Here is a 69,366-nt window from a genome sequence, read left to right as displayed (position 1 = left end):
ATTTCGGGTGGAAATGCCCTACTTTTGTACAGGCAAACAGGCATGGTGGAATTAATGCGTCATATTCTCCCAGAAAGCATCGTTTTGTAGAGGAAGTTATCTTCTATTGTGGTTAAAAACCAGAATTTTGGGGAGAAAATGCTATTTTTAGGGATGAAAAGCATTATTTTGGAAAGAAAATTCCATTTATTGCAAGGATAAGGAGTGATACTTAGGAGAGAACTTCTTATTTCTGGGATAAGTATTGTTATTCTGGTGAAAAATTGCCTAAATGTTGTCAGAAATTGATATTTCGGGTGGAAATCTCCTTGTTTTGTAGAGGAAAGCAGGTATTCTGGAAGCAATGCTTGATAACTGAGCTAGAAAGCTTCATTTTGTAGAGAAAATGTCATCTTTTGGGATAAAAACCAGCACTTTGGGGAGGAAATGATGTTTTTAAGGTTGAGAAGCATTATTTTGGAAAGAAAATCCTACTTTTGCGAAGATAAAGAGTGATACTTAAGAAAGAACTTCTGATTTCTGGGGTCACTATTGATAGTCTTGTGAAAATTTTCCAAATTTTGACAGAGACTGATATTTAGGGTGGAAATGTCCTTAATTTGTAAAGGAAAAGAAGTATTCTGGCAACAGTGTGTCATATCATACTAAAAAGCAGCATTCTGTAGATAGAATGACCTCTTATAGGGATGAAAATCAGTATTTGGAGAAAAAATGCTATATTTAGGGAGGAATGGCATCATTTTGGAAAGAAAGCTATATTGATTGCAAGGATAAGGAGTGATACTTCAGAGAGAACTTCTTATTTCTGGCATAGGTATCGATAGTATTGTGAAAATTTTCTAAATGTTGACAGAAATGGATAATTCGGGTGGAAATGTCCATATTTTGTAGAGGAAAGCAGGAATTCTGGAAACAATGTGGCCTACTCTGATGGAAAGCATCATTTTCTAGAGAAAATGTCTTCTTTTGGGGATGAAATCCAGAATTTGGGGGTGAAAATGCTGTCTTGAGTGATGAAAAGCATTATTTTGGAAAGAGAATAGTATTCTTGAAAAGATAAAGAATGATTCTTAAGAGAGAACTTCTAATCTCCGCGATAAGTATTGATATTAATGTGAAAATGTTTTAATTTTACCAGAAACTGCCAATTAGTTTAGAAATGTCCTTAATTTCTAGAGTAAAACAGGTATTCCGGAAACAGTATGACATATTCTGATAGAAAACAAGATTTTATAGGGAAAGTGTCTTCATGAGGGGATGAAATCCAGTATTTTTGGGATGACATGCTATATCCAAGTATTAAAAATAATTCTTTTGTAAAAATAATAATATCTTTGCAAAGAGAAAGATCGATACTTATGAGAGAACTTCTTATTTCTGGGGTAAGTATCCATATTCGCGTGAAAATTTTCTAAATGTTGACAGAAATGGATATTTCGAGTGGAAATGTCCTTATTTTGTAGAGGAAAGCAGGAATTCTGGAAACAGTGTGGCCTACTCCGATGGAAAGCATCATTTTCTAGAGAAAATGTCTTCTTTCAGGGATGAAAACCAGCATTTTTGGGAATAAAATGCTATTGTTAGGGTGAAAAGCATTATTTTGGAAAGAAAATCATACTTTTGCCAAGATAAAGAGTGATACTTAAGACAGACCTTGTAATTTGTGGGGAAGTTTTGATATTTCTGTGAAACTATTCTAAATGTTGACAGAAATGGAAATTTCGGGTGGGAATGTCCTGGTTTAGTAGAGGAAAACAGGAATTCTGGAAACAATGGGTCATATGATGCTAGAAAGCATCATTTTGTAGAGAAAACGTCTTCTTTCAGGGATGAAGACCAGCATTTTGGGGAATAAAATGCTGATTTGTGGGATGAAAAGCATTATTTTGGAAAGAAAATTCCATTTATTGCAATGATAAGGAGTGATAACCTTCTTATTTCTGGGATAAGTATTGTTATTCTGGTGAAAATTGGTCTAAATGTAGACAGAAATTGATATTTCGGGTGGAAATGCCCTACTTTTGTACAGGCAAACAGGCATGCTGGAATTAATGCGTCATATTCTCCCAGAAAGCATCGTTTTGTAGAGGAAGTTATCTTCTATTGTGGTTAAAAACCAGAATTTTGGGGAGAAAATGCTATTTTTAGGGATGAAAAGCATTATTTTGGAAATAAAATTCCATTTATTGCAAGGATAAGGAGTGATACTTAGGAGAGAACTTCTTATTTCTGGGATAAGTATTGTTATTCTGGTGAAAAATTGCCTAAATGTTGTCAGAAATTGATATTTCGGGTGGAAATCTCCTTGTTTTGTAGAGGAAAGCAGGTATTCTGGAAGCAATGCTTGATAACTGAGCTAGAAAGCTTCATTTTGTAGAGAAAATGTCATCTTTTGGGATAAAAACCAGCACTTTGGGGAGGAAATGATGTTTTTAAGGTTGAGAAGCATTATTTTGGAAAGAAAATCCTACTTTTGCGAAGATAAAGAGTGATACTTAAGAAAGAACTTCTGATTTCTGGGGTCACTATTGATAGTCTTGTGAAAATTTTCCAAATTTTGACAGAGACTGATATTTAGGGTGGAAATGTCCTTAATTTGTAAAGGAAAAGAAGTATTCTGGCAACAGTGTGTCATATCATACTAAAAAGCAGCATTCTGTAGATAGAATGACCTCTTATAGGGATGAAAATCAGTATTTGGAGAAAAAATGCTATATTTAGGGAGGAATGGCATCATTTTGGAAAGAAAGCTATATTGATTGCAAGGATAAGGAGTGATACTTCAGAGAGAACTTCTTATTTCTGGCATAGGTATCGATAGTATTGTGAAAATTTTCTAAATGTTGACAGAAATGGATAATTCGGGTGGAAATGTCCATATTTTGTAGAGGAAAGCAGGAATTCTGGAAACAATGTGGCCTACTCTGATGGAAAGCATCATTTTCTAGAGAAAATGTCTTCTTTTGGGGATGAAATCCAGAATTTGGGGGTGAAAATGCTGTCTTGAGTGATGAAAAGCATTATTTTGGAAAGAGAATAGTATTCTTGAAAAGATAAAGAATGATTCTTAAGAGAGAACTTCTAATCTCCGCGATAAGTATTGATATTAATGTGAAAATGTTTTTAATTTACCAGAAACTGCCAATTAGTTTAGAAATGTCCTTAATTTCTAGAGTAAAACAGGTATTCCGGAAACAGTATGACATATTCTGATAGAAAACAAGATTTTATAGGGAAAGTGTCTTCATGAGGGGATGAAATCCAGTATTTTTGGGATGACATGCTATATCCAAGTATTAAAAATAATTCTTTTGTAAAAATAATAATATTTTTGCAAAGAGAAAGATCGATACTTATGAGAGAACTTCTTATTTCTGGGGTAAGTATCCATATTCGCGTGAAAAATTTTCTAAATGTTGACAGAAATGGATATTTCGAGTGGAAATGTCCTTATTTTGTAGAGGAAAGCAGGAATTCTGGAAACAGTGTGGCCTACTCCGATGGAAAGCATCATTTTCTAGAGAAAATGTCTTCTTTCAGGGATGAAAACCAGCATTTTTGGGAATAAAATGCTATTGTTAGGGTGAAAAGCATTATTTTGGAAAGAAAATCATACTTTTGCCAAGATAAAGAGTGATACTTAAGACAGACCTTGTAATTTGTGGGGAAGTTTTGATATTTCTGTGAAACTATTCTAAATGTTGACAGAAATGGAAATTTCGGGTGGGAATGTCCTGGTTTAGTAGAGGAAAACAGGAATTCTGGAAACAATGGGTCATATGATGCTAGAAAGCATCATTTTGTAGAGAAAACGTCTTCTTTCCGGGATGAAGACCAGCATTTTGGGGAATAAAATGCTGATTTGTGGGATGAAAAGCATTATTTTGGAAAGAAAATTCCATTTATTGCAATGATAAGGAGTGATAACTTCTTATTTCTGGGATAAGTATTGTTATTCTGGTGAAAATTGGTCTAAATGTAGACAGAAATTGATATTTCGGGTGGAAATGCCCTACTTTTGTACAGGCAAACAGGCATGGTGGAATTAATGCGTCATATTCTCCCAGAAAGCATCGTTTTGTAGAGGAAGTTATCTTCTACTGTGGTTAAAAACCAGAATTTTGGGGAGAAAATGCTATTTTTAGGGATGAAAAGCATTTTTTTGGAAAGAAAATTCCATTTATTGCAAGGATAAGGAGTGATACTTAGGAGAGAACTTCTTATTTCTGGGATAAGTATTGTTATTCTGGTGAAAAATTGCCTAAATGTTGTCAGAAATTGATATTTCGGGTGGAAATCTCCTTGTTTTGTAGAGGAAAGCAGGTATTCTGGAAGCAATGCTTGATAACTGAGCTAGAAAGCTTCATTTTGTAGAGAAAATGTCATCTTTTGGGATAAAAACCAGCACTTTGGGGAGGAAATGATGTTTTTAAGGTTGAGAAGCATTATTTTGGAAAGAAAATCCTACTTTTGCGAAGATAAAGAGTGATACTTAAGAAAGAACTTCTGATTTCTGGGGGTCACTATTGATAGTCTTGTGAAAATTTTCCAAATTTTGACAGAGACTGATATTTAGGGTGGAAATGTCCTTAATTTGTAAAGGAAAAGAAGTATTCTGGCAACAGTGTGTCATATCATACTAAAAAGCAGCATTCTGTAGATAGAATGACCTCTTATAGGGATGAAAAATCAGTATTTGGAGAAAAAATGCTATATTTAGGGAGGAATGGCATCATTTTGGAAAGAAAGCTATATTGATTGCAAGGATAAGGAGTGATACTTCAGAGAGAACTTCTTATTTCTGGCATAGGTATCGATAGTAGTGTGAAAATTTTCTAAATGTTGACAGAAATGGATAATTCGGGTGGAAATGTCCTTATTTTGTAGAGGAAAGCAGGAATTCTGGAAACAATGTGGCCTACTCCGATGGAAAGCATCATTTTCTAGAGAAAATGTCTTCTTTTGGGGATGAAATCCAGAATTTGGGGGTGAAAATGCTGTCTTGAGTGATGAAAAGCATTATTTTGAAAAGAGACATAGTATTCTTGAAAAGATAAAGAATGATTCTTAAGAGAGAACTTCTAATCTCCGCGATAAGTATTGATATTAATGTGAAAATGTTTTAATTTTACCAGAAACTGCCAATTAGTTTAGAAATGTCCTTAATTTCTAGAGTAAAACAGGTATTCCGGAAACAGTATGACATATTCTGATAGAAAACAAGATTTTATAGGGAAAGTGTCTTCATGAGGGGATGAAATCCAGTATTTTTGGGATGACATGCTATATCCAAGTATTAAAAATAATTCTTTTGTAAAAATAATAATATTTTTGCAAAGAGAAATGATCGATACTTATGAGAGAACTTCTTATTTCTGGCATAGATATCGATAGTAGTGTGAAAATTTTCTAAATGTTGACAGAAATGGATATTTCGAGTGGAAATGTCCTTATTTTGTAGAGGAAAGCAGGAATTCTGGAAACAGTGTGGCCTACTCCGATGGAAAGCATCATTTTCTAGAGAAAATGTCTTCTTTCAGGGATGAAAACCAGCATTTTTGGGAATAAAATGCTATTGTTAGGGTGAAAAGCATTATTTTGGAAAGAAAATCATACTTTTGCCAAGATAAAGAGTGATACTTAAGACAGACCTTGTAATTTGTGGGGAAGTTTTGATATTTCTGTGAAACTATTCTAAATGTTGACAGAAATGGAAATTTCGGGTGGGAATGTCCTGGTTTAGTAGAGGAAAACAGGAATTCTGGAAACAATGGGTCATATGATGCTAGAAAGCATCATTTTGTAGAGAAAACGTCTTCTTTCAGGGATGAAGACCAGCATTTTGGGGAATAAAATGCTGATTTGTGGGATGAAAAGCATTATTTTGGAAAGAAAATTCCATTTATTGCAATGATAAGGAGTGATAACCTTCTTATTTCTGGGATAAGTATTGTTATTCTGGTGAAAATTGGTCTAAATGTAGACAGAAATTGATATTTCGGGTGGAAATGCCCTACTTTTGTACAGGCAAACAGGCATGGTGGAATTAATGCGTCATATTCCTCCCAGAAAGCATCGTTTTGTAGAGGAAGTTATCTTCTACTGTGGTTAAAAACCAGAATTTTGGGGAGAAAATGCTATTTTTTAGGGATGAAAAGCATTTTTTTGGAAAGAAAATTCCATTTATTGCAAGGATAAGGAGTGATACTTAGGAGAGAACTTCTTATTTCTGGGATAAGTATTGTTATTCTGGTGAAAAATTGCCTAAATGTTGTCAGAAATTGATATTTCGGGTGGAAATCTCCTTGTTTTGTAGAGGAAAGCAGGTATTCTGGAAGCAATGCTTGATAACTGAGCTAGAAAGCTTCATTTTGTAGAGAAAATGTCATCTTTTTGGGATAAAAACCAGCACTTTGGGGAGGAAATGATGTTTTTAAGGTTGAGAAGCATTATTTTGGAAAGAAAATCCTACTTTTTGCGAAGATAAAGAGTGATACTTAAGAAAGAACTTCTGATTTCTGGGGTCACTATTGATAGTCTTGTGAAAATTTTCCAAATTTTGACAGAGACTGATATTTAGGGTGGAAATGTCCTTAATTTGTAAAGGAAAAGAAGTATTCTGGCAACAGTGTGTCATATCATACTAAAAAGCAGCATTCTGTAGATAGAATGACCTCTTATAGGGATGAAAATCAGTATTTGGAGAAAAAATGCTATATTTAGGGAGGAATGGCATCATTTTGGAAAGAAAGCTATATTGATTGCAAGGATAAGGAATGATACTTATGAGAGAACTTCTTATTTCTGGCATAGGTATCGATAGTAGTGTGAAAATTCTCGAAATGTTGACAGAAATGGATAATTCGGGTGGATATGTCCTTATTTTGTAGAGGAAAGCAGGAATTCTGGAAACAATGTGGCCTACTCCGATGGAAAGCATCATTTTCTAGAGAAAATGTCTTCTTTTGGGGATGAAATCCAGAATTTGGGGGTGAAAATGCTGTCTTGAGTGATGAAAAGCATTATTTTGGAAAGAGAATAGTATTCTTGAAAAGATAAAGAATGATTCTTAAGAGAGAACTTCTAATCTCCGCGATAAGTATTGATATTAATGTGAAAATGTTTTAATTTTAACAGAAACTGCCAATTAGTTTAGAAATGTCCTTAATTTCTAGAGTAAAACAGGTATTCCGGAAACAGTATGACATATTCTGATAGAAAACAAGATTTTATAGGGAAAGTGTCTTCATGAGGGGATGAAATCCAGTATTTTTGGGATGACATGCTATATCCAAGTATTAAAAATAATTCTTTTGTAAAAATAATAATATTTTTGCAAAGAGAAAGTTCGATACTGGGGTAAGTATCCATATTCGCGTGAAAATTTTCTAAATGTTGACAGAAATGGATATTTCGAGTGGAAATGTCCTTATTTTGTAGAGGAAAGCAGGAATTCTGGAAACAGTGTGGCCTACTCCGATGGAAAGCATCATTTTCTAGAGAAAATGTCTTCTTTCAGGGATGAAAACCAGCATTTTTGGGAATAAAATGCTATTGTTAGGGTGAAAAGCATTATTTTGGAAAGAAAATCATACTTTTGCCAAGATAAAGAGTGATACTTAAGACAGACCTTGTAATTTGCGGGGAAGTTTTGATATTTCTGTGAAACTATTCTAAATGTTGACAGAAATGGAAATTTCGGGTGGGAATGTCCTGGTTTAGTAGAGGAAAACAGGAATTCTGGAAACAATGGGTCATATGATGCTAGAAAGCATCATTTTGTAGAGAAAACGTCTTCTTTCCGGGATGAAGACCAGCATTTTGGGGAATAAAATGCTGATTTGTGGGATGAAAAGCATTATTTTGGAAAGAAAATTCCATTTATTGCAATGATAAGGAGTGATAACCTTCTTATTTCTGGGATAAGTATTGTTATTCTGGTGAAAATTGGTCTAAATGTAGACAGAAATTGATATTTCGGGTGGAAATGCCCTACTTTTGTACAGGCAAACAGGCATGCTGGAATTAATGCGTCATATTCTCCCAGAAAGCATCGTTTTGTAGAGGAAGTTATCTTCTATTGTGGTTAAAAACCAGAATTTTGGGGAGAAAATGCTATTTTTAGGGATGAAAAGCATTATTTTGGAAAGAAAATTCCATTTATTGCAAGGATAAGGAGTGATACTTAGGAGAGAACTTCTTATTTCTGGGATAAGTATTGTTATTCTGGTGAAAAATTGCCTAAATGTTGTCAGAAATTGATATTTCGGGTGGAAATCTCCTTGTTTTGTAGAGGAAAGCAGGTATTCTGGAAGCAATGCTTGATAACTGAGCTAGAAAGCTTCATTTTGTAGAGAAAATGTCATCTTTTGGGATAAAAACCAGCACTTTGGGGAGGAAATGATGTTTTTAAGGTTGAGAAGCATTATTTTGGAAAGAAAATCCTACTTTTGCGAAGATAAAGAGTGATACTTAAGAAAGAACTTCTGATTTCTGGGGTCACTATTGATAGTCTTGTGAAAATTTTCCAAATTTTGACAGAGACTGATATTTAGGGTGGAAATGTCCTTAATTTGTAAAGGAAAAGAAGTATTCTGGCAACAGTGTGTCATATCATACTAAAAAGCAGCATTCTGTAGATAGAATGACCTCTTATAGGGATGAAAATCAGTATTTGGAGAAAAAATGCTATATTTAGGGAGGAATGGCATCATTTTGGAAAGAAAGCTATATTGATTGCAAGGATAAGGAGTGATACTTCAGAGAGAACTTCTTATTTCTGGCATAGGTATCGATAGTAGTGTGAAAATTCTCGAAATGTTGACAGAAATGGATAATTCGGGTGGATATGTCCTTATTTTGTAGAGGAAAGCAGGAATTCTGGAAACAATGTGGCCTACTCCGATGGAAAGCATCATTTTCTAGAGAAAATGTCTTCTTTTGGGGATGAAATCCAGAATTTGGGGGTGAAAATGCTGTCTTGAGTGATGAAAAGCATTATTTTGGAAAGAGAATAGTATTCTTGAAAAGATAAAGAATGATTCTTAAGAGAGAACTTCTAATCTCCGCGATAAGTATTGATATTAATGTGAAAATGTTTTAATTTTAACAGAAACTGCCAATTAGTTTAGAAATGTCCTTAATTTCTAGAGTAAAACAGGTATTCCGGAAACAGTATGACATATTCTGATAGAAAACAAGATTTTATAGGGAAAGTGTCTTCATGAGGGGATGAAATCCAGTATTTTTTGGGATGACATGCTATATCCAAGTATTAAAAATAATTCTTTTGTAAAAATAATAATATTTTTGCAAAGAGAAAGTTCGATACTTATGAGAGAACTTCTTATTTCTGGGGTAAGTATCCATATTCGCGTGAAAATTTTCTAAATGTTGACAGAAATGGATATTTCGAGTGGAAATGTCCCTTATTTTGTAGAGGAAAGCAGGAATTCTGGAAACAGTGTGGCCTACTCCGATGGAAAGCATCATTTTCTAGAGAAAATGTCTTCTTTCAGGGATGAAAACCAGCATTTTTGGGAATAAAATGCTATTGTTAGGGTGAAAAGCATTATTTTGGAAAGAAAATCATACTTTTGCCAAGATAAAGAGTGATACTTAAGACAGACCTTGTAATTTGCGGGGAAGTTTTGATATTTCTGTGAAACTATTCTAAATGTTGACAGAAATGGAAATTTCGGGGTGGGAATGTCCTGGTTTAGTAGAGGAAAACAGGGAATTCTGGAAACAATGGGTCATATGATGCTAGAAAGCATCATTTTGTAGAGAAACAACGTCTTCTTTCAGGGGATGAAGACCAGCATTTTGGGGAATAAAATGCTGATTTGTGGGATGAAAAGCATTATTTTGGAAAGAAAATTCCATTTATTGCAATGATAAGGAGTGATAACCTTCTTATTTCTGGGATAAAGTATTGTTATTCTGGTGAAAAAATGGTCTAAATTTTGTCAGAAATTGATATTTCGGGGATTTTGTACAGGCAAAACAGGCATGGTGGAATTAATGCGTCATATTCTCCCAGAAAGTATCATTTTGTAGAGGAAGTTATCTTCTATTTGTGGTTTAAAAACCAGAATTTTGGGGAGGAGAAAATGCTATTTTTAGGGATGAAAAGCATTATTTTGGAAAGTAAATTCCATTTATTGCAAGGATAAGGAGTGATACTTAGGAGGAGAACTTCTTATTTCTGGGATAAGTATTGTTATTCTGGTGAAAAATTGCCTAAATGTTGTCAGAAATTGATATTTCGGGTGGAAATCTCCTTGTTTTTGTAGAGGAAAGCAGGTATTCTGGAAGCAATGCTTGATAACTGAGCTAGAAAGCTTCATTTTGTAGAGAATATGTCATCTTTTGGGATAAAAACCAGCACTTTGGGGAGGAAATGATGTTTTTTAAGGTTGAGAAGCATTTATTTTGGAAAGAAAATCCTACTTTTGCGAAGATAAAGAGTGATACTTAAGAAAGAACTTCTGATTTCTGGGGTCACTATTGATAGTCTTGTGAAAAATTTTCCAAATTTTGACAGAGACTGATATTTAGGGTGGAAATGTCCTTAATTTGTAAAGGAAAAGAAGTATTCTGGCAAACTGTGGTGTCATATCATACTAAAAAGCAGCATTCTGTAGATAGAATGACCTCTTATAGGGATGAAAATCAGTATTTGGAGAAAAAATGCTATATTTAGGGAGGAATGGCATCATTTTGGAAAGAAAAGCTATATTGATTGCAAGGATAAGGAGTGATACTTCAGAGAGAACTTCTTATTTCTGGCATAGGTATCGATAGTAGTGTGAAAAATTCTCAAAATGTTGACAGAAATGGATATTTTCGGGTGGAAATGTCCTTATTTTGTAGAGGAAAGCAGGAATTCTGGAAACAGTGTGGCCCTACTCCGATGGAAAGCATCATTTTCTAGAGAAAATGTCTTCTTTCAGGGATGAAAACCAGCATTTTTGGGAATAAAATGCTATTGTTAGGGTGTGAAAAAGCATTATTTTGGAAAGAAAATCATACTTTTGCCAAGATAAAGAGTGATACTTAAGACAGACCTTGTAATTTGTGGGGAAGTTTTGATATTTCTGTGAAACTATTCTAAATGTTGACAGAAATGGAAATTTCGGGTGGGAATGTCCTGGTTTAGTAGAGGAAAACAGGAATTCTGAAAACAATGGGTCATATGATGCTAGAAAGCATCATTTTGTAGAGAAAACGTCTTCTTTCAGGGATGAAGACCAGCATTTTGGGGAATAAAATGCTGATTTGTGGGATGAAAAGCATTATTTTGGAAAGAAAATTCCATTTATTGCAATGATAAGGAGTGATAACCTTCTTATTTCTGGGATAAGTATTGTTATTCTGGTGAAAAATGGTCTAAATGTAGACAGAAATTGATATTTCGGGTGGAAATGCCCTACTTTTGTACAGGCAAACAGGCATGCTGGAATTAATGCGTCATATTCTCCCAGAAAGTATCATTTTGTAGAGGAAGTTATCTTCTATTGTGGTTAAAAACCAGAATTTTGGGGAGAAAATGCTATTTTTAGGGATGAAAAAGCATTATTTTGGAAAGTAAATTCCATTTATTGCAAGGATAAGGAGTGATACTTAGGAGAGAACTTCTTATTTCTGGGATAAGTATTGTTATTCTGGTGAAAAATTGCCTAAATGTTGTCAGAAATTGATATTTCGGGTGGAAATCTCCTTGTTTTGTAGAGGAAAGCAGGTATTCTGGAAGCAATGCTTGATAACTGAGCTAGAAAGCTTCATTTTGTAGAGAATATGTCATCTTTTGGGATAAAAACCAGCACTTTGGGGAGGAAATGATGTTTTTAAGGTTGAGAAGCATTATTTTGGAAAGAAAATCCTACTTTTGCGAAGATAAAGAGTGATACTTAAGAAAGAACTTCTGATTTCTGGGGTCACTATTGATAGTCTTGTGAAAATTTTCCAAATTTTGACAGAGACTGATATTTAGGGTGGAAATGTCCTTAATTTGTAAAGGAAAAGAAGTATTCTGGCAACTGTGTGTCATATCATACTAAAAAGCAGCATTCTGTAGATAGAATGACCTCTTATAGGGATGAAAATCAGTATTTGGAGAAAAAATGCTATATTTAGGGAGGAATGGCATCATTTTGGAAAGAAAGCTATATTGATTGCAAGGATAAGGAGTGATACTTCAGAGAGAACTTCTTATTTCTGGCATAGGTATCGATAGTAGTGTGAAAATTCTCGAAATGTTGACAGAAATGGATATTTCGGGTGGAAATGTCCTTATTTTGTAGAGGAAAGCAGGAATTCTGGAAACAATGTGGCCTACTCCGATGGAAAGCATCATTTTCTAGAGAACATGTCTTCTTTTGGGGATGAAATCCAGAATTTGGGGGTGAAAATGCTGTCTTGAGTGATGAAAAGCATTATTTTGGAAAGAGAATAGTATTCTTGAAAAGATAAAGAATGATTCTTAAGAGAGAACTTCTAATCTCCGCGATAAGTATTGATATTAATGTGAAAATGTTTTAATTTTAACAGAAACTGCCAATTAGTTTAGAAATGTCCTTAATTTCTAGAGTAAAACAGGTATTCCGGAAACAGTATGACATATTCTGATAGAAAACAAGATTTTATAGGGAAAGTGTCTTCATGAGGGGATGAAATCCAGTATTTTTGGGATGACATGCTATATCCAAGTATTAAAAATAATTCTTTTGTAAAAATAATAATATTTTTGCAAAGAGAAAGATCGATACTTATGAGAGAACTTCTTATTTCTGGGGTAAGTATCCATATTCGCGTGAAAATTTTCTAAATGTTGACAGAAATGGATATTTCGAGTGGAAATGTCCTTATTTTGTAGAGGAAAGCAGGAATTCTGGAAACAGTGTGGCCTACTCCGATGGAAAGCATCATTTTCTAGAGAAAATGTCTTCTTTCAGGGATGAAAACCAGCATTTTTGGGAATAAAATGCTATTGTTAGGGTGAAAAGCATTATTTTGGAAAGAAAATCATACTTTTGCCAAGATAAAGAGTGATACTTAAGACAGACCTTGTAATTTGTGGGGAAGTTTTGATATTTCTGTGAAACTATTCTAAATGTTGACAGAAATGGAAATTTCGGGTGGGAATGTCCTGGTTTAGTAGAGGAAAACAGGAATTCTGGAAACAATGGGTCATATGATGCTAGAAAGCATCATTTTGTAGAGAAAACGTCTTCTTTCAGGGATGAAGACCAGCATTTTGGGGAATAAAATGCTGATTTGTGGGATGAAAAGCATTATTTTGGAAAGAAAATTCCATTTATTGCAATGATAAGGAGTGATAACCTTCTTATTTCTGGGATAAGTATTGTTATTCTGGTGAAAATTGGTCTAAATGTAGACAGAAATTGATATTTCGGGTGGAAATGCCCTACTTTTGTACAGGCAAACAGGCATGCTGGAATTAATGCGTCATATTCTCCCAGAAAGCATCGTTTTGTAGAGGAAGTTATCTTCTATTGTGGTTAAAAACCAGAATTTTGGGGAGAAAATGCTATTTTTAGGGATGAAAAGCATTATTTTGGAAAGAAAATTCCATTTATTGCAAGGATAAGGAGTGATAGCCTTCTTCTTTCTGGGATAAGTATTGTTATTCTGGTGAAAAATGGTCTAAATGTAGACAGAAATTGATATTTCGGGTGAAAATGCCCTACTTTTGTACAGGCAAACAGGCATGCTGGAATTAATGCGTCATATTCTCCCAGAAAGCATCGTTTTGTAGAGAAATTATCTTCTATTGTAGTTAAAAACCAGAATTTTGGGGAGAAAATGCTATTGTTAGGGATGAAAAGCATTATTTTGGAAAGAAAATTCCATTTATTACAAGGATAAGGAGTGATACTTAGGAGAGAACTTCTTATTTCTGGGATAAGTATTGTTATTCTGGTGAAAAATTGCCTAAATGTTGTCAGAAATTGATATTTCGGGTGGAAATCTCCTTGTTTTGTAGAGGAAAGCAGGTATTCTGGAAGCAATGCTTGATAACTGAGCTAGAAAGCTTCATTTTGTAGAGAAAATGTCATCTTTTGGGGATAAAAACCAGCACTTTGGGGAGGAAATGATGTTTTTAAGGTTGAGAAGCATTATTTTGGAAAGAAAATCCTACTTTTGCGAAGATAAAGAGTGATACTTAAGAAAGAACTTCTGATTTCTGGGGTCACTATTGATAGTCTTGTGAAAATTCTCCAAATTTTGACAGAGACTGATACTTAGGGTGGAAATGTCCCTAATTTGTAAAGGAAAAGAAGTATTCTGGCAACAGTGTGTCATATCATACTAAAAAGCAGCATTCTGTAGATAGAATGACCTCTTATAGGGATGAAAATCAGTATTTGGAGAAAAAATGCTATATTTAGGGAGGAATGGCATCATTTTGGAAAGAAAGCTATATTGATTGCAAGGATAAGGAGAGATACTTCAGAGAGAACTTCTTATTTCTGGCATAGATATCGATAGTAGTGTGAAAATTTTCTAAATGTTGACAGAAATGGATATTTCGGGTGGAAATGTCCTTATTTTGTAGAGGAAAGCAGGAATTCTGGAAACAGTGTGGCCTACTCCGATGGAAAGCATCATTTTCTAGAGAAAATGTCTTCTTTCAGGGATGAAAACCAGCATTTTTGGGAATAAAATGCTATTGTTAGGGTGAAAAGCATTATTTTGGAAAGAAAATCATACTTTTGCCAAGATAAAGAGTGATACTTAAGACAGACCTTGTAATTTGTGGGGAAGTTTTGATATTTCTGTGAAACTATTCTAAATGTTGACAGAAATGGAAATTTCGGGTGGGAATGTCCTGGTTTAGTAGAGGAAAACAGGAATTCTGGAAACAATGGGTCATATGATGCTAGAAAGCATCATTTTGTAGAGAAAACGTCTTCTTTCAGGGATGAAGACCAGCATTTTGGGGAATAAAATGCTGATTTGTGGGATGAAAAGCATTATTTTGGAAAGAAAATTCCATTTATTGCAATGATAAGGAGTGATAACCTTCTTATTTCTGGGATAAGTATTGTTATTCTGGTGAAAATTGGTCTAAATGTAGACAGAAATTGATATTTCGGGTGGAAATGCCCTACTTTTGTACAGGCAAACAGGCATGCTGGAATTAATGCGTCATATTCTCCCAGAAAGCATCGTTTTGTAGAGGAAGTTATCTTCTATTGTGGTTAAAAACCAGAATTTTGGGGAGAAAATGCTATTTTTAGGGATGAAAAGCATTATTTTGGAAAGAAAATTCCATTTATTGCAAGGATAAGGAGTGATAGCCTTCTTCTTTCTGGGATAAGTATTGTTATTCTGGTGAAAAAATGGTCTAAATGTAGACAGAAATTGATATTTCGGGTGGAAATGCCCTACTTTTGTACAGGCAAACAGGCATGCTGGAATTAATGCGTCATATTCTCCCAGAAAGCATCGTTTTGTAGAGAAATTATCTTCTATTGTAGTTAAAAACCAGAATTTTGGGGAGAAAATGCTATTTTTAGGGATGAAAAGCATTATTTTGGAAAGAAAATTCCATTTATTACAAGGATAAGGAGTGATACTTAGGAGAGAACTTCTTATTTCTGGGATAAGTATTGTTATTCTGGTGAAAAATTGCCTAAATGTTGTCAGAAATTGATATTTCGGGTGGAAATCTCCTTGTTTTGTAGAGGAAAGCAGGTATTCTGGAAGCAATGCTTGATAACTGAGCTAGAAAGCTTCATTTTGTAGAGAAAATGTCATCTTTTGGGGATAAAAACCAGCACTTTGGGGAGGAAATGATGTTTTTAAGGTTGAGAAGCATTATTTTGGAAAGAAAATCCTACTTTTGCGAAGATAAATAGTGATACTTAAGAAAGAACTTCTGATTTCTGGGGTCACTATTGATAGTCTTGTGAAAATTCTCCAAATTTTGACAGAGACTGATACTTAGGGTGGAAATGTCCTTAATTTGTAAAGGAAAAGAAGTATTCTGGCAACAGTGTGTCATATCATACTAAAAAGCAGCATTCTGTAGATAGAATGACCTCTTATAGGGATGAAAATCAGTATTTGGAGAAAAAATGCTATATTTAGGGAGGAATGGCATCATTTTGGAAAGAAAGCTATATTGATTGCAAGGATAAGGAGAGATACTTCAGAGAGAACTTCTTATTTCTGGCATAGATATCGATAGTAGTGTGAAAATTTTCTAAATGTTGACAGAAATGGATATTTCGGGTGGAAATGTCCTTATTTTGTAGAGGAAAGCAGGAATTCTGGAAACAATGTGGCCTACTCCGATGGAAAGCATCATTTTCTAGAGAAAATGTCTTCTTTTGGGGATGAAAACCATCATTTTTGGGAATAAAATGCTATTGTTAGGGTGAAAAGCATTATTTTGGAAAGAAAATCATACTTTTGCCAAGATAAAGAGTGATACTTAAGACAGACCTTGTAATTCGTGGGGAAGTTTTGATATTTCTGTGAAACTATTCTAAATGTTGACAGAAATGGAAATTTCGGGTGGGAATGTCCTGGTTTAGTAGAGGAAAACAGGAATTCTGGAAACAATGGGTCATATGATGCTAGAAAGCATCATTTTGTAGAGAAAATGTCTTCTTTCAGAGATGAAAGCCAGAATTTTGGGGAGAAAACGCTATATGCAGGCATTAAAAAGCATTATTTTGGAAAGATAATATTTTTGCCAAGATAAAGAATGATACTTAAGAGAGAACTTCTGATTTCTGGGATAAGTATCCATATTTGTGTGAAAATTTTCAAACTTTTGACGGAAATTGATATTTCGGGTGGAGATGTCTCTATTCTGTAGAGGAAAACAGGTATTCTGGATACAAAGTGCCATATTCTGCTAGAAAGCATCATTTTGTAGAGAAAACGTCTTCTTTCAGGGATAAAGACCAGCATTTTGGGGAATAAAATGCTGATTTGTGGGATGAAAAGCATTATTTTGGATAGAAAATTCCATTTATTGCAATGATAAGGAGTGATAACCTTCTTATTTCTGGGATAAGTATTGTTATTCTGGTGAAAAATAGTCTAAATTTTGTCAGAAATTGATATTTCGGGTGGAAATGCCCTACTTTTGTACAGGCAAACAGGCATGCTGGAATTAATGCGTCATATTCTCCCAGAAAGCATCGTTTTGTAGAGAAATTATCTTCTATTGTGGTTAAAAACCAGAATTTTGGGGAGAAAATGCTATTTTTAGGGATGAAAAGCATTATTTTGGAAAGAAAATTCCATTTATTGCAAGGATAAGGAGTGATACTTAGGTGAGAACTTCTTATTTCTGGGATAAGTATTGTTATTCTGGTGAAAAATTGCCTAAATGTTGTCAGAAATTGATATTTCGGGTGGAAATCTCCTTGTTTTGTAGAGGAAAGCAGGTATTCTGGAAGCAATGCTTGATAACTGAGCTAGAAAGCTTCATTTTGTAGAGAAAATGTCATCTTTTGGGGATAAAACCCAACACTTTGTGGAGGAAATGATGTTTTTAAGGTTGAGAAGCATTATTTTGGAAAGAGAATCCTACTTTTGCGAAGATAAAGAGTGATACTTAAGAAAGAACTTCTGATTTCTGGGGTCACTATTGATAGTCTTGTGAAAATTTTCCAAATTTTGACAGAGACTGATATTTAGGGTGGAAATGTCCTTAATTTGTAAAGGAAAAGAAGTATTCTGGCAACAGTGTGTCATATCATACTAAAAAGCAGCATTCTGTAGATAGAATGACCTCTTATAGAGATGAAAATTAGTATTTGGAGAAAAAATGCTATATTTAGGGAGGAATGGCATCATTTTGGAAAGAAAGCTATATTGATTGCAAGGATAAGGAGTGATATAATAGGATATAATGGGAGCCCATAGGATATAGTGGGAGCCCATAGGGAATTATTACAGTCCTCCTGCAGGTAGGGGGCGCTATAACGGTTAGTCCCATAGGCTATAATGGTGTCCTTTGGATATAATGGAGCCCATAGTGATAATGGGGGCCCATAGGGAATAATTACAGTCCTCCTGCAGGCATAGGGCGCTATAACGGGAAGACCCATACGATATAAGGGAGCCGATAGGATATAATGGAGCCCAAAGGATATAATGGAGCCCAAAGGATATAATGGAGCACATAGGGGATAATGGAGCACATAGGGGATAATGGAGTCCTTCAATGGCGTCCTCCTGCACGTAGGGGGCGCTCAAACAGCGAGTCCCATAGCTAATAATGGGAGCCCTTAGGATATAATGGAGCCCATAGGGGATAATATAGCCCATTGGGGATAATGGGAGCCAGCAATCGAGTCCTCCTGCAGGTAGGGGGCGCTATCGGCAAGTTCCATAGGATATAATGAAGCCCATAGTATATAATGGAGCGCATAGGATATAATGGGAGCCCATAGGATGTAATGAAGCCCATAGGATATAATGGAGCTCATAAGGTATAATGAAGTTCATAGGGGATAATGGAGCCTTGCAATGGCGACCTTGTGCCACCAGGGGGCACTCTAACTGGATATCCCATAGGATTAAAAGGGAGCCCGTAGGATATAATGGAGCCCATAGGGAATAATTACAGTTCTCCTGTAGGTAGGGGGCGCTCTAACGGGAAGTCCCATAGAATATAATGGGAGCCCATAGGATATAATGGAGCCCATAGGATATAATGGGAGCCCATAGGGAATAATTACAGTTCTCCTGCAGGTAGGGGGCGATATAACGGCGAGCCCCATAGAATATAATGGGAGTCCTTAGGATATAATGGAGCCTATAGGATATAATGGGAGCCCATAGGTTATAATGATAGCCAGCAATAGCGTCCTCCTGCAGGTAGGGGGCGTAATAACAGGAAGTCCCTTAGGATATAATGGGAGTCCATAGGATATAATGGAGCCCATAGGGAGTAATTGGAGCCCATAGGGAGTAATGGGAGCCAGCAATAGTGTACTCCTGCAGGTAGGGGGCGCTATAACGGCACGTTCCATAGGATATAATGAAGCCCATTGAATATAATGGGAGCCCATAGGATATAATGGGAGCCCATAGGATTTAATGGGAGCCCATAGGATATAATGGGAGCCCATAGGGAATAATTACAGTCCTCCTGCAGGTAGGCGTCGCTATAACGGCGAATCCCTTAGGATATATTGGGAGCCCATAGGACATACTGGAGCGCATAGGATATAATGGGAGCTCATAAGGTATAATGGAGCACATAGGGGATAATGGAGTCCAGCAATGGCGACCTCCTGACACCAGGAAGCGTTGTAACGGGATGTCCCATAGGATATAATGGGAGCCCATTGGATATAATGGAGCCCATAGGGAATAATTACAGTTCTCCTGTAGGTAGCGGGCGCTATAACGGGAAGTCTCAAGAATAAAATGGGAGCCCATAGGATATAATGGAGACTATAGGATATAATGGGAGCCCATAGGATATAATGGGAGTTCATAGGATATAATGGGAGCTCATAAGGTGTATTGCAGCTCATAGGGGATAATGGAGTCCTGCAATGGCGACTGCCTGCCACCAGGGGGGGGCTCTAACGGGATATCCCATAGGCTATAATGGAGCCCATAGGATATAGTGGAGCCCTTAGGGGATAATGGGGGCCCATAGGGAATAATTACAATCCTCCTGCAAGTAGAGGGCGCTATAACGGTGAGACCCATCGGATATAAGGGAGCCGATAGTATATAAGGGAGTCGATAGGATATAATGGAGCCCATAGGGAATAATTACAGTTCACCTGTAGGTAGGGGGCGCAATAATGGGAAGTCCCGTAGAATATAATGGGCGCATATAGGATATAATGGAGCCAATAGGATATAATGGGAGCCCATAGGGAATAATTACAGTTCTCCTGCAGGTAGGGGGCGCTATAACGGCGAGCCCCATAGGATATAATGGGAGCCCATAGGATATTATTGAGCGCATAGGATATAATGGGAGCCCATAGGATGTAATGGAGTCCATAGGATATAATGGGAGCTCATAGGATATAATGGAGCCCATGGGGGATAATGGGGGCCCATAGGGAATAAATACAGTCCTCCTTCAGGTAGGGAGCGCCATAATGGGGAGACCCATAGGATATAAGGGAGCCGATAGGATATAATGGAGCCCATAGGATATAATGGAGCCCATAGGGGATAATGGAGCCCATAGGGGATAATGGAGTCCTGCAATGATGTCCTACTGCATGTAGGGGGCGCTCTAGCAGAGAGTCCCATAGGAAATAATGGGAGCCCATAGGATATAATGGAGCCCATAAGGGATAATGTAGCCCATAGGGGATAATGGGAGCCATAATAGAGTCCTCCTGCAGGTAGGGGGCGCTATAACGGCAAGTTCCATAGGATATAATGAAGCCTATAGAATATAATACACATTTGAACTATTACTAAAATTAGAAGAAGCACACATCCTAGCTAATGTCTTAAACTCTCTAATTCTTGAGACTGCATTGGTAAAACAGAAAATCACACACTATGTTAAACTATTACTAATATTATCTCTAACACAGCAAGTTACAAAACAATACCACTAAGTAAGAAACACACAACTACAGTTACTATAAAGGCTGGATGCTATTTTCTGCCTTCAAATGAGACTGAGCATATCATGCTGGAACCCACGTAAGGCCAGTCTCTGTGGAAATATGAGCATATTCACAACCCCAAGTTGTCAGTGGTAGGGGACAGTCCCAAAGTCCTGTGGCCATATTCCAAACATTAACCATAGGCTGTTCCTTGAGCACTGGGGAAGCTTCAAAAGAACGATCCACATGAGCTGTATCTGTACGAACATGATTCAAAAAATTCAGCACAAGCAAAACAAGCAAAACCTTGCATAATATTTCTTGTAGTGTGTCTCCCATATTCCCACTTTTTTGTTTAATAATAACAAGAATGGATTTCAATGTTTGATAAACGTGCTTAGTGATAGCTTGTCCAGTGGGAGAACGAGCAATGGCTGTAGTATGTTCAACAGCCCCTTCTTGGAGGAAAGTTTGAGTGGCCTTAGAGGTATACGCAGGCACATTATCTGTTTTTGTAATATGTGGGATTCCTATAGCAGCATAAGCTGATAACCAGTGTTTACGGGCATTGTGACTGTTTTCACTTGTATGTGCTGTGGCAAATATGTAAGAAGAATGAGTATCTATCGTTACATGTACATATTTTAGACAGCCAAATTCAGGAATGTGAGTGACATCTGCCTGCCACAGTTGAAGAGGTGCTGTGTTACGTGGATTTGTCCCAATTTGAGGCAAAGGGGCAATTTCCTGGCAGTCTGGGCATGTTAGAATAATGTTACGGTCCTGATCCACTGTCAGTTGGAACTGTTTTTGTAAGGCTCTCCTGTTATGATGGAAAATTTGATGGGAGAGTCCTGCTTGCTCAAATAATTGAGGGGCAGCAAAAGTGACTGTGGCTCGATCAGCCTTGCAGTTGCCCTCAGTTAAAGGACAAGGCATTGTAGTATGCGATCGAATGTGCATAATAAAATAAGGAAAAGTACGGTGAGTGTCATAATGCAAAACTTGCTTGAGCTGTACAAACAAAACCAGGTTATTAACTTCCTTAAGAAAGGATTCTTCGATCCGTTGAATGATACCTGTAACATACAATGAGTCAGTTATTAAGCTTCTGTTCTGAAAAAATTTGAAAAGCTTGAACTACTGCAGTGAGTTCTGCAACTTGAGGTGATCCATCAACAACATGTACATCTTGTTATCAATTTTAGTAATAAATCAATAAAACTATGGTATTCCAATTATAACTTTTTATTAATTACAACGGGTAAAACAAAAAGGCAACTCAGCGCTGGGCGACAGGGGAATCGCTATTCCGCAAACTGCCGCGCCGCCCCCCCCATTCCAACTTCTTTTGTAAAGTCCACTCTGAACGTGTTGTCCTCCGATTGGTTAGCCGTAATCGCACGAATGGTGTGCCGTCACTTGGTTGGTTCTTCCAGGAAATTTTGTATCCATCGAGGCGCGCTTCTCCGGGGCCGCTCCCTGTATCCATCGAGGCGCGCTTCTCCGGGGCCGCTCCACACTGCCTTCACCTGCGCCGCCGGCCCCACCCCCTGTAACTAGGCAGAACACAATCCCCGCGGTCTCCACGTCCCGCAACCCCCAACCTGGTTTTAACGAACAAACATTTTATTAAACTATTAACACGTCCCGGTTTTAATGAGCAAACATTTCTATAACACATCTGACTGCCATCGTGTAGCAGTCGCACACCAGAGAACCACTGCTTGGTGTGTCTTGCTGGAGCCATCTGTAAATACAGTAACAGCATTAGGTATTGGAGCATGTGAAAGTAAAGCATTAGTAGCAAGGGGGATATCAGTCAAATTATGTAGCTGGTATTCAGTCATAAACGCAGTGTATTGCATAGGAGAGAGGATCATTCGTAACACAGTTTTCCAGTCATGAGGGGTCATAACATAACTGTCACTGTTTGCAACCAAAAGATTGTATGTAAAGGCTGACTGAACTCCGTATGTTCTCACTGACTTCCTTAATTCCTTCACTGCCTCACAAGGCAGGGATTCCCATCGGGGAACCTGATTCGGCTGATACAACATAGGAAAGGCTTGCAACGTGTCAGCATCACCCCTTAATATTGCTTCTTTTCTGCACTGCTCTAAAACGCCGCAGTACGCCGTAGGGAAATTAGTCATTCCTGCTCCCTTCAAAGTATCATCACGAGGAAATGCGTCTGATTCGCTTTCTGGATCTACTGGACTGGGGTCACAACGATCCCCTGGTTTCGATCCGTCTGTGTCTTTAACCACGTTACATGCGGGCTGCAGAGACGCAGACGCAGGAGTCATAGCCGTGGTGGAGAGAGGCAGCGTCCCGACGAGTGACGTGGGCGGGGCGGAAGGCGGCAGCTGGCTGGTAACGGCTGCTTGTGTCGGAGCGCGGCCGCTGTTCTTTCTTGCGCTGGGCTGGAGGTTTCCCCACCGGCGTCGGCAGCTGACGGTGTTGTGGTTGTCCGAGCGGCAGTTCTGGCACCATACACCGGCGGCTTGGCAATTCCGTCGCATATGTCCCTTGATGCCGCACCGGAAACATTTGTAATAGGTGCTTGGGCCTGAATTGGTTACCGCAGACGCTTGTAAGGGTGCAAGAGCTGCTAACACTTGGTTCTGAGAAGCCTCAGCCTGTGCCTTTAATCCTGCCCCTACCTCCTTAATAGCCTTAACTATGAAAGCCTGAGCCCCTGTGAGCACACTCGATAATCTGTCTAACACCTCCTCTATTGTCCAATTACTCCTCAAAGTATTTATAATGCCACAAGCTGTAGCGTTACAGTTTTGAAGTGCACACTGTTTCAGCATTATTTCCCTCATGTATTCTGGTACTCCAGCCTTCTCTATGGCTCCAGCTACCTTATCTATAAACGCTCCAAAATCCTCATTTCTTCCCTACTGGATTCCCATATAAGACGGCAGTCCACCTGGTGCCTTGATCTTATCCATAGCCTGTCTGGCCAGATACATTGACTCCCTACATTTAACTGGCCCTAATAAAGCCTGGGCCCCCGTCCGGATGAAAGGACCCACCCCTAAAAGTTCTTCAACGGTTACATTATACAAGGGATCTCCCGGCTGCCTAACTATCGCCGCGCTCTGTTGGCACATCTCCTGCCAATAAGCATTAAACAGCAGTTGTTGGTGCTGCAAAAAAATCAGCCTAGCTATAGCCCGACAATCTGATGGCAACAAAACTTGAGTACTCCAGATATAATCCAACATCTGTCTCGCTGACTCGCTTTTTACTCCAAACTGACTGACCGTAGACCACAATTGTGATAACAATTTCCAATCTAAAGCAGTGATAGCAGCCTGTATCGCGCCTGCAGGATTAGGTGCATACACCACCGGAAATGCCATCCGTTGCGCAGCTTCCAACGCCTCACCGTCCCCTGCCTCTAAACAAGCCCGCGCCAGCGCAGCCCAGGCCCCCCTCCACTCCCGCGCGACGGCCTCCACTAGGTCAGTCCCTGCCCCAGGGAGCGACTCGTTGCCAAGGGGGGTCGAGGGGGCCGGCTGTAGCACCATGGTGGATGCAGGCGGCTCGTCCGATACAGACGTGCCTGGAGGCGGAGACGGGGCACTCGGCTCCGGGGCCACTGGCAACGCAGGCTCGGCGGCCAGCGGCAAATTTACGGTGGACACAGCAGGGGGCATCGGGCAATCTGACCACTCACTATAATTCTTATTCCTCCCCTGCACAACACTAGCTTGCTCTGTTGCTTTCTTTTCTGCCTGATATCGCAACAACTCATTATAAACCACACTCATCCACACACTCATCCACACACTCATCCACACACACATAAACACACGCCACCACTTTCCGCATTTTTTAGCCATTTTCTCCCCTTCTATCATTCCCTGCTCAGTAAGATCATGCACCAAATGCGGATTCTGAAATAACTCTTTAGCATATTCATACGCTAATAACTCGGGGAGTTCCTTTTCTAAGTCTATACCTTTAAATTGTCTCCGCCTAAGAAAAGCGGAAAATAATTCATGAGCCGCTTGCCTTTCCATTCCTATTTGTCAGAGCGCTGTTGCAGCCTTAAAGGACGTTGGCGGCCCGTATTGGCTAGGCCCTTCTATAAGGTCACCTAGAGCACCTGCACCTTCTTTTCCTGGCGCGTGCTATCCCCGCTGCTTAAGGATCCGAACCTTCGGAAAATAAATCATATGCTGCTTGCCTATCCAAGTTTACTCACGTCGGTACCGTTGCAGCCCTCCAGGCTTCGGCAGCACGTATCGGTCGAGCCCACCTCTCATGGTCGCTCGAGACGCGGAGCTTTAATTCGGCTCTTTTAGTCGTCCTCGCTGCTAAAGGACCCGAACCCAACGCAGTCCCCGTTCGTGGCAACTTCTTTTTTCCCTGGCAAGGATCCCGTCTCTTCTTACTTAGCAGAAGAAGATGGTCCCTGTTTGGGCGCCATTTGTTGGAAAAGACTGCGGGAGACGTGCCTCATATATCATGGTCAACAGGTCTCATTTATTAGGTGTTACAGCATCTTGTTTATACAGTCAGTAATAAGCTCATGCATATTGCAAAAGTAAAGCTCAGGATTGGTGGGTTATATATTACTTCATCTGACCTTTGTGGTTAGTCTTATGGTTACTTTTGTTCATAGCTATGCCTACACATTGCTACACATCTTGTTTTTTCCTTTAGGCCGTCCTTGCCTCTCGCTACATATTCTGTCTTTAGCTACATATCCTGTCTTTCACATCCTGATTTCTCCTCACTGTTGCCTTTAGTCACATACCTTCTCTTACAATTTAACTAATGGAATCTCATCATGTCCTTTCTCACGAAGCCACTCTGCATAAACACTCTCCACATTTCCCTTTATTATCCTTTTACCCCTTCTCATATCCCTCTCAGTTCCCTCATTCTGACCCATAGAGTCCCCTGTTGTCTTCCCAGAATCACCCCAGTGAGTCCCCCTGTCCCTTCCTGAAGGGTCCCTCCCCCATCCCACCCCTCCTATTCCCCCATTCTGATCCTCTTCCACCCCCCATATCCCCCCCAACCCCCCATCCACAATCACCAAGGTTGGAGAAGCCCTCCAAGCTCCCCCACCACCCACCCATCACCAATAGCTCTCATTCAACCACGGCCCTCAACGCGGCATCTCCATCTCCACCACCCCCTGCGCAGCCCATTGCAGCCCCCAACCACTCTTTAGGAGCAGCACTATTTCCTCACGTCCAGCCTGAATCTCCCCTGGCACAACTCAGGGCCGTTCCCTCCCATCCTATCACTGTTACACGGGAGCACAGGCCGACCTCCAGCTCATCACAACCTCCCTTCAGGAGCCTTGAGGTCTCCCCTGTGCTCCTCTTCTCCACGCTGACCCATCCTGGCTCCCCATCAGCCCCATCAGGTTCTCCAGACCCCTCGTGGCTGCACCTCAACCTCATTGGGTTGAAAGGGACCTCAAGGATGATGAAGCTCCAACCCCCCCATGCCTGGCAGGGCCACCAAACTTCCACTATTGACTAGATCAGGTTGCCCAGGGTCTCATCCAACCTGGCCTTCAACACCTCCAAGGACGGGGCATCCACAGCCTCCATGGACATCCTGTTCCAGGACCTCCCCGCTCTCATAGCAAAGAACTTCCCCCTGATATCCAACCTAAATCTGCCCTCTTTCAACTTAAATCCATTTCCCCTTGTCCCGCTATTATCAGCCCTTTCCAAGAGCTTACTCCCCTCCTGGATATAGGTTTCCTTCAGGTACTTTAGGCTGCAATGAGATCACCCCCTGGATATAGCATATGGGTTCCCTTCAGGTACTGAAAGGCTGCAGTGAGGTCACCCCGCAGCCTTCTTTTCTCCATGCTGAACAAGCTCAGCTCCCTCCACCTGTCTTCATAGGGCAGGTGCTCCAGCCCCCTGACCATCCTCATGGCCCTCCTCAGGACCCTCTCCAACAGCTCCATGTCTTTCTTGTACTGAGGGCTCCATACCTGGACACAGTACTCCAGATGGGGTCTCACAAGAGCAGAGTAGAGAGGGACAATCACCTGCCTATCCCTGCTGGCCACCCCTCTCCTAATGGAGACCACACCGCCAGCCCAGCTGGGGACAGCCGCTCGGAGTCGGGTAGACTGTGCCGGCGCACCCGAACCACCACGGAAGCGACACCTGGCCTCTGCCGGGGAACGACCGAGTGGATCGGAGCAGAGTCCACCAGGAGCCAGGAGGACCCCGAGCCGTGTGTCATGGTTTTGTGCTATTGCTGTCAATATTCTACATCATGACATCATGTGCAGTATGAATCGTTAACTGAGGGTACAAATAGTGGCAAACTGTTTTGATGGTATAAGAATTTGTAGTTGTTAATGGCATACGGAAGTGTAACAGAGGGTATGTGGAAGTGTAACAGAGGGTATGTGGAAGTGTAACAGAGGGTATGTGGAAATGTGGAAGGTTCATGCTCCCGTTCTGTGGAATGGCAGCATCCCGAGTACTCAGCTCTTGGAGGAAACTACATATCCCAGGGGACGACGCGGCCAGAGACAAATCACCGGAGGAGGACACATATATAATCTCACTCCCAGGCTGGAACGTCCTTCTTTTCGCTCTGTCTATCGTTTTGGAGCGCTCCATCCCTGCCGTCTCCCTCTATCAGCAACGTTCCAGCCCGTTGCCTAGATCATACTAGGCCCCCCTGTTCTCGGGGACTCTTTTTCTCTCTTTCTGTCTCTCTCCCTGTCTTGTTCGATTTATTAGCCGCAATTATATTGTATCATATTGTGTTATCTTGTATTCCAATATCGTATTTGGTAAAATAAGTTTTCTCCTTAGACTGCTGCCACTGTTTTTGTCCATTCCCCTCCTTCCAGGGGCAGCAGCCTCTATCACAGGTAAATCTAGGTAACCCATTTACACCGTGCTGCGCTGCTTCAGTCCAATGGCTTCATGATGGGCAGTGCCGCGTGTTTAGTGCCAGGGGGCAGCAAGGGCACATTGCTGAGCGAGAGCCAAAAGAGGAGAGGCTGGAGGACAAGAGTGTCTGGTGGCCATTTTCAATTGGTTTGTTGGCTTCTTCCTCCTTCCTCCAGCCTGCATGGTGGACTCGGTACAGCGAGCCACGAGGCACTGCCTCCTGCTGCCTGCCTGCCTGCCTGGCAGCAAGAAGCGCTGCTGGAGATGGGAGACAGGATTGTCGGGTTGGGTGCAGCAAAGGGGGAAAATGAGGGAAACCCAAATACTTGCGAGTGGTCATTGCATCTTAGGTCTGGGCTCAGCCCGTGCAGCAGCACCTCGGGGCTGGGGCCGAGCCCGGTGCCTGGGGCTGTGCTGCCTGCAGGAGGGCTGCGGGGCTGGGGCAGCCGGTGTGGGTGCAGCACATGGGCATGGGGGAGGGCCGGCAGCAGGGAGGGCGTTGGGCCTGAGCCCCGCTCGTGTTGGTCACAGCACAGGGGCCGCAGGGGACGCCAGGAGCGCAGAGCAGGGAGGGCCGGGCTGTGTGCAGGCCAGGGCATGAAACCTTCCCTCGGCAGCTGCTGAGCTGCTGAGCTTTTCCCCCACGTCTGCAGACTCTCCGATGAGGCTCTGCAGCAAAGCCAGCCGGGCCATCCTGATAGTGCACAAGGGGTTAGGAAAGGGCACAACTGAGTGGCCATTGAAGAGCACAAAGCAGCGAAGCACAGCACGAGCCATTGACTGCCTGCACAGACGAGCTTCTGCAGGCACCTCCGTTGGAGATCTGCGTACTGAGTGTGGGCGGAACGTGAAGGGAAAGGAGGAGAGGAGGGGAAGGAAGGCAAAGAAAGGAAAGGAAAAGAGGAGTCCAAAAGGCCAGAGCAGGAAAGGAGAAGGAAAGCTCCGTGCCGCCGGCGCCACCCGCCAGGAATCCGGGAGCGAACCCCCCCACAGGCCCGGGCCGGCCCCAGGCCGCCCTTAGCAACGGGACGGCGCAGGCGGTTGCTAGGGCCGGGGCAGGAAGTGCTTCCTGCCGGCCGAGAGCGCTTCCGGGGCAGCGCGGCGTGGCGGCAGTTTGAATGGGGCCGGTAGGAGCGGGCTGTGTGCTGCCAGCGGGGCCGGGCCGCGGTGCGGGGCACGGAGGGATGTCGGCGGAGCAGCTCGCGGTGCTGGCGGCACGCAGAGGCGATGCGTGCGGTGCCAGCGAGTGCGGAGCTGAAGGAAGGTGAATCCATGTCCTTCCTCTGGCTGTCGGCGAGCGGGACGAGTCAGGGCTGCAGTTGTGTGTGATGGTGTTTGTTGCTGGGACCGGCTGCCCGAGCAGAATGGGGGCAGCGAGAGGGAGGCTTGACAAGCGCCCGCAGTCAGCAGCACGGCCCGTTCCTGCCCGCCTTGTTGCTGCTGTTGTGAGTCTGTTGGATGTGGAAGCTGGAGGTATTAATGGTGGGTCGTGGTTGAATCCCCCAAGAGGCCGCCCAAGGAGAGGCGCTGGATGCCAACATGGAGAGCAGAGCTTGTGTGTCCCAGGAGGCAGGCGTAGTCAGGTCCGCTTTGGAGCCTGCTGTTGTTGGCGCTGAGCTCAGGAGCCCCATCAGCGTGGTGCTGCGTGCTGCGTATGGCAGCCCGAAGAGATTCCCTTGTGGTGGAAGGGGGAGGCCGAAGGAGGCTTAGGGCCCTTTGCTCAGGGCCGGCTCCTCTGTGCCCTCTTGCTGGCCGGAGAGCAGGGCTGCCCGCTGGGCACAGCGAGTGCCTTCTGGCTGCCGTGCCGTGCCCTGCCCTCCAGCCCCCTCCTCATGCCATGTGGAACGCCAGTGCCAGCAGTGCCAGCAGCTCGGCCGCCATTTTAGAACCCTGGCCATGTCACAGCCGTCGCCTTGGTCACCGCTGCCCCACGCAACGCACTCGCCTCTCCGAGCTCTGGCCGTCAACAGCCATGTGGGCAGCCAAGAGAGCGAGGCTGGACGATGGGCAGGATGGAGGTGGGAAGATGGAGCCGGGGACCGCAGGATCCAAGAGGAAGAGGGGGCCCGCCATGACCATCGGGCAGCAGACAGGCAAGAGAGCCCGTTCCCATCGCGCCTGGACCAGCCCCGTGACCACCTCCGTGGAGCCCATGGAGGTGGATCCACCTCTGGATGAGCCCATGGAGGTGGATCCACCTCTGGATGAGCCCATGGAGGTGGATCCGCCCGCGGCACAGCTGGCCTGGCACCACACCACCGTGCCAGGCCCCGCATCAGTACCACCAGGGCTGCAGCATCGCTGGTCCAGGCGCAGGGCTCCTTCCCATCTGCGCGGCCCCCGCCCCCGGCGTTAGCCGGGAGGCTTCATTTAACATCTGCTCCTCCTCTGCGGGTCCCCGGTCCCATCTTAACCCTCCTAGGTCCCATCTTAGCCCTGTTTTTATTGTTGGTTTTCTTGTTAATTTAGTTGTAGGGTTAGGAGTAGGTTATTGTTCGTGTTTTTGAGTTAGGAGTAGGTTATTGTTCGTGTTTTTGATTAGGAGTAGGTGTTACTGTTCATGTTTTAGTGTTAGGAGTAGAGGATTGTTCCTGTTTTAGAGTTAGGCTTAGGTTACTGTTGGTGTTTTATTGTTAGGTGTAGGTTTTTGTTCCTCTTTTAGAGTTAGGCTTAGGTTACTGTTCGTACTTAGAGTTGGGTGGGTTCCTACCAGCAGCTGGCAGCAAACAGCGCTCACTCGGTAAGCACACGCCTGCTTTCTCACCCAAAGACGTGAGCGCTGCTCCACGAGTGCGGAGATGTGCTGACATCTCCCAGGGATGGGATTTGCAGCTTGTGACTCTTGTGTTGCAGGTTGTCGAGGGGCAGCGCGTGAGTGGCTGTGAAATGCAATTGGGCTTCAGGAGAGCAGTCTGGAGCTGCGTCTGGAGCTTCCATTGTAAGGTAGGTGTGCCTTACTGTAAGCGTGCTCTGAAGCAGTGCTGGTTAAGCACGGCTCACTCCTCTGTCTTCAACAGATCAGCTTTCTGCTCGCTTTATTTCCGTGGCTGGCGTTGTAGAGCACAGCAGCAGCAAGGCCGCGAACACGTCCACAACCAGGTACGTGAACGTGGGTAACTTTAATGGTAAGAATAACATTGCTGTGATATTAATAGGGCAGTGGTTACGTGTGTGTGATGGAGCTCAGGGATAGGTTTAATCTTGCCTGGTAAGCTCTTCCCTTATTTGACGTCCACCCGTCCTCTCTGCTTCTCTTCCCCCACCTGCAAGTGCAGCAGTACCGAAGGCTGAGGGCTCTTGTCCTAGGCAGGCGGGCAAAGGCAACTGGAATGCAAGTTTGATGTCCCTCTTTGTTCTCGGGTCAGTAGGCCCTGGATCTCTTCCGAGCAGCTCTCTAAGTTAGCCTGGAAATGTTTGCTAGCAGGAAGTGACCCCGTCGCAGTGCCTGAGACTAACGGTGCCTTTTTCCCCCTCTCAGCAGGCAGCCTCCGTGAGAGCAGTGGAGCAGCAGGCTGTCTGCACTATGGCTGCTGAACTGCATTTCTCGCCACCTGAGATCCCTGAGCCCAAACTAATGGAGAACGTGCTGCGCTACGGACTCTTGTTTGGAGCCTTTTTCCAGCTCCTGTGTGTTCTGGCCATCATCCTGCCAGTTTCCAAGTCCCCAAAGGCAGTAAGTAGCGCTGTGTGAGACTGATAGCAATGCTCAGGCAGTGGGCTGGGAGGGAGCCGTCTGTAGCTGTTGCCTACGGCAGAGTGCCCCGGCACTGCTGAGAGTGCCGCACTTGGTTCTGTCCTTCCTTCCGCATTCCAGCAGCCTTGAGGTGCCAGCTTGTCCTATCCTGCAGCTGCTGCTGCGCCCTATGAGCTGCCAGGCAGGGGGTCCACTAGCCAAGGACCGCCTTGCTATAGAGGATTTTAGGCTCTGGTTTGCATGGGATTTTTGGGAACTAGACAGAGGGGGAGTTTCTAATGTGCCCTGAGGTCAGGAAGGCGATTTCCAGTGCTGGTCCCCAAAGCTGCTCGGTCAGGTGACTTGAGCTCCCAAAGCCAGCTGTCAGCCAGTTGTTAGGGAGCTCCCTGACTGTGTCCCAATTGCTTCTCGTAGGACTCGGAGGGTTTTGAGTCTAAGACTTGGGAGACGGTGAAGAAACCCAAGGCGAGTGCTGCACAGCTGAGCAAGAAAGCCAAGAAGGAAAGCAAAAAGAAACGATAAGGGCTTGAGCAGTGAGGCGCAAAGGACAGCAGAATCGCTTGGAATGCTTCCTCAGAGGTGCACCAAAGGACACAGACTGCGTGGTCCTGTTTTCAGGCATGGCCGTGCTTTCCCTTTTGTGGACTGCGGAGAGGAACTAAGGAAGCTGTGTCTTTAGTCATTACCAGTATCCCGCCTATTTGATTTCCCATTGAAATGCATTTTGGTTGCATTTGGCATCTCTTTCTTGCAAATAAAAGCCAAACAAACATTTGAATAGTGGTGCTGCCTCTTTCAGTAGCTGCTCAAAAGGTGCCTGGCTCGGGCTGGCAGTCGCAGGGCCATGAAGCGGTCGGCTTCACGTCCCTCCCTGGAAATGGAGCTGCTCGTCCCACGTTTCAATTGGCTGGGAGTGTGGATCTGCCTGGGGGTAGCGAGGCCCTACAGAGGGATCTGGACAGGCTGGAGAGCCGGGCTGAAGCCAATGGGATGAGGTTCAACAAGACCAAATGCCGGGTCCTGCACTTTGGCCTTAACAAGCCCAGGCAGCGCTATAGGCTTGGGGCGGAGTGGCTGGAGGACTGTGTGGAGGAAACGGAGCTGGGGTGATTTGCGGAATCAAACTCTATAATCCAGAGATGGGTTATAAAGCAGGTATGTTTATTTCAGCGCTGGGTGCAAGGAGGATAGCTCCTCCAAACTTGCACACCAACTGGTAAAACCGTGATACAGATATAGGTACACCTCATGCATAGTCAATGACTTCTATCATGCAGACCCCCTCTTGTTATCGCCCATCTTGTCAGGGAGATGCAACTCCTCTTTTGATATTTACAACCCCTAATCCCCTCCTCGCCAGATGTCTCAGGGAGTTCTCACACCTTATCTGCTCTCCCAGACCCACTGTCTCCATTCCTTGTTATTCTACCTAACTAAATCATTTTCTGTCCTTGTTACTCTACCTAACTAAATCATCTTCTGAACACTACCTTTAACTATCCCCCTTCTAGCCCCCCTTTATTCTGAATTCCAGCAGAGCATCTGTTTTCTGCTTCCCTGTTCAGGGGGAACTGATTGATGCTCGGCTGAACATGAGCCCACAGTGTGCCCAGGTGGCCATGAAGGCCAACGGCATCCTGGTGTGTATCACAAACAGTGTTACCAGCAGGAATAGGGCGGTGATTGTCCCCCTGCACTCGGCACTGGTGAGGCCGCACCTCGAGTACTGTGTTCAGTTTTGGGCCCCTCACTGCAAGAGAGACATTGAGGCCCTGGAACGCGTTCAGAGGAGGGTTATGAAGCTGGTGAGGGGTCTGGAGCACAGACCGTGTGAGGAGAGGAAGGAAAGGGGGAGGGAAAGGAAAGAAAGCGAGAGGAAAGACACGACATCTGCCGTTCATGATCGGGTCCTTTCCCGGCAGCCGCCCCCCCCCCAACAGGCCCCGGGCCGCCCCCAGCCCGGCCTGAGCCACGTGACAGGAAGTGCTTGGCGGCGGCGGAGAGCACTTCCGGGGCGATGCAACATGGCGGCCCGGCGGGGCCGGGAGGAGCGGGCTGTGCGCTGCGGACGGGGTCGGGCCTCGTGCCGGGGCACGGAGGGGCTGCCGGGGGAGGAGCTCGCGGCGCTGCCGGCACCCAGAGGCGGCTCCCCGGTCTCGCTGCGGAGTCAGCCGGCCGGCCCCAAAAGCCTGGAGGCAGAGCCTGAGCCGGTCCGGATCGTGCGGTGCGGCTCCGGCCGTGCTGGGCCGCGCGGCAGGAAGACGTCCGTTTGTTTGCCGGTCGCTCGCTGGCTGTAAGATCCGGGTGGCGCCGGGTGCCGAGCCGCGACTCCCCGGCGTGCTTCGGTCCGCTGTTGTGCGACGTGTCGGTGTTGACGTGCGGAATCAGACTCTATAACCAGGATCAGGTTATAAAGCAGGTACGTGTTTATTCAGCGCTGGGCACATGGGGGATGGCTCCTCCTAGCATGTGCACTGATGGACAGAAGCGTTAGCAAGTTATAGAGCAAGCGTATCCATATTCCTAACATATCCATTGTTTTTCCGGGAACTCATGCACATGCTGTCCCTCCTACTGACGCGTGCGCAGTCCGTAGTGGGGGTCTCGCTCCGGTGGTCGTTGGGATGAAGTCAGTAGTCTTCCTCAGGTTCCTTTGACCCAGTTCCTCTACTCAATCAGTCAAAGCCAATTTCTTTGGCTACCTTTCCCTTATGCATACCCCCAACGGTATTGTCTTAACTATAGACCCAGCTGTATTATCCCAGCTGTGTTATCCCAACTGTATTATAACTATAGCAGTGTCGACATGTCCCACTAGTCCTTTTCTTCTAACATTCCCCAAAGCCTACGATGCTTAATCTTCATGAAAGGCCCCTATTTACCTAATTCTTACTTTCAGTGTGCCTTGTTGTTTCAGGTGTCCGAATGAGGACTCCCCGCCGGAATTGGTGCCGAGCAAAGCGCGGGTGAGGAATGGATCCGCCTCGGTGCCGCATTTGGCTGGGGCGGTGGGCATGGATGAAGGTCGGTACGGACGGACTCAGTCTGGATTGCAGGGAGCGGGACGAGTCCGGTCTGCGGTTTGGCGTGGAGGTGTTTGTTGCTTTGAAGGGCCGCCTTCATAGGCCGGAGGGAGGGAGAGGGAGCTTTGAACAGTGCGAGCAGTCGGGAGCACGTCGCGTTTCTGCTGCTGTGTTGGCGCCTCCAGCCCCCTCCTCATCCTATGTGGAACGCCAGCACCATCAGTGCGGCTGCCAGTTTAGAACCCTCCCCACCTTGGTCACCTTGGTCACCGCTGCCGCACGCAACACACTCGCATCTGACAGCTGTGGCAGATAACAGCCATGTCAGCAGTGAAGAGGGCGAGGGTTGAAGTTTGCCCAGTTTCAGGAGGGAGGATGGAGCTGGGGGTCCTGGAAGCGAAAATGAGGAGGGGGCCCGCCATGACCATCAGGCAGAGGAGGGTTAAGAGAGCCCATTTCCATCGCGCCTGCACCAGCCTGATGACCAGCAACCATGCGGAGCCCATGGAGGTGGATCCACCCGCGGCTCAGCTGGCCTGGCACCACACCACCGTGCCAGGCCCCGCACTGGCACCATCGCAGCTCCACCGTTGCTGGTCCAGGAGCTGAGCTCCTTACCTGCTGCGCAGCCCCTGCCCCTGGCATTAGCTGGGTGGTATATTTGTAACATCTGCTCCTCCTTCGGGCCTCTTCTGCAGCCAAGTTCTGTGGGCCCCCAGACCCATCTTTACGCTGTATGTCCCAGTCCCTGTTTCTCTTGTTGGTTTTTGGGTTAAGTTTATTTTTAGAGTTAGGCGTAGGTTATTGTTGGTGTTTTCGAGTTAGGCATAGGTTATTGTTCATGTTTTAGTGTTAGCAGTAGGTTTAGGAGTAGGTTTAGTGTTAGGAGTTGGTGTTTTCTTGTTAGGAGTTTGTTCCTCTTCATGCTGTAGTGTTAGGAGTAGTTGGTTGTTCCCATTGCAGAGTTAGGCATAGTTGGTACTGTCGAGTTAGGATTGGGTTCCTACCAGCAGCTGGCAGCAAACAGCGCTCGCTCGGTAAGCACACGTCTGCTTTCTCCCGCGGAGCCGTGAGTGCGACTGCCGTGAGAGCGGAGGTCTGATGCCATCTGCGAGGGATGGGATTTGCATCCGGTGGCTTTTCCGTTGCAGAATGTCCAGCAGCAGAGCGTGAGTGGCCGTGAAATGAAGCTGGGCCTCAGGAGAGCAGTCTGGAGCTGCGTCACGAGCTTCCTGCGTGGCCAGCACAAGGTAGGTGTGCCTTACTGTAAGCGTGCGCTGAAGCAGTGTTGGTTGAGCACGGCTCACTCCTCTGTCTTCAGCAGATGGGCTTTCTGCGCGCTTTATTTCTGTGGCCGTAGAATTTCCCTCTTTCTTACCATCAGATCTGCGAAGGTTTTTTGTGGGAAGGTTTTGAGGGATGAGGGAGTAGAAATTGCTTTTGTCACGAGTCATCTGGAAAGGTTTCACACAAATGGTGACATTTGCATAGGCTTGAATTCAGCATCATATCTGCTTCTCCCTGGGTTCAGGTTCTTCAGGTCTCCTGCCTGCTTTTTACCCTTTTATGAATGGAGAGTGGAGTTTCTACCTCAGAGCAAAGTTTCATGATTAACAGAAACAAATATGGAGCTTTCCAAATGGACGTAGTTGTTTCTTGGTAAGCTAGCAGTCCTCCTTATCCTCACCAGTACCACTTGACCTCCATTTTACCTTGTCGTGGATAATGACTGAGCTTTCTGGGGAGGATATTAGATATCAGATGATTTCAGCTCTGCATTTTTTTCTTCCTCCGAATAGCAAGGGACTGCTGTGCTCTCATTAATATCATCAGTGAGTAGATGGTGCCTCCTGTTTGAGCCTAAACTGCTTTCCATAGTTGAGTGGTTGGAAACATTGGAAACTTAAAATTGTTTGCGCAGAGTGAAGGTTGCGAATACAGTTAGAATACAGTTATACAGTGCTCTATCCCCAGAGCTTTCCATCATTTTTCTTAACACAGCTTACGGTTCATTATAAAAGAAACTAACAAAGATGAACTTGGGTTGGCGTAGCCCATTTTAAATGATCCTTCTGTGTCTTTTCCAGGCTGAATGTAGCAGGTAGCAGAATGGAGACTTTCCTGAAGCGCTGAGGAACAGACACAAGCTTTTTTTGAAGGCTTCAACGCAATTCTGCCACAGCAGTGTCTGCGGTACTTTGATGCTAAGGAGCTGGAGGTAAAGGATTCTTTGACTATTGCCAGATCCAGGCTGCTCCACGTAATCCTTCAATTTCAGTCAGTGTCTGAAGAGCAGAGTTCATTAAGGCTGGTGGTTCTGTTTCCAGGATGCTCACGTGAGAGAAGCCTTCTGTATCAGTGAGTATTTGGTTAGTGTGTTGTTCTTCGCTTTCTTCTTTGCAACCAACTTAGACACATTTCTAATGTTAAGATTCTGCCAGCATAATTTTTTTTGGCTAATGGTGTTTTTGTCATCCTTGACAATGTGATTTGCGTGTGTTTATAGAGTGAGCAATTGGAAAGCAAGGGAGATAAGAACCAGATATCAGTGGATGGTTAAATTACTGAGTGGACCAGGTTTTAGCTGCTTTTGTTCTCTCCAAATTATACTCTGCAGCAGAACATCGTATTTCTAGCACAGAATGGTACGGTTAGGCAATGGCAAAGTATACGTTCCTAGTTTGAATGTCTAAATACAAACGTTTTCGTGACTGGGTTTTCTCTTTTGTGGCCTCTCCACATTTTCTTTGTGAGCGGATGTTGTTATTTGCTGTGGAAGTCTGAGAGTTTAATATTAAAAACGAGCAGGTGCTTTGAAGTACAGTAGTATGTACTTCATGATACAGTAGTATTTAAGTACAATAGTCTTGCTGTAGAAGCAACTAGCTTGTAGTTTCCATGTTTCTGATCCTTTTTCTCCCCTAGAGGTGCTCCTGTGTGGAATGCAAGAAATGGATCCGAATGACTGGCAGAGGCATACCATCTACCGGCGTTACACCAGAACCAGCAGACAGATGCTGTGGTTCTGTCAGGTTTGTAGACATCTTTTTTTCCTCATAAGAACACAGCAACAGCTTAGTGAGCAACAGTCAGAATTACTCAACAGATACATAGCGTGTAAATATAAATGATAACTGCTGATCCAGCTGTCCGAGGGGTGATGGGGAAGTGAACGTCTCAATATTAAACTTAACATCAGTGTTAATTGTTATTTTTCAGTTTGTGAAAGAAATAGATAACGAGAAGAGAATGAGACTTCTACAGTTTGTTACTGGAACGTGTGGATTACCAGTGGGAGGATTTGCTGACCTCACGGGTAACGAGCCCTCTTTAATGCATTTTATGCTTGTGTTAATTCCTTTTTTCCTAATAAGGACCAAGCTGTGTGTTTAAGGGTATTTTCTAATGAGTTTATTTGGAATCTTTTTTCCGAGTCTTCCATGTGGGTAGAGCTGTGACAGAAAAAGGGACGGAGGGAATGTGAACATGCCGTGCATCAGTGACTTGGTAGATGGTTTGGACGTGGTCCTGGCAGGGCAGCCTGCTCTGGGTATCCCTGCTTGCTCAGAGTGGAAGGACTAGGTAAACTCCAGGGATTCCTTCCAGTAGCAAACCAACGATGTGATGCAGTGGTTGAGTTTCTTTGAAAACCGCTTGATAGTTTTGCATTTCACTACGTGGATTTCTTCAGAGGGATGTAGTGAGAGACAGATGTCGTTGTGCTCTGCAAGTAGTTCTAATCTTGTTTTCGAGCCTTTCTCGCGCTGTTGTCATGTATTAACTACTGGTAGACACAGGCAGTTAGACCTAAGAATTCATTGCTTGATTTTTGTACAGGGAGCAACGGACCCCAAAAATTTTGCGTTGAGAAAGTTGGGAAGGAAAACTGGTTCCTAGAAGTCACTCCTGGTAAGTACGAAGGGTCAAACTCTGCCGTGGTTCTGTTCTTACGAATGGCAATCTCCTTTCACATTGTAGGAAGTGGGTGTGATATGGAAGTGGCTGAGATTATGTGAAAGCAAAACACTGGGTGATGGCAGTAAGCTCTGCTGAGTAATAGCTGAACTTCTGAAGAGCAGTTTTGTTGTGGAGCTGATTCCATTGTAAATGCCGTGGATTTGCACACCACTAAAAACATCAAGTTACTTTTAGTACTGAAGGTAGTACTTTCTTCTAAAGAGTCTGGGATCGAATCTTTCATGATCACCACACCCGATCTTGGCAATGAAAACAAATAGCCGCATTCGTGCTCCCTGTTGGCTGGAGGAAATGTAGCTTCTGCTCAGTTTCTCAGTTCTGCTGGTGCTTTGTGAAGATGCTCAGATTTTAACTTTCAGATACAGAAGAGAGATAAGGTGAGAGTTGTTACTAAACACGTTGCCAGTTCTGGAAAGTTATCGCTGCTCAAGTGCTTGTTGTGCTTTAACTCTCACAGACAAACGCACGTCAAGATACAGCTGTTTTGGAGGGTACAAATGCAGTTATCCCTCTGAACAGGACAGTTCACATGCCTGTGTTCCTAGTGGATTTTTTTGGTGGTCTAAGCTGTTCTTCAATACTTAAGGTTTCTCTTTCTTTTCATTTTCAGTCGCTTGCACCTTCCACCCTAGAAGAATTAGGAGCAGCTGAAGGAAAAGCTGTTATTTGCAATTGAAGAAACAGAACGTTTGGGGCAGGAATAGCTGCGATTTGCACTTTGAAGAACTCAATGTGACATTCTTCTTCTCTTCTTCTGCTTGTTGCACACTTCCTTGTAAAGTAGACTTGACTTGGATTATTTGACAATAGTAGCGTGTAAGTAAATGGATGTTATCCTGAGGTTTTATCCACGTAAACTCTGGATTTCTGCCGAGCACTTTCAGAAACCAAAAGAGCAATCAGATATGGCAACAAAGGAATTGTGACCCGAGTAGAGATTTAATACAGCTCTGGGCTCTGCTTTGTTTCACCTTTCGTCACTTAGAATGCGTCCCTAAGGACTGAGAGATTTTTTTAAAATAGTTTTGTCTTTCCTATTCAGTAGCATATTTGGCTACTGATGTACTGGGAAGTTCAGTAGTAGCTGCAGTGCTGCAGCAACATCATCACCTCTTGACAGCAGTGTTATTAGAGCCGGCTTGTAACCGTCCTCTGCCTACTGTGAGCAAATCCATCACTTAAGCTATTCTTCTAACTCAGGTGTGGCTGGACTGTTTTTCCTTGCCTGGAGTCTGCTCACGTGCCAGTGGGACTCAGACTGCTGTTCAGGGGATGTCAAACTGTGGCACCAATCCAGGGCGTAGCTTTGCTTTGTTTTCCTCACAGTCTTGCTAATTTCAGCAAAAGAACCGTCTGCCCAAAGTTGCTGGAGATTTGCTTGTGCCCTCTGAGGAGTTCTGATCTTTTTCTGTGTAACACATTTAACTTTTCAAACTATGTTCACACTGTGGTTCTTCACTTGTTTTGCAGAAGACAAGACCACCTGGGATTGCACTGATTCAACTTAGATTCCCGTTTGCAGACTGATGTTTCCTGTCGGGAGTGTTAATGGATGTTATACTCAGTGTTATTCTTCCACGATGCTGTCAGTTTTCTCTGGAGACTTCTTTGGTGTCTCAGGAAGAGGTACAAAATAACTGGGTTTTGAAAATGATGGTACTTATCATTTTTGGTGATGAACTAATGATGCAGTATTAGCATTATCAGTTCTCGGAGGACTTGAAAGTTTGTACATGGATTCCAGACTGTTTGTCTTTATATGCTCTATTGAACAAGGCCATGAGCTTGGATAAGCAGCACTGGATGGTAAAATACTGTACTGAAATTCATTGTCGAAATGTCCTTGTATTGTAACTTCCAAGACTCAGGTAACTGTAACAATATCTCCGTAAGTCAAATACTGGCATCCTTCCGGGAGCTCCATCTTTCTTCCTCTGGGCTCAAAGTCCTCTGGGGAAATGCCACTCCTCCCCTCCCTTCTGAGAGCCACAGTGCCCAAAGAAGGCAGGCCACAGGACCAGAAGGTGAACTCTTGAACTGCCACCGCTCTGCATGATGTTCTGATGTGGGATATCTACAAAACATCCCCAAACCACAACAGGTAGCACGGAGCTGCAATGGGGAATGCCCTCCACACACGGCCCTGTCGGTGCACGATGCTGCAGGCACGCTCCTTGCCATCTGCACACACGTGGGCCGGCTTTGCACTGCCGGGCACATCATCTGGCCTGGGCACTGCAGGTACCCACATGATGGGGTGCAGACACCGCAAGGCCAACCCTGGCTGATTGTGCATCTCATTCCCGCTTGGCGTGGGAAGAGGGGACTTCAGTGGGACACAATTGCTCCAAAGGAGTTTGGGGGCTCGGTTACAAATGTTGCCCTGACCTGTTGGCCTTGTCTGTCACCAGTTGCAGTGGTTACAAAGCACACGGAGGATACATTGCGTTGTGTAAGCTGAATAAAACACGGGATCACACAAAGTACAAACGTCTGAGTTACAACAGCACACATCACCAACTTGTCACAGACACTAGCCCGTGGTTCTGCAGGAGTGGTGACACAAACATTACAGACCATTACTGATGTCAACATCTTCCTTTCCCACCCTTTTCTTCCCTGCACACGAAGCAGCAAGCTGCTGGCCATCAGAGGGCTTGCAGTGACATCAGAAGGTGGCTGCGGTCATCTGAAGGCTTTTCTGGTTGTTGGAGGGCTCCACTGGTTGTCAGAGATGTTCACTGACCATCAGAAGGCTTCGTTGATTGAGTTGGGATGTCACCAGTCATCAGAGGGCTTCATTGGTCAGTGGAAGATTGGAGGTGTCCATGGGAGGGGATATGCAGCCCTTGTTCTGGGTGATGGGTAGGGAGTTGGGGCACTGAGGCACACGGCCTAAAGCAGACCCAAAGGAGTGACAAGTGGCTGCAATAAGAGAGGGGCTAAAAGTAGGGTGTTGTGGTCACACTGTGTCCATGCAGAGGCGGATCAAAGGGTGAAGGCTTTGGAAGAAAATGTACGGAGGAACTGAGAGAGAGCAGAGAGAGGGTACTGGGGTTGATGGCAGCATGAGGAGCTCCATCCTTTAGGACTTTGGAGCAGATGATGAGTGAGGGAGGGGAAGCCCACAGGGGTGCAGGACATGGTGTGCATGGCATGGAGCTGGGGAGGCCTCCCAGAACTGTGAGGTGGCCTGTCCCTGCTGAGCATGAGAACAAGGACACGGACACAGAGAGTGTAGGTTTGCTGAGGGATTTATTGATCAACAGAGGGTGTCGCTGATCATCGGGGTCTTCACTGCTCACAAGAGGGCAGCACTGGTCATCAGAGGATGTCAGAGCGCTGCACTGGCAAGGAGGAGCCTTGTCCCTGCAGGGTTTGTCCCCAAGGACTCGGGGCAGGAGAAGGACTGGCAGCAGCCAAGAGACCCGGGGCAGGACGTGGGTCCCCTGGGGACAGAAGCCACCAATAGGGCACCCTGAGCCTACCCCCTCCAGATCCATTCCTCTTCACAGCCCCATAGAGCGCAAAGGAAGGGCTGGAAGTGACAGTGCCCAGGTCCCCCTGGAACAGGCCACAGACAGTCCCCTCCATGCCATCAATTAATTCCCAGCCCCTGATGCCTGGTCCTCAGGGCTGCGGAGACACCCAGGGTCCCCAAAGTGCCCTGTAGTACAGGGAACCATTGTGAGCACTAGAACAACGTGGCCAAGTCACGGTCATGTTGCCTGCTCAGCCCCAACTGCCCCCATTGCCTCCTTCCCCTTCCCGCTGCCCACCCATGGCAAGAGGGAGCCCAACAGAGGCTTTGGAACACCAGGGGTGTCCCCAAGGCCCAGGGGAACTGAGAGAACAGCAACACATCCCAGCCCCATCCTCTCCCCTCAACTCACAGGCCCGGGAGAGGGAGAAGGCAGAGATGGGTCAGCAGTGCCAGCATCATAATGGGCAGCTGGCCATGATGTCACCGCGTTGCTGTGGTGGCGTTTGTGACACGGCCACCCGGGAGGGGGGTGAAGGCAGAGCACAGAGGTGGGTCCTGCATCCTGAAGGAGCATCTGGTACAGAGCAGACGCATCTGAAGGATGAGCTCCAGCATGGCTGACGCCGACAAGGAGCAACCTGGAATGAGCGAGGACGGCCCCATGGTGGGCCATGCCTCTGGACGAACACGCAGTGAAACTGAAGGTACACGGGCCCACAGCCACCATGGGAGCGGTGCTGCAGCCAGTCTTGGGATGGAGATGACACTTTTTCATCTGCCACCTCCATCCTGCCCAGCAGTGGGAGGGGTGCCAGGAAGAGGCAGATGCAGAGTGTGACCTGCTTTTCCTTTGCCCTCCAGAGCGAGTTGCCGTCTGGGATGCGGTGGCCGCCTTCATCCGAGATCAGCTCCTGGTGCACAAGGTGTGTTTGTTGGCTGTCGGGTTCCTCCTCGCTTTGTCTGGCTTAGCCTGGACTTCCTCTGAGCCTTCCCCTGCACACACAGCAGGAAACTCACCCCGTGTTTCCCTGCTGAGCTGTGTTTTGGAGGAAGGGAGAAGGGAAGGAGCGGGCTGTGCAGCCCCAAAGCCGTCCCCCCTGCCCTGGCTTGTGCCTCTGAACAGCAGGAGGGGGCTCCTGAGCACTGTCCCCGCACAGGACCAGCTCCAGCTCTTCCTCCAGCCAGCCCTTAACTCTTCCGCCCTTTCTTCCTCCTCCACTCGCAGGGGGTCTGGATTCCCACCTTCGGCTCCTTTGACATCATCTCCAAGGAGATCAGGATGGAGAACAAGACCGTGACCCTGTGCTGGCCCGTGTTTCAACTGGCCAGCAACCTCATTGCAGTGCACCACCTCAGGTCCCGCAGGGGGTCCCTGCCAGGTAGGAGGGGGGATGAAACCCTTGCTGGCTTCATGGATGGGGCAAACAGGGCCACCGCCTCCCTTCTCAGAAGCAGACCTCCCCCTCTGAGGAGCCCGTCCAAACGCGGGGCCGTTCTGGATGATGTCCCTGAGAAGCAGTTCTAGGTGGAAGAGCAACCTTATCATCAACCCCATCCCTGGTATTTTCTCAGTTGACAGGAAGGTGGAGGCCCTGAAGAGCAGCCAGGTGGCCGCAGCCGCCTCTGTGAGCTGGAAGACAGCACAGAAGTGCATCCAAAGCACCGTGTCACTGCTCTCCAGCTGCCTGCAGAATGGGGAGAACGTGGCTGTGGTTCTGAAGGATGTTGGAGTGCTGCTCATTGACGGGCTGACCTTCCAAATGAAGTTCTATTACGACTTCCTCGAGAAGCTGTCGGGGAAAGAGAACTTCAGGAGAGCCGTCCGCAAGGTGAGCCGTAGGTTTCTCCATAGCCCGGGCAGTGCCGTGAGCCTCACTCAGCCCGCACACGGCCCACCAGGACCTGGGCAGCTGCTCGAGCCGTGCAGGTGCTGCGGTGCTGTCAGCTCTCCCTGCCTCGGGCTCCTCGTGTCCCCTGTGCCTCAGCCATGACCAGGACATCTCACAACCTCCCTGTTCCTCCCCTGCAGGCCCCCTCGCTGCTGGACATGGGGGTGTCCCGTGTGACACCGGTGGCTTCCCTGGTGTTCTCTGGATGCCTTGTTGTCTTTCCCAAGTGAGTATTTTCTGCTGCTTGATGCAGCTGCTCAGCTCTCATTCTGTAGCACTTGTGCCTCGTGTCTGTCAGTGTCCTGCCCAGGAGGATGTGCCAGAGAATCACAGAATGATTGGAGCAGGACGGGAAAAAAAGAGCACCCGGTCCCACTGCCCTGTGGGGAACAGGGACACCTAGCTCCAAATGAAGTTGCTCTGAGCCTGGTCCAGCCAGGCCTTGAATGCCTGTCCAGGCACCCAGCTGCTCTCTGGGCAAGACATCCCAGTGCCTCAGCACCCTCCAGCCAAAACCTTCCTCCCATCCAAAGCCAGTCTTCCCTCTTTCCGCCTGAAACTGTTTCCCCTCCTCCTATCCCAAGTGACCCTGCTAACGGCTTTAGAAAGCCTTCATGCAGCACGAAAACATGCCGGTGAGCAGACAAGCATAGTGAGCGGCAAGGATTGCTGTTGCACTGTCACACCGCTCACTGCCTTTTCCTCGCTTCCAGGTTTCAAATGGAGTTGGTCCCCAAACTGCCGCCCCTGATACGCCGCCAGTCCTCCGGGAGCTTCTCTGGGTCAGGGAAAGCAACCAAAGTAGAGACTTTGCCACCTCTTACTGGGGGCAAGAAAGGTAAAGTGGCTTCCAGCTCCTTTCCACGGCACAGGCAATCAACTGGAGGTGGGCAGTCCCTTGCTGACCATCAGCCCAGGGCTCTGATGTGCATCAAACCTTTGTGCCGGCTCAGCACGGCCTCTTCCCCTTAGGTTATGGTTGGCCAGTCCAAAAGGAAGGTGCAGGGTGTGACGTACCCCCATCCCTGGCTATGGCAGGAGGATGTGGGGATCTCAGGCCCTGCCCTCCCCCACTGGGAGGGCAGGGACCTCAAAAGTCACCCTGCCGCCTTATTGTCACCAGACAGCTCCTCTTTCCCAAAGCCAGCGTCCCTCCTGCAGCCCCAAAGCAGAGCTGAACTGCAGAGAGGAGGAGTGGGGACAGAGATGGTTTCAGGGCAGGTTCTGGGAACAGGCCTGAGTGCTGCTTGTGAGCGAGCCAAAGGCTTGACGGCGAATCTCCTCTTCCTTCCCAACTGCAGTAAGATTTGACAAGACTCCAACCTTCATCAGACGCCTGAGCACTGCAAGTGTTGATGGAGGGCAGTTGCGAAAGATAAAGAACAGACTGCGGAGGGAGAGCATCGCCTGCAGGTGAGGCTGGAGGCTGTGGGATGGGTTGTGCGTGGAGGTGACCCAACGAGAGCCCATTCCCTAACACCAAAGGGTCGCTGCTTGTTTGTGGTCGCCCGAGAGTGCTGGGATGGGGATGCCAGGATCCCCCCAGCTCACAGGGCTGGCCCCTCTCCACATCTCCGGAGAGCCCCGGGGCAGCCGGTCAGCTGTCTGTGGGGAAGGCTGCATTACAGCCCAGGGTCCTGGCTCAGTCTTGAGGGATGCAGCCCCAAAGCCATCAGCCACTCAGGCGGACCCCTCCCGCTCTGTCCTTTCAGTGTTCTGCCACCCATCCAGGCAGTGCATGCAGCCCCACAGCAGCCGATGAGCTGCCAGCTGCAGGACCATGAGGAAACGGATAACCAAGAAGGGCTGGGCCGAACAAGACGGGTCAAGTTCCTTGATGAAGAAGGAGAAGCAGAGGAAGCCCAGCATGAGGGTGCGCTGCCCGAACTGCAGGAAGATGAGACCCCAGACAAACCATCCAAGCTGGCGCTTCGGGCATGCGACTCGGTGACACTTTTGAGGAAGAGGGTTGAGAAGAGCAGGGAAGAGTGGGAACAAGCCAAGGAAATGGCAGCAGCAACATCCCGTGGTGAGACCAGCCTGCCCGAGGAGTCCTGCGACAGATCTGTATTGCTGCCTCCCATAAGGGAAAAAACGGGGTCTCCCACTAAAAAGATGGCGGCAGCAACATCTCATGGTGAGCCCAGTTTGCCCAAGGAGCCCTCTGTTGTCCCATCTGGGTTGCTGCCACCCATAAAGGAAGAAACGAGGTCTCCCACGCAAGAGATGGCAGCAGCAGCATCTCGTGCTGAGTCCAGCCTACCCAAGGAGTCCTCAACCATCAGATCTGGATTTCTGCCTCCCATAAGGAAAGAAACGGGGTCTCCCAGACGTCAGTCTCCAAAGACTGAAGCCCCACCCCGCAGGAAGAGCCCACCCAACACACGCTGATGCGGGCATGGGGTGCCCAGGACAGACAGAGCTCCACTGGTGGCTGCAAAACAGCTGCTGAGTCCATTAGTGCCATTGAGACCCATCTGTGTCGTTCCTGCATGCCACCTCCTTGAAGAAAATCAAAGGAACAAGGAGAGCGACTGAGGACTCTTGCAAGACCCCTTGCCTCTGGGAGATGCTTAGGAACAAAACCCTACAGCTGGAAGTGTTTTCAAGGCAAGGGATAAAGACTGTCATGGCTTCACAGAATCACAGAATCACAGAATGACCCGGGTTGGAAGGGACCTCAAGGATCATGTAGTTCCAACCCCCCTGCCTAGCAGGGCCACCAAACATACGCCTTTACTAGATCAGGTTGCCCAGAGCCCCGTCCAACCTGGTCTTGAACACCTCCAAGGACGGGGCATCAACAACCTCCCTGGGCAGCCTGTTCCAGGCTTGCTAATTTTTGCTATTGCTCTTTTACATCACAACATCTTACTTAATATACAAATCTACACACAAATAAACCATCATCAAAACACCTTACGCACTTGGGTCTGTATGCATATATATAGACTGGAGTTACCAACTGCTCTCCCCCAGCATCAAATTCCCTTGTGGTACACACTGAGCATCCCCATCATTCTGCAGCACCCACCGAGTGCACCCAGCTCCCTGGGCAAAAGCAGTTCCAGGGAGAGGTTTGCCCTTTCCAGAGGCTGGAAGGACCCAAACTGCTTTTCCCAACATGCTCTTTACATGCACTGCAGGGACTTTATCTCCCTCTACAGTGTGCAGGGGGCTGGATTGGCTAGGACCATCACGACTGACAGATCCTCTAGTACTGACCAACCAAGTGGCTTCTTCCCAATTCTTCTCCAAGTGCTTGAATGTTCCACCACCCATTGCTTTCAGCATAGCTTTCAACAACCCATTGTATCTTTCAGTCTTACCAGAGCTGGTGCATGGTAGGGGATATGATAAACCCCCTCAGTGCCATGATCTTTGGCCCAAGTATTTATAAGGGAATGTTTGCAAGGAGTCCCATTATCAGACTCAGTTCTTTCTGGGGTGCCATGTCGCCACAGGACTTGTTTCTCAAGACCCAATTTGGTGTCTCTGCTGCCATCTGTCGCATGGCAACCACGTGGAACGAAGATCCCAGAAACACACACATCTCTGTCATGGTGTTATCTGGATCAATCTGCCCGTGACAGGGGTGGGGAAGGAGGGGCAGTAGGGCTGTGGGGCCCCCGACAAATGGGAAGGGAATAGGGAAAGGGGTAGGGAGATGGGAGCTGGGCACAAGGAAACAAAGAGAGCAGCAGCAACAATCTAAGGAGGAAAACTTCTTTCACTAACTATGATCAGGGAATGCAAGGTAACCCAGGCCCCACAGGCCGGACAGCCGGCTTCTAGCCTGGCAGGGAGCCTCGGACAGGATGGGTTTTGGCCTGGCAGGGACCTCGGCCTGCAGGCTTTTGGCCTGGAAGGGCTTCCCCGGCCTGCAGGCCTTTGACCTGGCAGTGCCCCCCAGACCAGACAGCTGGCTTTTAGCCTGGCAGGGGCCCCCTAACCGGATTACCAGCTTCAGGCCTGACAAGGTAGCCCCCAACTTTGTGGCTGGCTTTTGGCCTCACAGGCCCAGCGGGTCAGTCAGCCATTTTGTTGCCAGGCAGTGAGCCCCAGGCAGGCTGGATGTTGGCCTGGTAGGAATCCCCAAGCCGGCCAGCCAGCTTTTGGCCTTGCCAGTGTTTGCTGGCCGGCGGCAGGCTCTTGGCCTGGCAGGGCTTCCCTAGTCGGCCTTTGGTGCCCTGCAACTATCTGACCAGATGGCTTTCACCCGAGGGCCTTCCTTGCCAGCTGGCTTTTGGCCTGGCTGGGACCCCATGTGCCAGCAGGCCGGCTATTGGCCTGGCAGGGCCCACTCAAGCCACCCGGCTGGCATTTGACCTGGTATGGCGCCTTGGGACAGCTGGGTTTTGGCCTAGCAGGGACTCCACAGGCCAGCCAGCTGGTTCTATCCCGGCAGGGACTCCTGGGTCTGCCAGCTGGGTTTTGGCCATGCAGGGCTTCCCTGTCTGGACGGCCAGCTTTCATCAGAGATTCGAGATCTTTCTCAAGGGCTGAGCCCAGCCTGTCTCCAGAGCCCCAAGACACAGCATCCAGGCAGCCACTTCTGGCCTGGGGCTCACTCCAACTTCTCGGACAAAGGGCACAGAAGATCAGGCCCAGAAGGGCCCGCCCAGCCAGCCTGCCGCCTTTTGGCCTGGCAGGTTTGGGGCCTGGCAGGGCTTCCCTGGGTCCGCCGGGTTTTTGTCTGGCAGGGCCCTCTGTGCCGGCTGCTTGGCTTCTGGCGTGGCAGGGCACCCTGGTTCCTGTTCAGCTTTTGGCCTGGCAGGGTTCCCCTGGGCCCCCCATTTCACAGGGCTGGCCCCTCTCCACATCTCCGGAGAGCCCCGGGGCAGCCGGTCAGCTGTCTGTGGGGAAGGCTGCATTACAGCACAGGCTCCTGGCTCAGCCTTGAGGGATGCGGCCCCAAAGCCATCAGCCACTCATGCGGACCCCTCCCGCTCTGTCCTTTCAGTGTTCTTGATCACATAAAGAACGAGCACGTGATCCTAGACAGCCAGCATGGCTTCACCAGGGGAAGGTCATGCTTAACTAATCTTGTGACCTTCTATGATGGAGTGACGGCGTTGGTGGACGAAGGGAAGGCGACCGATGTCATTTACCTGGACCTGAGCAAGGCCTTTGACATGGTCCCCCATCACATCCTCATCTCCAAATTGGAGGGAAGTGGATTTGATGGGTGGACAACTCGATGGATAAGCAATTGGTTGAAAGGCTGCAGACAGAGGGTGGTGGTCAATGGCTCTATGTCCAGGTGGAGGCCGGCAACGAGCGGTGTCCCCCAAGGGTCTGTCTTGGGACCGGTGCTCTTTAACATCTTTATTAATGACATCGATGAGGGAATGGAGTGCACCCTCAGCAAGTTTGCTGACGACACCAAGCTGAGTGGTGCAGTCGATACGGTGGAGGGAACGGATGCCATTCAGAGGGACCTCGACAGGCTGGAAAGCTGGGCTCAGATAAACCTAATGAGGTTCAACACGGCAAAGTGCAAGGTTTTGCACTTGGGCCGGAAGAACCCCAGGCACCTGTACAGGCTGGGAGGAGTTGTCCTTGAGAGCAGCTCGGCAGAGAAAGACCTGGGGGTCCTGATGGACGAGAGACTCAACATGAGCCAGCAGTGCGCTCTGGCGGCTCGGAAGGCAAATGGGATCCTGGGCTCCATCAGGAGAGGGGTGGTCAGCAGGGATGGGGAGGTGATTGTCCCTCTCTACTCTGCTCTTGTGAGGCCCCATCTGGAGTACTGTGTCCAGGTGTGGGGCCCTCAGTACAAAAAAGATACGGAGATTTTGGCAAGGGTCCAGAGGAGGGCCACGAAGATGATCAGGGGGCTGGAGCACCTCCCCTATGAGGACAGGCTGAGGGAGTTGGGTTTGTTCAGCCTGGAGAAGAGAAGGTTGCGGGGTGACCTCATTGCAGCCTTTCAATACCTGAAGGGAACCTATAACCAGGAGGGGAGTAAACTCTTGGAAAGGGCTGATAATAGCAGGACTAGGGGAAATGGTTTTAAGTTAAAAGAGGGAAGATTTAGGTTGGATGTTAGGGGGAAGTTCTTTACTAGGAGAGTGGTTAGGCCCTGGAACAGGCTGCCCAGGGAGGCTGTGGATGCCCCGTCCTTGGAGGTGTTCAAGACCAGGTTGGACAGGGCTCTGGGCAACCTGATCTAGTAAAGGCGTATGTTGGTGGCCCTGCCAGGCAGGGGGTTGGAACTACATGATCCTTGAGGTCCCTTCCAACCCGGGTCATTCTGTGATTCCGCCACCCATCCGGGCAGTGCCCGCAGCCCCAGAGCTGCAGGTCAGCGGCAGCTCAGTTCTGCCCCCCCATCTCTCATTAATCAGCTGCTCATCCGGCCGGCGCCGGCCTCTCATTGGTCAGAGGCTCATGCGGACCTCCCCCGGGTTCTCATTGGTTAGCGGCATTGCCGACGCGCGTCGCCGTCTCATTGGTCGGCGACAGCGCCAACGGCTCTGATTGGCTTAGGCTCCATGCTGAGGCGGGAGCGGCCGCCATCTTGCGGCTCGGGGCCGCCCGGCTCTCCCCTCATTTGGCTGCAGCCGCTGCTTGCCAGAGCTGTGCGGGCAGCACCGAGACGGAACCGCGGCACGACGGGAGCGGTGCTGAGGATGGCGGCGCCGGAGCTGTGCGGGAGAACGGCTCCGGGCCGGGGAGAGGAAGCGGTGCCCGGCGGGGCTGAGGTGGGATGTGGGTGTAGGGGGCAGCGGGGGAGGAGTGGGGGGGAAGGGGGAGGTGAGGGGGGTGTGGGGTAATGTGGGGCTGTGGGGGGTCTGTAGGGTAACATGGGGGTATGGAGTAATATGGGGCTATGCCAGGGGGGGTATAGGGTAAAACAGGGCTGTGGGTGGCAGTGGGATGGATATAGGGGTGAATAGAGGGGGATATAGTGGGGTTGTAGTGGGCTGTGTGGGGATACCAAGGGATGTGAGGAAATGGGTGGCAGTGAGCGGAATGTGGGGTCTGCCGGTGGCTGTAGGGGGATATGGGGATATCAGTAGCTGAAGGGGGAATATAGAAATGTGTGAAGAGGGCTATTGGGAGAGATCTGGGGCTATAGGGAGCACCGGTCGGGGCTGCAGAGGGATATGGGTCTGTGCGGGGCTTATAGGAGGATATGGGGCTGTAGGGTGCTAGGGGGACTGCGGGGGTAGATGTAGGTGTATATGGGGCTATGGGGCGCTTCACAGTGGCCATAGGAGGGTTATGGGGTTCTAGAAAGTTGTGTGGAACTATTGAAGTGGTATAGGAGGATATGGGACAGCGGGAGCTCTGGGGAGGATATAGGGGACTGTGGAGGGGATAGAGGGGTGATGCTGGGCTGTGGGGGGCTACAGGGGATCATGGGGCTATAGGGAGCTGGGGGGCTGGGGTGTTATATAAGGCTGTGGGGGAGGTTCTAAGTGGGACCTGTAGGGTGCTCTGGGTGGGCTTTAGGAGGGTTATGGGGGTGTGTGTCCCTAGGAGGCTGTGGGTGGGCAGTAGGAGGATTCTAGTGGGATACAGAGTTATAGGGGATATATGGGGCTATAGAGTGGGTTTTAGGGGCATGTGGGGCTAGAAGGACCTCCCTAGCTTTCCCCTTCTATTTCTCCCTCTCTTTCCTTCTTCCATAGCAGGGTGGGTGAAATGCTAGTCCCGAAATTTAAATCAGAATTGGAATTGTATTGGACTATATGACTGTTTTTATGGGAAAACAAGGGGTATGAGGACCATAAATATAAGGGCGAAACAGCCCGAAAACAGTGGGGTGATAAGATGTCCACAGGGCAGCTGGAACCAGTTTCGGGGGTGCCCCTTTCGCAGGGTTGAACATTTACAGCGAGGAAGATGACGAGCCTTCATTCCAGCCCGTAATGTTTCTGCCCTTTCTTTCTCTTCCACTCGCAGGGGGTCTGGATTCCCACCTTCGGCTCCTTTGACACCATCTCCAAGGAGATCAGGACTGAGGACAGGACCGTGATTCTGTGCTGGCCCGTGTTTGACCTGACTCTCAACCTCATGTCCTGCAGGGAGTCCCTGCCAGGTAGGATGGGGGATTAAAAGCTCTGCTGGCTTCATAGACCGGGCAAACTTGGCCGCCGCCTTCCTTCTCAGATGCAGACCTCCCCCTCAGAGGAGCCCGTCCAAACGCGGGGCCGATCTGGATGATGTCCCTTAGAAGCAGTTCTAGGGAAGCAGCTGTGGAACAGCAACCGTGTCATCAACCCCATCCGTGGTATTTTTTCAGCCCACAGGAAGGTGGAGGCCCTGAAGTGCAGCCAGGTGGCCGCAGCTGCTTCTGTGAGCTGGCAGAGAGCGCAGGCTTGTATCCAGAACACTGTGTCGCTGCTCCACCGCCACCACCTCTGGTGTGGTGCTGCTGGCACACAAGGGGTCCGGGACTGGGCGGTGCCAACCACCAAGGGGCAGAAGTGGGCTCCTGCCATGTCATGGCAGGTAGCATGCTGCTGTGCCAGTGTAACAATGGGCAGCTGCCAGCACAGGCCACATTGTCACCGCGTTGCCGTGGTGACGTCTGATACACGGCCACCCTGGAGGGGGTGAAGGCGGAGCACAGCAGTGGGTCCTGCATCCTGAAGGAGCATCTGGCACAGAGCAGATGCATTTGATTGGTGGGCTCCGGCATGGCCGGCGCCAACAAGGAGCAACCCGTCGGCACGAGGCGGAACACAGTGAGCAAGGATGGCCCTGCAGCGGGGTGCGGCTCCAGCCTTATGGACACCAAAGGTACGTGGGTCCACAGACAGCACAGGAGTGGTGCTGCAGCCCATCTTGGTGCTCAGCAGGAGAGGCCCGGCACGGGGACCACCTTGGGGCTGTCTACGTGTGGGGCTGGGGATGGAGGGGAGGTGAGGGGGGAGTGCAGGGTAACATGGGGTTATAGAGTAATAAAGGGCTATGCCAGGGGGGGTATAGGGTAATACGGGGATGTGGGTGGCAGTGGGATGGACATAGGGGTGAATAGTGGGGGATATGTGTGCCCCCAGTGGCACAGTGGTTTAAGCTGCTGCCTGCGGCACTGGAGGGCCCGGGTTCGAATCCCCCCTGTGGCGCAGGGGTAGAAGTGCCACTTCGCTACACAGAGGGCTCGAAACCCGGGAGTTGGACTCGATGATCTCTAAGGTCCCTTCCAACTCGCACGATACTATGATACTATGATACTATGATACGATACTATGATGATATAGTGGGGTTGTAGTGGGCTGTGTGGGGATACCAAGGGATGTGAGGAAATGGGTGGCTGTGAGCGGAATGTAGGGTCTGCCGGTGGCTGTAGGGGGATATGGGGATATCAGTAGCTGAAGGGGGAATATAGAAATGTGTGAAGAGGGCTATTGGGAGAGATCTGGGGCTATAGGGAGCACCGGTCGGGGCTGTAGAGGGATATGGGTCTGTGCGGGGCTTATAGGAGGATATGGGGCTGTAGGGTGCTAGGGGGACTGCGGGGGTAGATGTAGGAGTATATGGGGCTATGGGGCGCTTCACAGTGGCCATAGGAGGGTTATGGGGTTCTAGAAAGTTGTGTGGAACTATTGTAGTGGTATAGAAGGATATGGGACAGCGGGAGCTCTGGGGGGGATATAGGGGACTGTGGAGGGGATAGAGGGGTGATGCTGGGCTGTGGGGAGCTATAGGGAGCTTGGGGGCTGGGGTGTTATATAAGGCTGTGGGGGAGGTTCTAAGTGGGGCCTGTAGGGTGCTCTGGGTGGGCTTTAGGAGGGTTATGGGGGTATGTGTCCCTAGGAGGGACTGTAGGAAGATTCTAGTGGGATACAAGGGTAAAGGGGTGTATGGGGCCATAGGGTGATATGGGGCTATAGAACAGGCTACAGGGGCTTGTGGGACTAGAAGGTTCTCCCTCGCTTCCCCCTTTCCTTTTCCCCTCCCTTCCCCCTTCCATAGCAGGGTGGGTGAAATGCTTGTCCCGAAATTTAAATCAGAATTGGAATTGTTTTGTACTGGAATATGACTGTTTTGTGGTCTTGGATCTGAACTGTGTTTTCTCCCGGGCTGCGGCAGTGAGAGCGCCGAATCCTAACCACTAGGCCACCAGGGAGATGTATTTTTCTGGAGTATGAACCTTTTAATATTGACAGCAACATCACAAAACCATGACAGCTTCCCAGGACAGACAGAGCTCCACTGGCGGCTGCAAAACAGCTGCTGAGTCCCATTTGGGTCATTGAGACCCATTTGTGTCATTCCTGCATGCCACTTCCTTGAAGAAAAGCAAAGGAACAAGGAGAGAGAGTGAGGACTCTTCCAAGACCCCTTGCCTGTTTAGGAGCTGGAAATGTTTGAGGCAAGGGCTAAAGACTGTCACGGCTTAGTAATATTTCCTCTTGCTATTCTACATCACAACATCATACTTAATATAAACATCTACCTACAAATAAACAATATCAAAACACAATATGCACATGGATCTGTATACATATATATACACAGAGTTACTGACTGCACTGCCCTAGCGTCAAATTCCCTTGTGGTACACATTAAACATCCCCCCCTAACCCTACACTAACCCTTGTACTGCCTTTCCAAGCCCGTGGATTGGCCCACTGCCTTTTGGCCTGGCAGGGCACCTGGCCGGCTGGATTTTGGCCTTGGAGGGCTTGTGTGCTATGGGAAAGGGAAGGGAGGAAGTGGGAGGGAAGGGGAGGGAGGGAAGGGATTGGAGGTGTCCATGGGTGGGGATATGCAGCCCTTGTTCTGGGTGATGGGTTGGGGGTTGGGGCACTGAGGCACGCGGCCTAAAGCAGACCCAAAGGAGTGACAAGTGGCTGCTATAAGAGAGGGGCTAAAAGTAGGGTGTTGTGGTCACACTGTGTCCATGCAGAGGTGGATCAAAGGGTGAAGGGTTTGGAAGGAAATGTATGGAGGAACTGAGAGAGAGCAGAGGCCTCCCAGAACTGTGAAGTGGCCTGTCCCTGCTGAGCATGAGAACAAGGACACGGACACAGAGAGTGTAGGTTTGCTGAGGGATTTATTGATCATCAGAGGGTGTCACTGATCATCGGGGTCTTCGCTGCTCACCAGAGGGCAGCACTGGTCATCAGAGGATGTCAGAGCGCTGCACTGGCAAGGAGGAGCCTTGTCCCTGCAGGGTTTGTCCCCAAGGACTCAGGGCAGAAGGACTGGCAGCAGCCAAGAGACCCAGGGCAGGACACTGAGTCCCCTGGGGACAGAAGCCACATCCCCTGTCCTACCTGCATGGTGACTCTGGGCCATCCAATAGGGCACACTGAGCCTACCCCCTCCAGATCCGTTCCTCTTCACAGCCCCATAGAGCACAAGGGAAGGGCTGGAGGTGACAGTGCCCAGGTCCCCCTGGAACAGGCCACGGACAGTCCCCTCCATGCCATCAATTAATTCCCAGCCCCTGATGCCTGGTCCTCAGGGCTGCGGAGACACCCAGGGTCCCCCAAGTGCCCTGTGGGGCTGTAGTGTCCCCGTATCGCTCACCTGGACAGTTGGGGTTGGAAATAGGGACAGGGCAGGGGGGTGGGGAGACCAAAGGGAGGGAAAGAGGGGTGCCCAGAGACTTGGGGGTGCCAAATAGAGAGGAAGGCGGATCTCAAAGGGAGGAGAACGGGGGTTGGGGACCTAAAGAGATGAGAATAGGGCTGCCAAAGAAAGGAGACCTGTTGGTGCCAAAAGGATGGGATATGGGAACCCAAAGAGAGGGTATTTGGAGCCGCAAAGAGAAGGGATTTGGGGGACACAAAGAAAAGATGAGTAGGGTGCAAATGGGAGAAATTTGGATGTGCCAAATGGAGGGGTGGCCTCTGCCAGGCAGGGACAGACCCCACAGAGTGCAGCCATCCAAAGAGAGGCGCTTCAACCCCCACTTGTCCTTGAGGCTGACTTCATTCCCATGGAAAACTGATGTCGCCGTATTCAGGTCTATTTGGCATTGCAGTGCTTGCAGTGTCTCTTAGCAGTGCATGGACCCAAGGCTCTGCTGCTTTGACCGTGTGGTTACAACTTACACAGAATCCCTATTCACCTCTGCCAAAAAAAACTGACATGAAAGTGTTTTGCAATTTCTATATTAACAATCATGTCTATTTTATGAGATTCATCACACACAGACCATCCTGGAGGCAGCGACCACAAAATGCAAGGAGCCCTGAAGGAAGACTGGAAACTTCTGACGCGATAACCCTCATCCAAGAGCCTGAGAGCTGGCAATGTACTATACTGACTCGTGGATGGTGGCAAATGCCTTATGGGGGTGGTTACAGCAGCGGGAGCAAAAGAACTGGCAGCGGAGGGGTAAACCTATTTGGGCTGCTGAACTGTGGAAAGACATTGGTGCCCTAATAAAGAATATGGGAAAAGCAGTTTGGGTCCTTCCAGCCTCTGGAAAGGACAGAGCTCTCCATGGAACTGCTTCTGCCCAGGGAGCTGGGTGCACTCGGTGGGTGCTGGAGAAACACAAGGACGTCCAGTGCGGACCACAAGGGAATCTGATGCTGGGGGAGTGCAGTCAGTGATTCCATGTATATATACGTATATAGGTATGTGTATATGGAACACAGGTTGATTATTGTTTCTTCCTATACAGATAGCCAGTTGAGGTAAAAGAAGCTAGAAACTCAGTAGCTCCTCTCTTTGGATCGTGGCATCTCCTTTAATATAAGGGGCTTTGGACCAGGCCTACAAGCCATGTTGAAGCTGAGAAAAGCAACACAGGAATGTGACACGCCAATGGGTTCTGTTCCCTTTATTGCGGCGCTGGGTTCATGGGGATGGCTGCACCCACCCACACACCCAGAGAAGCAGCAACTTCCCATTTATAGGCATAGCCTATCCATGGTCATTAATTCCAAGGACATGGGCAGAAATTCCAAGCATTAATGAACATCTCTGGTGGTGGTGGGATGAAGGCTACTAGCTCTTCTCGCTGTAAATGCCCAACTCTTTAAGGGGGGATGCCCAAACCGGCTCCCGCTGATGTTACATCCAGCTGAAGCATCTGTTCTGCCATCTTATCTTCAACAGCAGCACATCTATTCTACCTTCTAATCTTCCCTTGACAGCAAACTCCACGGCCCACTCCCAGTTCTGTTCCTGAGCTGGCACAGCTCTTCCCAAGAACCACTCCATGCTTCTTTGATCGTCCAGGACCCTTCCAAACCAACTTGTTCTGTACTTCCTAAGATCTTCAAGGACTCTTCCAACACAAACCTTCCTTGCAGTGCTAAGATCTTCAAGATCTAAGATCCTCCCCCACAAACCCTTCACTACTTCTATCATCATTAAGGAACACCCCAACCCACGCCATCCTACGGTCCTGTGACCATCCAGGACCCTTCCAACACAAGCCGATCCACGCTTCTTTGATCATCAAGGAGCCTCCCAAGGAGCGCATGCCATCCCAAACACAAACCATTCTCTGGTTCCTTATGGCCTTCAAGGACTCTTCCAGCACAAACCGTCTTCTGTTCCTGTGACCTCCCAGGACCCTCCTGTGCTGGTGACGTCACAATGTCGCGCTGACCTCACAGAGCCCCCCCGGGGTGGGGCAGGGGCAGTGGGTCAGCGCCGAACCTGCCGGCCCCATTCTGCAGGCGGTGCAGGTTCTGCGAGCAGCTGTGCCAGTGGTGCAGCAATGCGGGCCCAGTTTGCCAGCGGAACATTAACAGCTCTGCAGCGCGTGGAGCTGCTGCAGCAGCTGGAGCAGGTGAGCTCTGGGTGGACGGGCACAGAAGGGCCGAGCTGCCGGCTGGAGGGCACCCTGCCCACGGCATGGCAGCAGAGAGCCGGGTGCCAACGCCGCTCCTTTCCCCTCGCACAGGCTTATGAGCGGCTGATGGAGAAGCGCACGGACGCGGCCAGGGCGTCTTTGCTGAAGGTGAGCAGATGCTGCTGTGTGGGGTGCGGTGGGAGAAGTGCCCTCGTGTGGGTCTGCAGCTCCAGCCCTGCAGGCCCTGCTTGCCCCGATGGAGGTGGCAGGAGGGGACGGAGCCCCGTGGGAGCGCCGGTGCCCTGACGGCCGCTGCTCTTCTCTTTCCCACAGGACGCCCAGCAAATACGGGCTGAAAGAACGGCTGCCCGTAAGGAGGAGCTGGAGCAGGTAGGGGGCAGTGAGGGCTCGTCCTCACAGCTCGGCATCCTCACGCCTCTGGCTGTGCAGGAGGACCTCGGTCCCCATCCCTCGGGTCCACGGGTCCCAACGCAGCCACCGCTCATTACACCCATTGTCTTGCAGGAGAAGCAGCTCATTGCCCAGCTGGAGGAGCAGCTGAAGGCTGGGAGCGAGGAGATGCAGGTAGTGTGGAGGGGCGAGGGGAGCGGGGCTGCCCACCCCCGTGTTGTGGACATGGAGCTCAGCCTTTTGTCTGCCAGGTGCTGCGCCGGGAGAAACAGCGCCTGCGAGAGGAGCGGGAGGAGCTGGAGCTGGAGGGTGCCTGGTGAGTGCATGGGAGCCACCCATGGGACCCTGCACCCCACGCCTGCACACGGGGGTCTCTGACACACCTGGGGCAGCAATGGGTGCAGCGCTGCTGGGGATGGGGCTCTGCTTCCTGCATGGTGTGGCAGAGCGGCCCCGTCCCAGTCCTGGGGTGGGCACACGCTGCTGGGGAGCCCCCGCGGTGACAGAGGCCGGCAGCCTCCAACCAAGCCTTGTTGCCCACAGGCGGCAGCATCAGATGGAGCTGGAGGTAGAGCGCGTGCCTGGGGCTGTGCTGCCGGAGCTGGTGGAGGCACAGCTGGTAAGGGGCAGAACACACGGCACCCTCACCCCATCCAACAGAGGTCTCCCTGGGGACAGGGCTCCCTGCAGCACCGTTGTGCTGCTGGGCTCCCAAGTCCTGCATGAAGCCCTGCTGCGCAGCGGGCCCTGACCACCATCCCTGCCCCATCTTCACCTACAGGAGAAGAAGGAGCGGGCCAGGAGACGTGGGCTCTCCTTCTGGATGCAGTGAGTCTCCCCTCCTTGCCCTGTGCTGAGCCAACAGCAGCCGGGCTCCCATCAGTGGGCTGATGGCCAGGACCCCTCTTTTGCCCCACAGGACCATCTGCCTCATCTTGGTCTGCCTCCAGCTGCTGCTCGTGGCCGTGCTGGGCTCTGCCCTATTTTACGCCCGGCACTATGACCAGGAGCTGCTCTATCGGCTCCTGCTGCGGGTGCTGCCCCAGCCAATGTACGCTTCCGTGGCGTACTTTGCAAGCAGGACCCTGCGTGTGGTCTGTGATGGGCTGCTGCCCATCTGACCGCCCAGCTCAATAACCCCTCCCAGCTCGGGGCTGCGTGCTGGGGCAGGGGACAGGGCTCTGTCCCCACGGAAGGGGCCTGTCCTGTGCTCCTGCCCCCAGGCACAGCAGTGGGGCAGTGCTGGCAGGCGGCTGAGTGCCACCACGTTGGACCTGTTGGAAATCGGTCTGGACTGTCATCGGGAGCCGCTGTCAGCTGAAGAACAAACCTCCGACGGCCCATCAGACGGAAGATCCGCACCCGACAGCAGGACGTGGCTGGATCTACGAGCACTGAACCACCTCGCTTTGCTGCCTCTCTGTCCTGTTTTCTTCCCTGTTTTCTGTCTTTTCTCTTGGTCTTCTTTCATTCTTTGACTCATCAAAGCAGCCGTGGCCTATGCTAACGGCCTCTCATTGTAATTAGCCCATTACCCAATGTTACCTCCAATTGGTTGTTAAGAAAGCCCTCAATAAATACATACCTATTATTCCCCTCAATTTGGTGGTTGTGCCTCTTTGCTGAGCAGGGGAGGCTCAGGAGGTGGGAAAAGATCCACCCCTTGAAAAGCACAGAGTGAGAGCAGACGTAGATAGGAAGAGAAATGGGATGGGCAGCATCCCTCTGCACTCAGATGCCTGCTGCTTTGTCTGCATGCATCTCTTCTGCCCAATGGAGTTTATCCATGAAGGCTGCAGCAAAGATAAAGTGTCTCTGCTATGGAGCCCTGGAGGGGGATAGAGATGGAGAACGGGAGAGAAATGGAACCTAAAAGCAGAACCCCGAGGCCAAATGGGTCAGCCCTACAGCAAGCTGCAGAACCCCAAGAAATAAAAGAAATAAAATCCCACTTCCCAGTCCCACATCCTAAATCCCATATCCCAATCCCTCATCCCAATCCCTCATTTCAATCCCATATACTAAATCCCCCATCCCAATTCCACATCCTAAATCCCCCATCCTACATTCCACATCCCAATCCCAAATCCAAATCCCAAATCCAAATCCCAATCCCAAATCCAAATCCCACATCCCAATCCCAAATCCCAGTGCCACATCCTAAATCCCACATCCGAACAGTTGGACAGGAAGATCTTGTAGGTCTTTTCCAACCTTGTGATTCTATGATTCTCTATGGGGTTTATATGGGTCTCTTTGGGGCTCTATGGGATTTATATGGGTCTCTATGGGGTTTATATGGGTCTCTGTGGGGCTCTATGGGGTTTATATGGGTCACTATGGGTCTCTATGGGGTTTCTTTTATTATGGGATGTCAGAAATTAGATAGATTCACACTTAAATATGACTTTCATTCCAAAAATAAGGCATTTTCTCTCAAATTACCACATTTTCCCCCAAATAAGACATTTTCTCCTTTGAATATCACTTTCTATTGAACAAATAAGACATCCTCTCCATTCAGTATCACCTCTTATCCCAAAAAGAGGACTCTTGCTCCCCACATTATCACCTTTTACACCAATTATTGTCATTTTTCTCTTTTAAATATCACTTCTCATAAACACATTATTTTTCCTTCCATATCACTTATAATCTGAATAATAAGGCATTATCACCCTTTAATATCAATTTCAATCCCCCAAATTAGGTATTTTCTACCCAAAATACCATTTTTATGCAAAAAATAAGACAATTTCTCCTGTCCAAAACTCTATTTATACCAAAAACTAGACATTTTCTGCTTTCAATATCACCTTTTATTCCAGATATCAATATATCTCACATATATATATATGAAATACCTCTTTCTATCCCAAAATAAGACATTTTCTCCCCATATTATCAATTAATATCCCAAATAATAGCCAGATTCGCTGTCAAAAATCTCTTTCCATCCCAAGAGTAAGACTCCATCTCCACCCACTATCAGTTTCCAGCCCAAATAATAGATGGGGGAGTTGAGGGGGCTGTGGGGTAATGTGGGGCTGTGGGGGGACTATAGGGTAAGATGGGGGTCTAGAGTAATATGGGACTATGCAAGGGAGATCATAGGGTAATATGGGGCTGGTGGGGGATATATGGGGTAGTTATTGGGGGATCTGGGGCTCTAGTGGTCTCTGGGGGATATGAGAAAATGGGTGGCTGTGAGAGGAATATGGGGGCTGTCGGGGGCTCTAGGGGTGTATGGGGATGTAGGTCGCTGTTGTGAATATAGGGGGATACGAGGCTTTTGGGGCTATATGGAGAGTTTGTGGGGCTATGTAGGGCTTTGGGGGGGGTATAGAGGGATATAGGGCTGTGCGGGGGTTATAGGAGGATCTGGGGCTATAGGGGTGGATGTAGGGGGTTCTATGGGGGTTTATTGTAACTCTAGGGGAAATATGGGCTATAGGAAACTGTGGGGGACTATAGACAGGGTATGAGTGGACAGGGGACAAGCTGGGGCTGTGGGGGGCTATGGAGGAGAATTGGATTGATGTGGGGCTGTGGGTGGCCATAGGGAGATATGGGGCTGGTGGGGCTATAAGAGGCTGTAGGAGCATTATGGGGGATATGGATCTATAGGGGGTTGTGGTGGGCTGTGGGAGGGTTTAGGGTGATAGGGGACAAGGGGGGGCATAGAGAATTCATTTTCTGTCAATTTCTCACATGCTGTGATCTGAGCAACTGGCCTTGAAGCCAAGATTTGAAACCCCATAGCCCCTCCCTGCCCCCATAGCCACCCCACAGCCCCTTCCTCACCCATAGCCACCCTACAGCTCCTCCCAGACCCCATCCCCACTCTATAACCACCCCATCCCCACCCCATATTCACCCCATCCCCACCCTACAGGCCCTCCCTGACCCCATCCCCACTCCATAGCCACCTCATAACCACCCCACAGCCTCACTTTGACTCCATACGCACCCCACAGCCTCCCTGACCCCATAACGACCCCATCCCCACTCCATATTTACCCCATACCCACCCCACAGCCCCTCCCTGACCCCATACCCACCCCATACCCTTGAAACGAAGGCCAGTAGTAACAAGATTGGTTACCAGGAGGGGTGAGTTAATTCCTTCTGATATCTTTTCCTATAGCACCTATATCTCAGATAAAGGCTCTGTCATTGCCCTCCTTTGCCCTATAGGGGGGAACAGACCCCTTTTGTCTGAAGTAGAACTACTTAATCGATCAAGTGCTCTCTGTTACTTTTTGTACTGCATGTGTTTCCCAGGCAGCATTTCACCATGTACAGACTGGTGGATGTTTATTTAACCGAGTGATTCGTCCACAGTGTAACTGGGGAGCTGAAAGTCAGTGTGAGGAGTGAATGTGATTCACGCTCTCTCAAGTATTGCTTTCAGCTGTTTTGAGCTGTTCTTTATTGGTGAGGTACAAAGTGCTCTCTGAGGCCTCTTCTAAAATGGTCCAGCCAGCAGCAGTTCCAGGTTATTGTCATGTGTTTTTAATTCTGCGCTGCTTTTCTAATACGCCTGTTTCTGCCCTGGTATCCTTTGCAGAAGCTCTGGAGGTTGGATACAGCAAATGCAAGAGTCCTTATCACCAGCAGATGCTGCTACAGGTGTGACGCAGGCAGTCCGATGCCTCGTTCTCAAGACAGGAGCAGCGGTAAGTCCAGGAGTTGGCATCCTTAATACACAGTGGGATGACAGTCATCTTTGTTCAGCAAGCAGGTTATCGCTACCTACAGTAGAGCCCATCTGTACTGCAGGACAGTTGATGTGGAATGGCTGTGCTAATGAAAGTCGAGATTCTCTCTTTCGGATTCTCAATCCAGCCAACAGAGCAAAATGAAATGGAGGAGGGAGAAAATGTGCTCATAGTTCTTGGTGTTTTTGCTCAGGGAGCTGGGTGCACTTGTTGGGTGATGGAGTTCATCCTGCGGGCACTGGAGAAGAACTCCTGCATTCCCCAGCAGGCTATTGGTTGTGCTGTTCTCATTCCTGCTTAGGGGCAATCATACATGTAAAGCCTCAGCAGCTCATCTGACATCCCTTTTCCTTCCGCTCTCCTCCCTGCTGTTCCACCTGACGGCGTGTCTCCCCTCGGCGTTACAGTGAGGCCTTTCCACCTCTTGGACACTCTCATTCTATTGGATGGATTAGCTTCAATCCTCACCGTATGGTATTACAGTGTGTTACCTTGCATTCCCATACCATAGTTAGTAAATCACTTTCTCCTCAGATCATTGCCGCTGTTTTTCATTGTTTTGGTGTCCCCGCATTCCCCTTTCCGGAGCCATGGATTCACAAATCCCTCTGCATTGTTGCTCATGGAACCGGGCCGAACCAGCCTGTAACTCACTGACAGCTCCCCGCCCATCAGTGGTGAAGATGGCGCTTTGTGGCCTTGTTCCCACCAGGGGTGGTTCGTTCTACGATGCTGTGTGTCCCCTTGGGCCGACACTACCCCTTTGGCACTGAAATCCAAGCCCATTCCTCTTCATCTCTATTCCCACCTTCCCCACCCCCTCCCCAATGCCAGATTTTGTCTCCAACCCCCAAAATTGGCATTTCCAGGTTCCAAATTCATCCACCCTTTCACAGCAACATCATGGAAGGCACCGCTGGAGCTGGGAACTCCTCCCCAGCCAAGCTGTCATGGATTTGTACCTTTTGCTATGGGTATCCCACCTCATCACATCCTGTGGAGCTCAGAGAAGAACTACACAGCCCAGAGGAACTCAGGTTCAATTAGATTGTATTCTATTGTGTAATCTTGCATCTTGACATCGTAGTAAGTAAAGTAAGTCTTCCTCCTTAGATCGTTGTCGCTGCTCTGTTTGTTTCCTTAGCCCAGCTCCCATTTCCCTACCCCTTTCCCTTCCCATGTTTGGGGGCCAGGGAGCCCAAAGGCCTACTACCCCCTGTCATGAACATAGACTGATCCAGATAACCCTGTGACGAGGTTGGGCAGTGACAGGACAAGGGGGAATGGATTTAAACTGAGACAGGGGAGGTTTAGGATGGATATCTGGAGGAAGTTTTTCACCCAGAGGGTGGTGACGCACTGGAACAGGTTGCCCAAGGAGGCTGTGGATGCCCCATCCCTGCAGGCATTCAAGGCCAGGCTGGATGTGGCTCTGGGCAGCCTGGGCTGCCGGTTGGTGACCCTGCACATAGTGAGGGGTTGGAACTGAATGATCATTACATTCCTTTTCAACCCAGGCCATCCTATGAGTCTGTGACTTTCACAGCCCCCACCAGAAGCACACGGCCTGTCTGTGCCCAGGATGGGAGCAGCTGTGCAATGGCACAGACATCTTTACCAGGGCATCCAAAGGAGCTCCTCTTGTGCAATGGCACAGACATCTTTACCAGGGCATCCAAAGGAGCTCCTCTTGTGCAATGTTTGGGCTGCCTGGCTGGAGAAAGCCCAGCAGCACGCAGCTCGGAGCTGTTTCTGGGAATTCCAGCCTTGGGCTGGGGGCAAACCCACGGGGTCTGTCCCTCCTGGGCACACCCTGTGAGCTCATAGAAGGCGTCACTCGGCCTTGGCAGCTGTCAGCCATTATGACATCGGAACCTGCCGTCCTACTGAGCCACGCTGCAGAGCTGTGCAGCACTGCAGTCCCGTGAGGAGTGCAGAGCAGGCGAGTGGAGAAGAGGTGCTTGTGTCCTGGGAGGAGAGCAAGCCATTCTCTGTGTCTGTTAGAGGAGTGAAGGTGCCAAAATGCCAGCCCAGCTGGGCAGGTGGGTGCAGCAGGGCCCAGAATGTGGGGAGGGGAAGCCAGAATCACTGCGTGCTGCTGGGCTTTCTCCAGCCAGGCAGCCCAAACATTGCACAAGAGGAGCTCCTTTGGATGCCCTGGTAAAGATGTCTGTGCCATTGCACAAGAGGAGCTCCTTTGGATGCCCTGGTAAAGATGTCTGTGCCATTGCACAGCTGCTCCCATCCTGGGCACAGACAGGCCGTGTGCTTCTGGTGGGGGCTGTGAAAGTCACAGACTCATAGGATGGCCTGGGTTGAAAAGGAATGTAATGATCATTCAGTTCCAACCCCTCACTATGTGCAGGGTCACCAACCGGCAGCCCAGGCTGCCCAGAGCCACATCCAGCCTGGCCTTGAATGCCTGCAGGGATGGGGCATCCACAGCCTCCTTGGGCAACCTGTTCCAGTGCGTCACCACCCTCTGGGTGAAAAACTTCCTCCAGATATCCATCCTAAACCTCCCCTGTCTCAGTTTAAATCCATTCCCCCTTGTCCTGTCACTGCCCAACCTCGTCACAGGGTTATCTGGATCAGTCTATGTTCATGACAGGGGGTAGTAGGCCTTTGGGCTCCCTGGCCCCCAAACATGGGAAGGGAAAGGGGTAGGGAAATGGGAGCTGGGCTAAGGAAACAAACAGAGCAGCGACAACGATCTAAGGAGGAAGACTTACTTTACTTACTACGATGTCAAGATGCAAGATTACACAATAGAATACAATCTAATTGAACCTGAGTTCCTCTGGGCTGTGTAGTTCTTCTCTGAGCTCCACAGGATGTGATGAGGTGGGATACCCATAGCAAAAGGTACAAATCCATGACAGCTTGGCTGGGGAGGAGTTCCCAGCTCCAGCGGTGCCTTCCATGATGTTGCTGTGAAAGGGTGGATGAATTTGGAACCTGGAAATGCCAATTTTGGGGGTTGGAGACAAAATCTGGCATTGGGGAGGGGGTGGGGAAGGTGGGAATAGAGATGAAGAGGAATGGGCTTGGATTTCAGTGCCAAAGGGGTAGTGTCGGCCCAAGGGGACACACAGCATCGTAGAACGAACCACCCCTGGTGGGAACAAGGCCACAAAGCGCCATCTTCACCACTGATGGGCGGGGAGCTGTCAGTGAGTTACAGGCTGGTTCGGCCCGGTTCCATGAGCAACAATGCAGAGGGATTTGTGAATCCATGGCTCCGGAAAGGGGAATGCGGGGACACCAAAACAATGAAAAACAGCGGCAATGATCTGAGGAGAAAGTGATTTACTAACTATGGTATGGGAATGCAAGGTAACACACTGTAATACCATACGGTGAGGATTGAAGCTAATCCATCCAATAGAATGAGAGTGTCCAAGAGGTGGAAAGGCCTCACTGTAACGCCGAGGGGAGACACGCCGTCAGGTGGAACAGCAGGGAGGAGAGCGGAAGGAAAAGGGATGTCAGATGAGCTGCTGAGGCTTTACATGTATGATTGCCCCTAAGCAGGAATGAGAACAGCACAACCAATAGCCTGCTGGGGAATGCAGGAGTTCTTCTCCAGTGCCCGCAGGATGAACTCCATCACCCAACAAGTGCACCCAGCTCCCTGAGCAAAAACACCAAGAACTATGAGCACATTTTCTCCCTCCTCCATTTCATTTTGCTCTGTTGGCTGGATTGAGAATCCGAAAGAGAGAATCTCGACTTTCATTAGCACAGCCATTCCACATCAACTGTCCTGCAGTACAGATGGGCTCTACTGTAGGTAGCGATAACCTGCTTGCTGAACAAAGATGACTGTCATCCCACTGTGTATTAAGGATGCCAACTCCTGGACTTACCGCTGCTCCTGTCTTGAGAACGAGGCATCGGACTGCCTGCGTCACACCTGTAGCAGCATCTGCTGGTGATAAGGACTCTTGCATTTGCTGTATCCAACCTCCAGAGCTTCTGCAAAGGATACCAGGGCAGAAACAGGCGTATTAGAAAAGCAGCGCAGAATTAAAAACACATGACAATAACCTGGAACTGCTGCTGGCTGGACCATTTTAGAAGAGGCCTCAGAGAGCACTTTGTACCTCACCAATAAAGAACAGCTCAAAACAGCTGAAAGCAATACTTGAGAGAGCGTGAATCACATTCACTCCTCACACTGACTTTCAGCTCCCCAGTTACACTGTGGACGAATCACTCGGTTAAATAAACATCCACCAGTCTGTACATGGTGAAATGCTGCCTGGGAAACACATGCAGTACAAAAAGTAACAGAGAGCACTTGATCGATTAAGTAGTTCTACTTCAGACAAAAGGGGTCTGTTCCCCCCTATAGGGCAAAGGAGGGCAATGACAGAGCCTTTATCTGAGATATAGGTGCTATAGGAAAAGATATCAGAAGGAATTAACTCACCCCTCCTGGTAACCAATCTTGTTACTACTGGCCTTCGTTTCAAGGGTATGGGGTGGGTATGGGGTCAGGGAGGGGCTGTGGGGTGGGTATGGGGTAAATATGGAGTGGGGATGGGGTCGTTATGGGGTCAGGGAGGCTGTGGGGTGCGTATGGAGTCAAAGTGAGGCTGTGGGGTGGTTATGAGGTGGCTATGGAGTGGGGATGGGGTCAGGGAGGGCCTGTAGGGTGGGGATGGGGTGAATATGGGGTGGGGATGGGGTGGTTATAGAGTGGGGATGGGGTCTGGGAGGAGCTGTAGGGTGGCTATGGGTGAGGAAGGGGCTGTGGGGTGGCTATGGGGGCAGGGAGGGGCTATGGGGTTTCAAATCTTGGCTTCAAGGCCAGTTGCTCAGATCACAGCATGTGAGAAATTGACAGAAAATGAATTCTCTATGCCCCCCCTTGTCCCCTATCACCCTAAACCCTCCCACAGCCCACCACAACCCCCTATAGATCCATATCCCCCATAATGCTCCTACAGCCTCTTATAGCCCCACCAGCCCCATATCTCCCTATGGCCACCCACAGCCCCACATCAATCCAATTCTCCTCCATAGCCCCCCACAGCCCCAGCTTGTCCCCTGTCCACTCATACCCTGTCTATAGTCCCCCACAGTTTCCTATAGCCCATATTTCCCCTAGAGTTACAATAAACCCCCATAGAACCCCCTACATCCACCCCTATAGCCCCAGATCCTCCTATAACCCCCGCACAGCCCTATATCCCTCTATACCCCCCCCAAAGCCCTACATAGCCCCACAAACTCTCCATATAGCCCCAAAAGCCTCGTATCCCCCTATATTCACAACAGCGACCTACATCCCCATACACCCCTAGAGCCCCCGACAGCCCCCATATTCCTCTCACAGCCACCCATTTTCTCATATCCCCCAGAGACCACTAGAGCCCCAGATCCCCCAATAACTACCCCATATATCCCCCACCAGCCCCATATTACCCTATGATCTCCCTTGCATAGTCCCATATTACTCTAGACCCCCATCTTACCCTATAGTCCCCCCACAGCCCCACATTACCCCACAGCCCCCTCAACTCCCCCATCTATTATTTGGGCTGGAAACTGATAGTGGGTGGAGATGGAGTCTTACTCTTGGGATGGAAAGAGATTTTTGACAGCGAATCTGGCTATTATTTGGGATATTAATTGATAATATGGGGAGAAAATGTCTTATTTTGGGATAGAAAGAGGTATTTCATATATATATATGTGAGATATATTGATATCTGGAATAAAAGGTGATATTGAAAGCAGAAAATGTCTAGTTTTTGGTATAAATAGAGTTTTGGACAGGAGAAATTGTCTTATTTTTTGCATAAAAATGGTATTTTGGGTAGAAAATACCTAATTTGGGGGATTGAAATTGATATTAAAGGGTGATAATGCCTTATTATTCAGATAATAAGTGATATGGAAGGAAAAATAATGTGTTTATGAGAAGTGATATTTAAAAGAGAAAAATGACAATAATTGGTGTAAAAGGTGATAATGTGGGGAGCAAGAGTCCTCTTTTTGGGATAAGAGGTGATACTGAATGGAGAGGATGTCTTATTTGTTCAATAGAAAGTGATATTCAAAGGAGAAAATGTCTTATTTGGGGGAAAATGTGGTAATTTGAGAGAAAATGCCTTATTTTTGGGATGAAAGTCATATTTAAGTGTGAATCTATCTAATTTCTGACATCCCATAATAAAAGAAACCCCATAGAGACCCATAGTGACCCATATAAACCCCATAGAGCCCCACAGAGACCCATATAAACCCCATAGAGACCCATATAAATCCCATAGAGCCCCAAAGAGACCCATATAAACCCCATAGAGAATCATAGAATCACAAGGTTGGAAAAGACCTACAAGATCTTCCTGTCCAACTGTTCGGATGTGGGATTTAGGATGTGGCACTGGGATTTGGGATTGGGATGTGGGATTTGGATTTGGGATTGGGATTTGGATTTGGGATTTGGATTTGGGATTGGGATGTGGAATGTAGGATGGGGGATTTAGGATGTGGAATTGGGATGGGGGATTTAGTATATGGGATTGAAATGAGGGATTGGGATGAGGGATTGGGATATGGGATTTAGGATGTGGGACTGGGAAGTGGGATTTTATTTCTTTTATTTCTTGGGGTTCTGCAGCTTGCTGTAGGGCTGACCCATTTGGCCTCGGGGTTCTGCTTTTAGGTTCCATTTCTCTCCCGTTCTCCATCTCTATCCCCCTCCAGGGCTCCATAGCAGAGACACTTTATCTTTGCTGCAGCCTTCATGGATAAACTCCATTGGGCAGAAGAGATGCATGCAGACAAAGCAGCAGGCATCTGAGTGCAGAGGGATGCTGCCCATCCCATTTCTCTTCCTATCTACGTCTGCTCTCACTCTGTGCTTTTCAAGGGGTGGATCTTTTCCCACCTCCTGAGCCTCCCCTGCTCAGCAAAGAGGCACAACCACCAAATTGAGGGGA

The 69,366-nt window shown here is 47.9% G+C and overlaps 4 protein-coding genes across 6 annotated transcripts; all 4 read left to right on the top strand.

Moving 5' to 3' along the window:
* The first annotated feature begins 28,592 nt into the window (after positions 1-28,592).
* Positions 28,593-31,960, top strand: LOC140264922 (protein MANBAL-like). Its single transcript, XM_072360824.1, has 5 exons — positions 28,593-28,754; positions 30,344-30,433; positions 30,508-30,589; positions 30,969-31,163; positions 31,599-31,960. Exons 4-5 carry the CDS (start codon positions 31,014-31,016, stop codon positions 31,704-31,706), a joined length of 258 nt encoding a protein of 85 aa, XP_072216925.1. The 5' UTR covers positions 28,593-28,754; positions 30,344-30,433; positions 30,508-30,589; positions 30,969-31,013; the 3' UTR covers positions 31,707-31,960.
* A 1,247-nt stretch (positions 31,961-33,207) lies between these two features.
* On the top strand, positions 33,208-40,914 carry LOC140264924 (E3 ubiquitin-protein ligase Itchy-like). Of its 2 annotated transcripts, none has more exons than XM_072360828.1 (8): positions 33,208-33,603; positions 34,102-34,208; positions 35,359-35,457; positions 36,295-36,565; positions 37,133-37,239; positions 37,427-37,523; positions 38,045-38,116; positions 38,796-40,914. In XM_072360828.1, exons 5-8 carry the CDS (start codon positions 37,150-37,152, stop codon positions 38,834-38,836), a joined length of 300 nt encoding a protein of 99 aa, XP_072216929.1. In that variant the 5' UTR covers positions 33,208-33,603; positions 34,102-34,208; positions 35,359-35,457; positions 36,295-36,565; positions 37,133-37,149; the 3' UTR covers positions 38,837-40,914. The 2 variants fall into 2 exon arrangements, with proteins under 2 accessions (XP_072216929.1, XP_072216930.1); XM_072360829.1 differs by having other exon boundaries at positions 36,295-36,576; positions 37,135-37,239.
* Positions 40,915-42,184: 1,270 nt separating this feature from the next.
* On the top strand, positions 42,185-45,949 carry LOC140264920 (coiled-coil domain-containing protein 81-like). Its single transcript, XM_072360823.1, has 9 exons — positions 42,185-42,373; positions 42,531-42,592; positions 42,895-43,048; positions 43,242-43,498; positions 43,699-43,784; positions 44,272-44,396; positions 44,860-44,971; positions 45,271-45,546; positions 45,769-45,949. The coding sequence occupies exons 1-9, from the start codon at positions 42,271-42,273 to the stop codon at positions 45,947-45,949; spliced, it is 1,356 nt and encodes a 451-aa protein (XP_072216924.1). The 5' UTR covers positions 42,185-42,270.
* Positions 45,950-56,027: 10,078 nt separating this feature from the next.
* On the top strand, positions 56,028-59,289 carry LOC140264923 (uncharacterized). 2 transcript variants are annotated; one of them, XM_072360826.1, is made up of 8 exons: positions 56,028-57,275; positions 57,390-57,446; positions 57,612-57,668; positions 57,804-57,863; positions 57,941-58,005; positions 58,233-58,308; positions 58,471-58,517; positions 58,609-59,289. In XM_072360826.1, exons 1-8 carry the CDS (start codon positions 57,204-57,206, stop codon positions 58,808-58,810), a joined length of 636 nt encoding a protein of 211 aa, XP_072216927.1. In that variant the 5' UTR covers positions 56,028-57,203; the 3' UTR covers positions 58,811-59,289. The 2 variants fall into 2 exon arrangements, with proteins under 2 accessions (XP_072216927.1, XP_072216926.1); XM_072360825.1 differs by having other exon boundaries at positions 57,195-57,446; positions 58,609-59,288.
* Positions 59,290-69,366: the final 10,077 nt, after the last annotated feature.

This window comes from Excalfactoria chinensis, unplaced genomic scaffold (genome assembly GCF_039878825.1).
Source record: "Excalfactoria chinensis isolate bCotChi1 unplaced genomic scaffold, bCotChi1.hap2 Scaffold_344, whole genome shotgun sequence".
Taxonomy (NCBI): Eukaryota; Metazoa; Chordata; class Aves; order Galliformes; family Phasianidae; genus Excalfactoria; species Excalfactoria chinensis.
The sequence above is the reverse complement of the archived record's forward strand: the minus strand, read 5'-3'. Positions and strand labels throughout refer to the sequence as shown.

Coding starts and splice junctions, on each gene's coding strand:
- LOC140264922 (XM_072360824.1), top strand. CDS start 31,014: ATGGCTGCTGAACTGCATTTCTCGCCACCTGAGATCCCTGAGCCCAAA. Junction 31,164..31,598: donor TTTCCAAGTCCCCAAAGGCA/GTAAGTAGCGCT, acceptor TGCTTCTCGTAG/GACTCGGAGGGTTTTGAGTC.
- LOC140264924 (XM_072360828.1), top strand. CDS start 37,150: ATGCAAGAAATGGATCCGAATGACTGGCAGAGGCATACCATCTACCGG. Junction 37,240..37,426: donor AGATGCTGTGGTTCTGTCAG/GTTTGTAGACAT, acceptor GTTATTTTTCAG/TTTGTGAAAGAAATAGATAA. Junction 38,117..38,795: donor GTTCCTAGAAGTCACTCCTG/GTAAGTACGAAG, acceptor TTTCATTTTCAG/TCGCTTGCACCTTCCACCCT.
- LOC140264920 (XM_072360823.1), top strand. CDS start 42,271: ATGAGCTCCAGCATGGCTGACGCCGACAAGGAGCAACCTGGAATGAGC. Junction 44,397..44,859: donor TCTTACTGGGGGCAAGAAAG/GTAAAGTGGCTT, acceptor TCCCAACTGCAG/TAAGATTTGACAAGACTCCA. Junction 45,547..45,768: donor GTTGAGAAGAGCAGGGAAGA/GTGGGAACAAGC, acceptor GGAAGAAACGAG/GTCTCCCACGCAAGAGATGG.
- LOC140264923 (XM_072360825.1), top strand. CDS start 57,204: ATGCGGGCCCAGTTTGCCAGCGGAACATTAACAGCTCTGCAGCGCGTG. Junction 58,309..58,470: donor AGCTGGTGGAGGCACAGCTG/GTAAGGGGCAGA, acceptor CTTCACCTACAG/GAGAAGAAGGAGCGGGCCAG. Junction 58,518..58,608: donor GGGCTCTCCTTCTGGATGCA/GTGAGTCTCCCC, acceptor TTTGCCCCACAG/GACCATCTGCCTCATCTTGG.